Source organism: Vombatus ursinus, unplaced genomic scaffold (assembly GCF_900497805.2).
Source record: "Vombatus ursinus unplaced genomic scaffold, bare-nosed wombat genome assembly UNPS02014778.1, whole genome shotgun sequence".
NCBI classification, from domain to species: Eukaryota; Metazoa; Chordata; class Mammalia; order Diprotodontia; family Vombatidae; genus Vombatus; species Vombatus ursinus.
Window position 1 is genome coordinate 20,973,166 of NW_020954556.1, and position 72,089 is coordinate 21,045,254.

The 72,089-nt window shown below is 38.5% G+C and overlaps 2 pseudogenes; both read right to left on the bottom strand.

Moving 5' to 3' along the window:
- Positions 1-24,866: 24,866 nt before the first annotated feature.
- On the bottom strand, positions 24,867-26,497 carry LOC114045140 (annotated as a pseudogene).
- A 31,221-nt stretch (positions 26,498-57,718) lies between these two features.
- Positions 57,719-58,199, bottom strand: LOC114045255 (annotated as a pseudogene).
- Positions 58,200-72,089: the final 13,890 nt, after the last annotated feature.

Below are 72,089 nucleotides of genomic sequence, written 5' to 3' on the forward strand. Positions count from 1 at the left end.
TCTTTCATAATCACCTCTCTATGTGTTGCCTGATTATAGACAGCTAAGTGGTAGAGTGGATAGAGGGCCAAACATAAAGTCAGTCAGACCCAAGTTCAAATCCAACCTCAGAAACTTATTAGTTTACTTTGATTAATTTTGATTTCTCATCTGTAAAATGGGGATAAATATAACACCTTCCTTCCAGGGTTGTCTTGAGTATAATGAGATAATATTTTATACCATTCTGTAAACCTTAAAGTGCTATATTATGCTATTATTATTAATTTTCCTAATCAGAGTCATGACCTTTTTTTATCTAATTTTTTAATGGTGTGACTTTTTATATCATTTATTTGTTTGGAATTTGTGAACTTATACTATATCTTTTGATGATGATTTAATATCTCCAAAATACTTTTTCATAGATAATATTTTTTACTTCTCTCAAAAACCTCATGAGGTAGGCAAGGCCAGAATCATAATCAATAATTTACAGTTGAGGAAACTGGGGCTCAGGGAGGTTGTACTTTCCCCAAGAAATATAGTCCATAAGTGTCCCAGAAGCCAGCCTTCCTGACTCTTAGTTCAGGATTTCTTGCTAGCACACTTTGCTTTACCCACCCCCTTTTTAATTTGTGGACCTTAACTTAATTTGTGGACCTTAATTAACCTTGTGGACCTAGTTGCTTTTATTACCACCTTCTGTATTTCCCCTTTTCTCTTTTTTGTTGTTTGTCTACTTTGGCAAGCTACCCAAGTACCATTATTACACTGGAACATTGAAGCAAAGACAATTGCCATCTAGAACTTTCTTTAAATCTCCCATTGTGGGGTTCCAAAGAAAAGAGAAATGCTGTGTTGGTTGAAGAAGGGGGCTGCTGAGCATGAATGAGTGTACCCTTTCAGAAGCTTCTGGCCAGACTGGTTCTTAGAATTGGCTTTTAGCTTTGATCACAAAGGATCTAAAATGATTCTTCCTCAGCCAATAATAGGGAAACATTATCTAAATAGAATGGAATGTACAAGGAAAACCAATCTGAAACAATTTTTTTTAAAAGCAAAGGAGTAAGTAGTTCCTGATGGCTATTCATTTGCTGAACAGATGGGTAACACTCTAGTTATGAGGTCAGATGTACGTATGGAAGTTCCATTATGGCTTTCATAGGACAGTGTACCATTTAGTATTGTTTGAGAATCATCATTAAGTATCAAGTAACATCTTGTTTACTAGTTCCATGGCCTTGTAAGACCCTACTGACTTTTCAAAGTTTCAGACACTTGGCCATCAGGAGAGAGAATTGTTTTTTGCGTGGTAGCAACACATGTGACTGTGTCTTAAGGAGCAAAGGGCTTGTGATCTGTTCTGTCAGAGACAATACCCTCACTGATGAAACCTGACATCATTTGAGGCATTGGAATAGTTCATTTCATCTCTGCAACAACCTGATGATTAGCTAGGACAGGTAGCTATTTGTAGCAACTAGACCAGGGGTTCTAAACATTTTTTTTTGTGGCATGGACACCTTTGGATATGTGGGAGATCGTCTATGTAGTCAATCTTAGAATAATGGTTTTAAGTGCACAAAATACATGGAATCACAAAGGAAATGAATTATACTGAAATAATATTAACAAAATATTTTTAAAAATACAAGTTCATGGATCCAAGGTTATGAACCCCTTAGCTAGACTGTGGTAGGTCCTAAGGGGTACAGTAGGGAGAGAAGAGGCTGCTTAGTAGAGACAAGAATAAGATGAGATTTATTCCCTCTGAGATAAGCACTGTTTTTGGCACAATTTTCTAGCTAGAAATAATGAAAGACCAAAGCAGCATAAGACCTCAGGATTTATACCCAGAATGAACATTAAACATTATCTAGTCCAACCTTCTCATTATACAGATGAAGAAACTGAGGCCCAGAAAAGTGGCATAACTTTCTCAAGGTAGCAGAGGTAGCAAGTTGTGGTGTTAGAATTTAAACTCAGATGCCTATACTCCCAATCTAGTGCTCGTTTCACTACATCATCTTGGCTCTTAACCCCTTACACTTCTTAGTTTGACATTCAAGGAGTTAAGTAACCTAGCTCCAATCAGCTTTTCTGACCTTTTCTCCCACTGCTACCCTTTATACATGGCACATTACAACTAAATCAGAATCCTTGTTATTCCCCAAATGCATTCTAGATTTTCTTGATTCCATTCCAAAGAATCCCAGGGTGTCAGAAATGGAAGGGAACTCAGAGTCTAACAACTGTGTGAATGGGAGTCCCCTCTACAATATGGCAGGGAGTGGTGAGGAGAGAAGTTCATAGAAATCCTTTTCAATTCTATCCAATAAACATTGTGAACAGAACAATGGGGAGATATGGAGCTTAGATAAAACGATCCTTGACCCAGTGAAGGTTACAGTCTGGTAAGAGGATAACACACATGCAAAGAAAACTATGATCATATAAAAGAGGAACAAAGTGCAGTGTGAGATTAGAGGGGAGCATGAACAATAAATATGTTATTAATTAAAGCACTATCTTTAAATTTAATTAATTTAAATTGATTTAATTGACATCTTTTATTTTTATGTCAATTTCTTTTCCAAATATATCCTTTCCTCCTCCCCCTACCCAGTGAGCCTTCTCTTACATTTAACAATAAAAAAACTGTCTAATAAAACTAACAATATATTAATTGAGTCTGACAGTATATACAGTGTTATATTTTCCATTTGTTTGGTACACTTTGCTTAAGGAAGTCATGGAGATTAGACCAGTAAAGGGCCAATAACCTAAATTTGGAGGTGATACCAACCTATTCAGATTAGCAACAAATACTGACTTTGCTGTATACTCACCAATAGCTACAGGAGGGATTAGGCTACTTTGCAAATTCTGGTGGCCTTTTAGTTCCTTGGAAAGTTGAAATAGGTCTTTGCCTTTGCAAAGAAGAAAGATGCATCAATGAAAATATTAATATAAGAAGTATTTCTTTTTAAATTAAATTAAATTAATTTATTATAAATTAATTCTATATAATTCTATAGAAAATATGTAATTATAATGAATTATAAATTAATTAAATTAAATTTCTTCTTTAAAAAAATTAAAGCAAGAAGAACTGTGAAAGCTATCAAGGAAATTTGTTCAGAAAGATGTTTCAAAATTCATTATTTTCTGTTTGAGTACAAATCCTTAAGTTTATTGCTATAATTTGCTATAGGTTATTGTTCTTTTTTCCTAGTCATATAAAAGCCAATTATGTAAGATGAATATCCATATAGCTTTAAACATAATTTTATTATCATTAATTTTTTTTTAAAAGAAAATATTACATGTTGGAATGTCTGTGGGAAGAGAGGAACAATAAAACCCTGTCAGTGGGGCAGCAAAGGAGTCTAACCATTCTGGAAAGTTAATAGAAATTCTGTTTAAAAAGTGACTAAATTTTCCATACATTTTGACCCAGATAGTCCATTACTAGGCTTATACCTTCCTCAAGGTCAAAGACAGAAAAATCCCACATGATGTAAAATATTCATAACATTATTTTTGTTTACTGCTCCAGCAAAGGATTAGAAACAAAGGAGGTGCCTCTGAGTTGGAAAATGGCTAAATCAATTGCGGTAAATGAATGTAATAAAATAGAATATTACTGCACAATTAGAAATAATTACTATGAAGAAGTGAGAGAAGTAAGAAAGACTTATAAGAGCTGATACAAAATGAAATAAACTGAAATGGCCGAAACAATATAAATTGAAAGACAATAGAAACAAAATAAATGATGTGTAATTATAATGACTAAAGGTTGATTTGAGAGAAGAGTTTGGAAAACACACCTCCTTTCCTTTATTACAGAGGTGGGGTGAGGGGAGACTATGGATGTAGAAAATTAAGAGGATTCTAGGTCATGGTTGCTGAATTAGTTGACTTTTCTGAACTGCTTTTCTCTTTCTTTCTTTTTGAACCTTTGTTAAGGGTCATAGCTTGCTGAGTAGGACAAAGAGGAGGGATCTATTTGGAAATTATTATAATGTAAAAACAAAAGACATCAATAAAAAGAAAGTAAAACATTCACATTGATCACATAGTCTGGACTGTAAGCCTTAACTACCAATTCAACAAAATTTTATTAATTTCCTACTCTGTGGAAAGCACAGCACTTGGTAGGTGCTAGAGATTCAAAGACAGACAAGGGAGGTAGAAAGATGAAGACTGGGAATGGGGAAAATAAATGTAAAATGGCTAATGAACACATTTTCCAGGGCTTGCCTCATTTCTGGAAGCAGTAAATGGGATTAGAACAAAAGCCTGGTCTGCCATCAGCCAATTATTTTTAGTGAAGTAGGGGGTTTGAACAAATTCTTCATCCCAGAAGTATTTCAATTTGGTACAAGAACAAAGAATAGCAGAATGGCACCTTTTCTGAGGAAGACATTTGGTTTCATTTGGAGGCTGCAATTAGTCAATGTTACCTGGTGGGATTATAAAAGTCATAGCATTTCTCTATTTTCAGAAATGTCATAAATATTCCAAGTATATTCACAATCCTTATTTCAAGTTTGCTTCAAAGTTGTAAAAATACCATCATTCAATCTAACCTTAGAGCCTAGAGAATTTTTAATTCAGTAACTCATTCTGGAAAGTCCTAAATATGGCACACCCTCCACTGGTGTTGATCACCACTTATCCATGCCTTTTCATCTTCTGTAGTGTTTGTTCATGTTCTTCCATGAGTCCTCTATAAAGGATCTGTCCAAGGTGCTAGATGCCTTCCTTTGGGTCTTTTCCTATTTCATAAATATTGGTGCAATACTTGAGCTATTCATTCCTCCTCACTTTTACAATTCATATATGTCTCTGGTAATGTCTTTATGCCACTTTTTGTGTGTAAGTAATCATTGGTAGCTATTGCTGCCTCCTTTCACTCATCATTCATTTCTCCCTTGCCCTTTGGGCTATTTGCAAATCTGATCATTTGGACATTCTTGTTTTCCATGATTTGTGCTCGTATATTCGTCCGTGGCATATATACTAGGATATGATAATGTCCTTCTTCCACTAATGACTTGCCATTTGACCACTTTACTTCCTTAACAGCAATATCAGTAGAAGTTATAAGAGTGATGGGAACAGTGATAGAAACTTGAATGCTTGGTCATCTTTAGCAGCATTGTAGTTGATATCGATCATATTCTAGCTATTTTGAATGGGGAAGCATAGTAACCCATCCTGTCTCCACTCAGCTTAAACTAGAGCAATTGTGTACCCCCAAAGAGTATTGCTGACTGATTTGAGATTACTTTCTTCTTATTAATGAGGTCTATTTGATTCAATTTTTTATTGTCCCTTAAACAGGTTGGGTAGAGATTGGACTCTTCCATTTACCTTCATTTCTGATAGAGCTAGAGATGAAGAAAGTTTGATGTTTCCTCTAACCCCAAAGAAGGAATATCTGAGCAAAACCTGTGTCTTAGCATGTGGCCTGACTGGAATGTAAGTATGAGACCTGTGCTTTTAAGATATACATCTTCTAAGATTTATACCTGGGCAGGAAGTCAAAGGATTCTTCACTGTGCTGTCTTTTCCTTGTTCATCTTCTCTTGAAGTACAGAGCCATAGGCAGCATCTGAACTGTTGACCTTTGATATAGGCAGTTGTAGAGAGAAGAACATTCTGGAAGGCACAATAAGAAGTAGCAATGTCTCTCTGTCTCTTCCCCTCTCCCCCCTTCACCACCCAGTTTTTATCAATTGGGAAGTTTCTGTGGCTTCAAGTCAAAGTCAACCCAATTGGGCCTTGATGAGCTCATACATTATCATTTTCTTTTCAGAAATAATTATCTCCTATTTTTAGTATTGTTATCAATACATCTGAGCCCATTTTGTCATATATTTTTGTTTGTATTGAGCTAAAAATTTCTGCTGATAGCTCATTAGTGCTTGACAGTCTTCATTAAGTCCCTCCTCTTCTCTTCTCTTCTCTACTCTTCTCTTCTCTTCTCTTCTTTCCCTCTCTTCCTGACCCCTCTCTCTCTTTCTTTCTACCATGTGGAAAGAGTATTGACCTTTAAATATTTTGAGTTGTTTTTCATCTTAATAGTTTCTGGTAAAAGGATGTAGGCATAGAATTTATAGTTGTGGGGGTAGTAGAAAGACTACTCCATCTGGAATTATGACAAGCCTGGGTCTGAGTTCTGCCTTGACACTTTCTAGTTGTGTGATCATGGGAACATCACTTAACCTCCATGCTCTTCAGGTTCTCATTTGTAAAATGTGGACAATAATACCTACTGAATGTCCTTCATAGGTTTGTTGTGAGGGTCAAGTTACTATTTACAAAGTGCTTTTCAACATTTAAAGCACTAGATAAATAGTATTTTTATTAAATATCTCCTCCTATTCCAGGCTTTGTAACTGGCTTTTTTGTGTGTGGAGTAACATAGGCAGTATGTCCCTGAAAGTCTGTATGCTTTAGTGCTCATAGAAGATAATTGGTAGTAAAGAACAAGCAGTCTTGGTAACAACAGAAAGAGAAATAAAAATTCAAATGGTATGCTGGTATGATGAGAGGGAAGGTCAAAACAATTTAAGGTATTCCCTGTGGATTTATTTGCCATACCTTGCCCTCCACCCCCAAATCTGGCTATTTTTCCAAAAATCCTACTTGCAGTATCATTCAGTGATTATAGAATTTTGGCTCCTGAGTTGCTGAAGTTGTATGATATGGTGGAAATGTCAGTGGATTTGTAGTTAGTGACTCTAGGTTCAAATCTTACTACCTCTCACTTATTGCAAGTGTGACCTTGGGCTTAACTTAAGATTTTTGGTCTAGGTGTGTTCATTTGTAAAATGTTGAACCAGATGATTTTCAAGGTTTCTTCCGGTATAACCATCCTAGACCACTGCCTGGTAAGTACTGCCACAGAGATGTTAGACTCTGGAAATTGTCAAACAACTGCTGTCCTAGAATTGATCAGTTTGGTGATATTTTGAACCTGGCATTGAGACATATAGGAAAGAGAAGTCAGAATAAATTAGATTCTTACTTCTGAGTCACAAGGAAGCATAGAGCTAGGTTGGGATTTTAGAGGGGCATTATTGGCATGGGGCAACCTTCTCATTTATTTCATTTTATTGTCACAAGAACTCTGAGAGGTAGGTACAATTATTATCTTCATTTTACATATGAAGAAAGTGGAGTAACTTAAATGACTTGTTTGGGGTTGCACAGCTAGTAAGTGCCTGAAACTAAATTTGAACTTAGGTCTTGCTGGTTCTAGATCCAGCATGTGACTTGGGGGGTAACCCCAAAGGCTTTTTTCCCCTTCTATAACATTTCATTTGGTCATTTCATTGGCTCTAATGGTTTCAGCTATCATCTCTATGAAGATGGTTTTCAGTTTTCTTTTTCTAGCCCTAATCTCTCTCCTGAACTTCAGTCTCACAGTTCTAACTGCCTATTAGACATTTCAAACTTCGTGTTTCAGAGACATCTTCAACTCTTCACCCTCTCTCACCCCTCAGATCCAATCAATTGCCAAGTCCTGTGGTTTCTATTCTACTTTCACAACATCTCTCATTTACACTCCTTTCTCTCCTCTTACAATGCCACCCTATGCCACTTCCTCACCTCACCCTTGGACTATTTCAGGTGACTACTGGCTCGTCTCCCTCCTTCAAGTCTCTCCCCACTCACCATTCTTCTGTCAAATAGATCAAATTGTCAAATCTGATGAAACTGCTCTAAAGCACAAATTTGACAATATCACTCCCTCCCCAATTTGATCAACTCCAGTGGTTCCCTTTTGCCTCCAAGATCAAATATGCCATCTCCCAGTGTTTTCACTATTGTACTCCATACCTGGAGTATATCTTCCTTCCTCATCTCTGCTTCTCTGTTTCCTTGTTATTGTTCAGTCATTTCAGTCGTGTCCAACTTTTCGTGACCCCATTTGGGGTTTTCTTGGCAAAGATACTGGAATGATCTGGTATTTTCTTCTCTAACTCATTTTACAGATGATGAAACTGAAGCAAACAGGGTTAAATGACTTGCCCAGGGTCACACAGCTAGGAAGTGTCAGGCTGGATTTGAACTCAGGTTTTTCTGATTCCAGGCTTGGTGCTTTAACCACTGTGCCACCTATCTGTTTCACTGGCTTCCTTCAAGTTTCAATGAAAATCCCACCTTCTGAAAGAAGCCTTTCCTGATTCCCCTTGAGGCTAATTCCTTCCTTCTACTAATTATCTACAATTATATATAATGTATGTATGTATGTATATATGTCTTGATTATTCATAGTTGTACGTTGTTGCTTGCATGTTGTCTCCATTATACTATATTTTCCTTGAGGGCAAGAAGTGTCTTTTAATGTGTTTTTTTTTTTTAAATCACCAGCACCTAGAACAGTACCTGGTACATAGTAGGTGCTCAATAAATTCTTGTGGACTGACTGACTCATTCCCATCACCATCTGCTCATTTTTCATTGGGACTCTTGTGAATTGCTATTGCAGGATGGAGCAATGGGAACTGAGGGGTGCCAGAGTGAGAGTGTGGGCTAATGAGGAAGGTATTAACCCTCCTTCTGCTCTGTCTTCATTCAGGCTCTTGTTAACTATCTAACTCACCGAAGTTCTGTCTTGTCTCCCCTCTGTAGAGGGGGTAGGAGGTAAAGTTTGGAGAAGTTGATTATGCCTTTGGAGCTAGCAGTATCTTACTATTCCAATGAAATATTCCTTGGCCAGCTTTCCCCTAACACTGTTCATTATTCTTTTACTGGTGATGCTTTATTCCCTTTGATTAAATGGAAACTTTGTGTGTACTAATCCTTGTTTGTATGATTAATATGGAGAGGCTGGGGAAGAGATTTAACCTATTAAAGAGATAGGAGCTATTATCCCCTTTTCAGCATGAATTGGTGGAAATAGTCATGAATCCTGTTTAGATTTTCCCACAGGCAAAAGAGTGCACCGTAATCACAGCCTCCAAACTAATATAAGCTTATCCAGGAGAGAATATGGCCCATGTGGGGTGAATGCTGGGGAATTTCAAAAACTGCATCTGTGAGACCACTTCTAGCTTAGCTTCAGGCACTGCTGTTTTGGCCTGAGGCAGTTTGGTTCCAGTTTACCATGACTGGCTTTAAACTGAGAGTTTTCCTAGCATGTGTATAGTTTTATATCTATATCTATGTCTCTGTCTTTATACATATCGACACATACATATACATATATTTGTGTACATTATATACTCAGGCTCTACTTAGCGTATGTAACCTTATGCCAATTCTATTATATTTACCCACTCTTCCTTAAATATTCTACGAAGGGGATTAGATGCATCTTACATGTGGTAGCTCAGAGTAAAACTACTGCCTTCCCCAGCGCTAGGGATCCAATAAACAAGAAAAGCTACTTACACTAGTTTTAAATCTTTTATTCAATCTATTGATTTTCCTTCTTAGACCTTGGGAATTGTCTTTAAAAGTATATTCAAATGTTGCTTACTATAAGGGGTACAGATGGAATGCTAAATATATTTGTTCTATTAGTACTGGTAAAGAAAACATTTTTTTAAGGTTCATTACATAAATGTAGATTCTTTCATTAGCAGATTTCCTTCTTTTCTTTTTTCTTTTTAATTAGATTAATCTCACCTCTAAGGAACCCTTGGAGTGATGTTCGCTCTGCTCTTTGAGGAGCTCATTAGACTTTTGGAAATGAGATAATGGTTATCTCTTTACTTATTCTAGGTGACGGTCCATTTTTTTTCCTTTCTTCTCTCCCTAATGTCCCAAAAGGTAAATTTTTAAAAGGTCATTTGATTCTAGATCCCAAGTGATATTACTATTCCTTGAAGTAAAAATAGATTTGCAACTTAATGAAGCCCCATTCTGAGATACTTTCCAGGACTGGTATGATAGGTGGGCTTCTCACTGCTCTCAGAAGTTTTGCATTCTGTATTGAAATTCTAGTTCATGGACACAACCACAAGGTAGCATGGGGGCTCTAAACTCAGGAAAAAATCAAAGTTGGGTGGAAGCTGTGAATCTGTTGAAAGTTTTAAAGGACTTTTGGTCAGTGTATTAGAGCTGGCAAGCCTAATAATGTAGGTGTGTGTGTGTATGTGTGTGTGTGTGTGTGTGTGTGTGTGTGTGCATTACATAAAGGTCCACAACTAATTATAAATCTCCTCTATTTCCCTTCCTTTTTCTTTGCTAAGCTTGTGTCTGTGAAGCTCTGATCTTACTGAAGCCACTGAAAAATATAGCCCTGACTCCACCAGAACTAGTTGTGTTCTGAGAACGGTTGGCTTAATATATATTATCTTAATATATGGTTAATATATGAATTAATATCAATTATTGTAATTATCATATATTAATTATATAATAATCATGAATAATTAGTGTAAGGTTATTGTATAATATAAATTGTTACTATTATATATACCATGCTTATATATTATATAATGTGTTTATATATTGCATGCAATAATTTTATTATGTTTATATATTATTATATATAATATACTTAAATTATAATGTGTGTAATATATAATATATATGCATTACAAATACTATAAATGTATATATATTTTGAATCAATTATTCTCAAATATATATCTGTCTACATATATATACATTCTATCTGCCTATCAATTAACATGTATACATATATATCCAATGTATGTATATATGTGTACCTATATCTGTATCATATTTATGTCTATTTTTATACCTATTTAACAATTTGAGAATTCATATCATTAACTACAAATTTTTCAGGTTCCAATGTTCGGAATATGCCAAAAATCATTAAAAATCAAACACTACATCTGCCTTCCTTGTTTTCTGGTAGAGAACTTGGTCTAGGATGAACAACCAGATTATCTTTTATAATTACATAGCAAGTTCTCTTTATGGTTAGAGAAATGCTATCATGCTTTACACACTGGGAATTATAAATAGCACTGGCCATCATCCCAGATTGCCTGACCTCATTATCCTTATTATCATTATACAGCATTTATTTTGACTTTCTATTTTCCAAGTGGTTGGTTCTCACTAATTAGTTAACAGGAGGTTTTCTGCCTTCTAAGTGGTTATTTTGGGGGTATGCCTCAGGAAGCAGTGGAGATGAGTGGCCAAAGCTCAAAATGATGATTTCAGCTGCTGGTTCTGTCATTAGCTCTTTCCCATCCTAAGCACATCTTTTCATGTTTCCGGATCTCTGAGGACTCTTCTGTCTTCTTGCTCAAGAGCACTTGACCAAGAATTGTCTGCCTGGTTCTACTCTTAGCCCTGAAATTGATTAGCTCTGTGACCTCAAACAAATCATTCAATTTCTCTTGGCCTCAGTTTTTTTCCTATATAAAGTCAAGTTAACAGATTAGATGATTTCTAAGTCCCTTCCTAGTGCTATTTTTAAAATTATTATTTCCTTAGTGCTATTTAGGGCAGGGTAGGTGTTATACCCTACAGAGATATCAGGATAAAGATCATGTATATTAGTGTTATCCTCCTAAGTAGAAAATAATACTTATACTTCTCTAGTAGCACCTAGAACAAAGGTTCTTATCCTTGAGTCCATAAACTTAAAAAAAGTTCATAATCATACTTCAATATAATTAACCCCCCCATTTTATACATTTTAAAAGATTATTCTGAGACAGGGTCCAAGGGCTTCACCAGACCACCAAAGTGGTCTCTGACATACACACATAAGAAGGTTAAGAATTCCTGTAAAAGATATAGTATAATAGCAAAGAACAAGAAAAAGTTATTTTATTTTATTATTATTTTTTTTTGGCTAGGCAATGGGGTTAAGTGACTTGCCCAGAGTCACACAGAAAGTTATTTTTTTAAAGTTATATTAGAGAAAATGTGAAGATCAAAGGAAGGATAAAACTGATGATCAGGGTTGATATGAGGATGATAACAGATGATAGAAAGCAGAACTCTTCTGTTTGTTTTCTCTGCCCTTTATGATGTATACATGATACACACATATATGCATATATATACATATATAGATACATGCATATATAAAATGACCTTTATAATAGAACAAAATAGGCAATGGCTAACCAAGAGACATAAGGAGGCGAGAGCAGAGCACGTAGCCGTCCTTGAAGAGCGAAGTCACCAGGCCAAGATAATATAGAGGAATGAAAAGACTGGTTCTGCTTCCGACTTGCTGGAGTTTGACACTATGTCTTAGTTGCCTCTCACCCTAGAACCTGTGCCTGGGTTCAGTGCCTGGGACCTCCTTACCCTGGAGTATCCTTCTGCTATGCTGGTCTTCATCTCCTGTTGGTGAGTTCCTCCCAGGACCTCCATTTTGGGGAGGGGCCCAGGCTGGACACCCTTCATTTCCCTCTGCTCCTCTCTACTCCTGCCTTTTTGGATTTTGACACCATATTCACATGTGGGTACTGCCTCTATGCCCTCATCCTTTTCAGTAACCTTTTATGTATTATCTTCCCCCATTATAATGTGGATTTCTTGAGAGGGAACGAATATATTTCTTTGTGCTTCTGTTTGTATACCCAGAGCTTAGCACAGTGCCTGGCACATAGTAAGTGCATAACAAAAGCTTGTAGCTTGCCTTCTTGCCTGCAGATATGGTTCCTCGGTCCTTCTCAATAATATTTGAAAGATCATAGGGAACTGGGGAGGTACTGTAGGATTAGAGGAAAAATGTCACAATTTTCCAAAAATGAAAGAGATAGAAAGACTAGTGAACTTGATTTCACTTGCTGGCAAAATACTAGAATGCATTTTTAAAGGAATATTAACTGAAAAGGAAGCAAGGATAACTAGGAACTCTTGTGGTGCTGTCAAGTAGATGTAAAGCCAGATTAACACCTTTTTTTTTTTTAAAAAAAACACAGGTTTACTGGTCTTATAGATGGAGGAAATATAAATGTAATTCACCTAGCTTTTAACAAAGCATTTGACAAAAATCTTGTGCTTTTGTTGGTGAAAAGATGTAGAGGTTTAGGCTAGATGACAGAGGCAGCTAGGTGACTTGGAATCAGGAAGACCTAAGTTCAAATTCGGCTTCAGACCCTTACTAGCTGTGTGACCCAGGGCAAATAACTTATCTTCTCTCTGCCTCAGCTTCCTTATCAATAAAATGGGGTTCTTTCCCAGGTGTCCTGTAGTACCTCCCCAGGGTTGTTGTAAGGAGAAAATGAAATTATAGTTGTAAAGTGCTTTGTAGTCCTTAAAGTGTCATAAATTCTAGCCACATCACTACTATTATTGCTGCTACTGCTACTGTTGCTGCTGCCACTACCACCACCACTACCACCACCACCACCACTACCACTACCACCACCACCATCACTACTACTATTACTACTACTACTACTGCTGTTGCTGCTGTTACTACTACTACTGCTACTACTACTACTACTACTACTACTACTACTATTACTACTACTACCACTACCATTTACTAATTTACTACTATTACAGCAACAATTACATGCCTTTGGAATTGGTTAGGTAGCTATTTTCTGGGGGTAGTCATTAATAGTTCAATGTCTCTTTGGAAGTGGGAGTGCCCCCAGAACTATGTTTGGCCCTTTGTTGTTTGTGACACTTACTATATCAACAACTTGGAAAAGAACCAAATTTGCCCAAAGGCTTAATAAATTTGTAGATGACATAAACATGTTGGATGATTGTCAGGCTCCAAAATTATCTTGATAGGCTAGAACATTGGACTGATGAAATTTAAATGATGAAATTTAAAATGCCAAAATTTAAAGAATGAAGTTTAGTAGGGAGGAATGTAAAGTCTCATAGGCAGGTTAAAATATCAACTTTACAAATATAAAATAAAGGATATATGATCTAGACAGCTGTTGTTTAGTTGTTTCAGTTGTGTCTGACTCTTCATGACCACATTTGGAGTTTTCTTGGCAAAGATACTGAAATTCTTTGCCATTTCCTTCTCCAGCTCATTTTACAGTTGAGGAAACTGAGGCAAACAGGGTTAAGTGACTTGCCAAGAGTCACATAACTAGTAAGTGTCTGAGGGAAGATTTCAACTTAGGTCTTACTGACTCCAGGCCTGGAGTTTTATCCACTGTTTATCCACCTAGCAGCCCATCTGAAAAGCAGTTTATCTGAATAAGACCTAAAGATATTAGTGGAATGCAAATTCAGTATAAATCAATAAGATGATTTGCCAGACCAAAAACCTTATGCAATTTGGGGGCTCCATTAAAAGAGCTTACAGAAGAAAGGAGGAGATAGCCTCACCTGTTCTCTCCTGGTTAGATCACTTCTGATGGTCTGTGTTTAGTTCTGGGGAACCCATTTAGGAAGAACATTGTGATAAGCTAGAGTATGCAGAAGAGGTCAGCCAGAATGATAAACAGGCCTGGGGTGATGGGGATTACTTATAGAACTGCTGATATTTAGCCTAAACGTGGTAAGTCTTAGGGGAAGATGTGGTGGTTATCTTCAAATATTAAGGGCTTACAACATGGGGGAGGGATCAGACTTGTTCTGGTTGATTCCCAAGGGCAGAATTAGGAGCAAGGGGTGGGTATGGCAAAGCTATCATTTCAGTTGGATTTTAGGAAAAACTTCCTCATGGTTGAGGCTTCCTCCAGAGATAATGGGTCCCTCCTCATACCCATTTTCAAGAAACGATTAGATGAGTACTTGTCAAGTATATTGTGAAGGAGGCTTTTGAATAGGTATAAATTGGAGTAGATGGATTCTGAGGTACCTTCCAATTCTGGAATTCCATGATTCTGACATTCTTCTGCTGATGGATAAGTTCTGTAAAGTCAGGGACCGTAGCTTCTCCTTTTGGATGATGCTTTCTCTCCTGTTTCCCTGGATCCAATACAAGTTTTAGCCCAGGGTAGGCCTCAACCATGGTGGTACCACCAAGAGGTATATAATAGATGGAACTGATTAGTACTGTCATCTCTGTATAGAACTGGCATATTTGAGTCCAAATTTGAGTCCAAAGCACTATGGGACTTTCAGGTCATGAATGCACAAAAAACCATTGGAAAAAGAAATGAAAAATAGTCCCTTCCCTCAAGGAGCTTATAGTCTACAGTGAGGGTGTGATATTTGCAGATAAATACACACAATATAAGGGGCAGCTAAGAGGCACAGTGGATAGAGTGCCAGGCCTGGAGTTAGGAAGACCTGGGTTCAGATCTGGTCTCAGACACTAGCTCTGTGACCCTGGGCAAGTTACTTAACCCTGTTTGCCTCAGTTTCCTCATCGGTAAAATGAGCTGGAGAAGGAAATGGCAAAGAATTTCGGTATCTTTGCCAAGAAAACTCCGAATGGGGTCATGAGGTATCAGACATGACTGAAAACAACTGAGCAACAGCAACAACATATGCAGTGAAAAATGAGGAGGGAAAAAATACTGACAACTAGGCTGATCAGGAAAGGTTTCCCATGGGAAATGATATCTGAGATGAGCCGTCCTTTTTCACTCATTTTTCAGTCATATCTGCTTCTTCATGACTCCATTTGGGATTTTCTTGGCAGAGATACAGGAGTGGTTTGCCATTTACAGATGAAGAAACTGAGGCAAACAGTGAAACGTCTTGCCCAGACTCACACAGGTAGTAAGTGTCTGAGGCCAGCTTTGAACTCAGGAAGACGAATCTCTTTGACTCCAGGCCCTGTGTTCTATCAACTGTGCAACCTGTCTGCCCTTATAGCTACTATATATGTACGTGTGTGTGTGTGTGCGTGCGCGTGTACACATATATACATACGTACATACAATCTATATTTAACCCCACTGAGCATCACTATATGGAACCCTACTAGATGTCACTGTGGAGACCTAGGAGAGCTGCCTGGTAACTAAATTCTCTTTCCCTCCCAGAAAAAGCAGACAGTTCCTATAACATTTTTATCTCTACCCAGGGTCTTTGCTTAGCCACTGTCCCCTCTCTCTCCTCTTTTTCTATTTGGAGCCTAGGTGTAAGTAGGGTGATGGAGGAAATGCCAGGATCTCTCAGCCAGCCACAACAATGATTATAACTGCAGAAATGAAGGGCAGGATGATGTAGTCTGAAGGAGGGAAAAGCTCCATATTCTCTTTTAATTCTGCCCTTAAGTTTATAGTTATGAAAACATATGGGATAAATGTCTCTATAAAATGTTCCCCCAAGTTGTTCCCTTGACCATCAATATGTCCTGCGAACTATAAAACCTCCTCAGAATTGCCCCTGCTCCCCTCTAATATATTCAGATGGTATTTGCGGTCATATTTCATATTTAGCAAATAAATGTCTTGATTGGTTAAAATTTTATAGTGATGTGGAACATGCTCTAGACTTACTCTTCCAACCTCAACTCCTACTCTTATTGGCAAGCCAATGCCCAAGAGGGTGGGCATTAGAAAGATTTCTAGTGCCATCACTGATGAGCCCCCACTAGTATGCTCCCTATTTATTATCCAAATGACAGTAACAAGTCAAGCAAAGTTAATTAGCTTCTAGTTAGTCATATTTTCTGAGATGATATAGTAAGAACAGTAGGTAAAAACACTACCTCCAAATTTGGGGGTACTCTCTCCCTTCTGTACATACGAAGTCCAAGAGAAAGTGGACTCAAGCTTAGACAATGACACATGTGTCAAAGAGGTAATTTGTAGCTCCTGGTTGAGTAAAAGTCCTTCCTGAAGTTGTCATGAAGTTCACCTGAGGTGTGTGGAGCTCTCTGCTAATCCATGAGGATTGGAACCCTGATAAAATCCTGAAGCTGCTCTTCCTCAGTGTGTCGAGTTTATCCTCTGGTCACTGCTATTCCTAGAATGCTGTTATTATCATCAATGGGAAGGCCAAATCTTTCTGCTCTCTGGTGGTCGCAGAGTTTTCCTCTGGTCAAGTGTGTGTGCAGTGGTATGTAAAAAGGATACTGAGATTCTCTCCTCTTCCCTACTAAGAGATTCCCTTTCAAAGGTTTACCTGATACTGCACCATCACTCAGATGGTCACTACTGTGATGCTAGTTTCCAAACTAGCTTGTTATTATATCCAAGCTCTATAAGGTATGACATTCTTGTCAACCAATCACAATATACTTCCTATGTAGAAGCATCATATTTTCATCTAGTGGCTTAAAGCATTTCACTCTTTCACAGATTGCTTAAATGAGTTGTTTGAACCTGGTTTATTCCTTATTTTGATTGATTCAGTAGTACCACCTAGGGATTGTTCACACTTACTTTGTACCTTTGATTTTATAGCTAAATCAAAGAGATGTTCTCACCTAATAGAGGCATCAGGGTATAGGATACCTTGTTAGTTACATTAATTGGTATTGGAGTGTGGGACACACATGCCCTTCCAGTAGGAAAAGTCAAAAGCCAGGATAAAGGAATAGCTTAGCCCACACCCAGAGTACAAGTCACAAATAAAGTTTATTGATGCAAAGCTGAGAAGGGAAATTAGATAGTGATGGTTCATTTCCTTCCTTGTCCTGTTACCTATGTTTGTGGTCAGCTACACTTTTCTTTTCTTTTCTTTTTTTTTGGTTAGGCAATGGGGTTAAGTGACTTGCCCAGGGTCACACAGCTAGTAAGTGTTATGTGTCTGAGGCTGGATTTGAACTGAGGTCCTGTGGAATCCAGGGCCAGTGCTCTATCCACTGCACCACCTAGCTGCCCCCAGCTACACTTTTCTGAAAACTGTCTCTATGATTTTTTGAAAACTGTCATTTCTTCCCATCTGCTTTCTTGGTACAGGGAATGGTAGGCTGCTTCTTCTGGCTTCTCTCGCTGCTGCTGCAGGTAATGGGAGAGTGAGCCCAGTCATCTCACTCACTACTAACCTAGTATTCTTACAGCTCCAGTGGAGCCAAACTCCATCCCTCAACCCAAAAGAAAATATAAAAACTTTTGGTATTTTGATAACTCTCCCAAATCTTTCCCCTTTATAGTAAACTACATCTCAGAGGAGGCTATGTAATTAGTACATAGGAGCTCACCCCACTTGTAAGGGGCTATGTATATTATGCATGTTGTCTCCCCTGCCTAGATGAGGGTAGAGACTGTTTAACTCTTGTCCTTGTATCCCCAGTGCCTAGCACAGTAGGCTGATTCATAGTAGTTGCATAATAAATGCCTGTTGCTTGCTTAATTGGAGAAGGGGCCATTTTAGAGGAGAAGATAGCATGAATTTTAGCTATGCAGAATGTGAGATACCTATAAGAGATCCAGTGGAGACATGGAGCTGGGTGCTATTGATGCAAGACTGGAGCTCAGGAGAGAGGCCAGGGCTGATAAATCTATTTGTGAACTGTCTGCATAGAGAGGACAATTGAACCCATAGGAACTTATGGGATTGCTAAAAGCTCACAAGAGAGAAGAGGGCTAAGGGGTAGTCTTGGTGAGCATGCACATTTCAGTAGCAAAGAGGATGATTTGACAAAGCAAATTGAGAAGTAGTCAGGCAAGCAGAAGGAGAATTAGAAAAGAATACAAACCCCAGGAATAGGAAGCATAGAAGAGTGTCTCCACCAGAGAGCTGGTTTCAGAGCCAAGGTGACTATTTTGAAATATATACAACTTTTACTAAAAAAAAAAAAGAAAGAAATATATACAACTTTTAGCAAAGTAAATGATGGTGATTCCATAGGTAGCCTAATCTTAACTGCAGCAGCTCTATCCTATTGGCCTGTATCCACTAAAGGTTGTCCACCGTTAATTAATGTGAATGTTCACAAGGGAATGAGCTGTAATGATTAGGCAGTAGGTATAGGCTTTTTCAAGGGTGTGCCTCTATAATAAAGAATGTTCTGTCTGAAGGTGATAGGCCTAGAATTAACATACATGCTTTGTTGTTATTCTTCAGTCATTTCAGTCGTGTCTAACTCTTCATGATCCCATTTGAAGTTTTCTTGGTAAAGATACTAGAGTGGTTTGCCATTTATTTCTCCAGCTCATTTTGCAGATGAGGAAACTGAGGCAAAGAGAGTTAAGTGATTTGCCCAGGGTCACACAGCTGGTAAGTGTCTGAGGCTGGATTTGAACTCAGGAAGATGAGCCTTCCTGGCTCTGGGCCTTGAATGCTATCCACAGTGCCAACTAACTGCCCTAATACTTACAGAACTATATATTATTTTCAAGCTCTTCTCCTGAGAGAAGTGTGGTGCTTTGGAAAATGCTGGATTTGAAGTCAGAGGATCATACTGCCTCACATCTATCAGATTGGCTAATACGAGAAAAAAGGAAAATGATAAATGTTGGAGAGGATGTGAGAAAACTGGGACACTAATGTGCCATTGATGGAGTTATGAACTGATCCAACCATTCTGGAGAGCAATTTGGAACTATGTCCAAAGGACTGTAAAACTGTGCATACCCTTTGACCCGGCAATACTCCTACTAGATCTATATCCCAAAGACATAAAAAAAAACCAAAAAGGGAAAAGGACCCATTTGTACAAAAATATTTATAGCAACTCTCTTTGTGGTGACTAAGAATTTTCCAATGCCTTCCTTGGTGGCCTCAGCAAGGATGGGATAATTTGCTTCTGATTCTTGTGGCTGACAGCTGCCACATTCCACAGGACCACAGGGCATGTCCTGAGGCCAAGGCAATCAAGAGGTCATCAGGAGGATGACCATCAGTTGGGGAATAGCTAAACAAATTGTGGAATATCATTGTGATGGAATACTATTTTGCTATAAGAAATGATGAGCAGGTAGATTTCAGAAAAACCTCCAAAGACTTAGAGGCATAGTGAAGTGAACAGAACAAGAACATTGTACACAATAACAGTAATATTGCATGATTAAAGAACAGAGTAACTAAGCTATTCTCAGCAATCCAGATGATCAAAGATAATCCCAAAGGACAAAAGAAGCATGCTATCTGCTTCCAGAGAAAGAACTATATTGTCTGAATACAGATTGTAGCATGCTATTTTTCGCTTTCTTTTTTTTAATTCTTTTTTTAAAATTTGAGTCTTCTTGTACAAAATGTCTAATATGGAAATGTTTTACATGATTGCACATGGATAAACTATATTGGATTGCTTATTGTCTGGGGTGGAGAGAGGGGAGGTAGTTAGGTGTAGAATTTAGAACTTAAAACTTTAAAAAATATTTTAAAACTTATTTTAACATGTAATTGGGGAAAAATATTAGCCACACATATATATGTATATATGTAATCAGAGGACCAGGCTTCAAGTCTCAGCTTTGCTACCTGTGTGATATTGGGAAAATAATTTAATCTCTCAAGGCCTCGGTTTCCTACCTGTACATCGAGGAGGCTGGATTGGATGACCTCTAAGGCTTCTTTCCATTTTAAATCTATGATTCTGGTTGCATGTATAAGTTTCATAAACAGCGTTGAGTAAGTAGAAAAAGCAGCCTGGCCAAACTTGGCCCCTTCCTCCAGATGTCAGAGGACACACAGCTAAAGCCGTGCTTCTCAATCTTGCTCTTTTATTTCCTGGAGCCATTTGGCAGTCTGGTGAAAGCTATGAACCTCTTCTCAGAATAATGTTTTTAATTGCATGAAATTAATCATAGGATTACAAAGGAGATCAATACTATCCCTGGGTTAAGGACCTCCTGATTGTAGATAGAAACAGTCAGTGACAAAGCTAAAGGCATACCAATCTCTGTATGTGTGAGGTAGCCAGGTGGAGCAGTGGATAGAGTGCCGGGCTTGGCGTCAGGGAGACCTGAGTTCAAATCTGGCCTCAGACACTTACTAGCTGTGTGACCCTGGGCAAGGCACTTAACCCCATTGCCTAGCAACAAACAAACAAACAAACAAAAAAACCCAAAAAAGAAATCCTGACTGTGACTTGGTTAAACATAAATATTTGGACAAAGCTAGGATGTTCAGAACAAACTTAGTCTCTTTAATTTCTAAATCAATATAGCAGAATCTTGTTTATTATGCTGACAATTATAGGCCTCTGCCTTCATGAAAAGTTTTCTGTATCATTGTGGAAAAAGACACATTAGACCTCACCCTAAGCATAAGGATTCTGGTTTGACTTCAGGAGTGAACTCCAAATACACAAAATCAGACCATTTTTAAAGCTGTCTGGCTTCACTGGAGGGCATTTAAAACAACCGCTGGGCTTAGCTCAATCTCCCATATGAAGCAGTCGAGAATCAGAACTGGACTCAGCATTTTGGAACCAGAAGGAACTTTAGAGATGATCTAGCTCAGACTCCTTATTTTATAGGCAACTGAACTTCAGTTATGTGACTTATCCAAGGTCACACAGTCTGTAGGAGAGCCAGAATGAAAATGTTTATCTCCTGTCTCCCAATCCACTGCTCTTTTCATAATTCCACACAACCTGCCACTCTCTTATCAGCTCATTCATTCTACAAACATATGTCTTGGATACTCAAATTACGAAGTAGGTCTGTGTAGCTAGGTGGTGTAGTGGATAGGGCACTAGGCCTGGAGTCAGGAAGAACTGAGTTCAAATCCATCCTCAGACACTTATTAGCTGTGTGACCCTGGGCAAATCACTCAACCCTGCTTGCCTCAGTTTCCTCATCTGTTAAATGAGCTGGAGAAGGAAATAACAAACAACTCTGGCATCTTGGCCAAGAAAACCCCAAATGAAGAGTTGGACATGACTGGAAAATGATTGAAATAAATGGTATCAGCAACAGGAAAGAATTTGAGGATGCCTGACTCTAAGCCATTCCATGACTTCATTCATTACATCATACTTCCTCTACATGAATAATGCAGCAAACACTAAAATCTTGGTTTTTTTTTCTGAGATATTAAATGTTCTGGTTTTTTAAAAAGGAAACTCAATTTTAATTCAAACTTGGAAAACCTTTTGAATGTGGGTTTGTCCATTTTCCTGATATGGTACATTGACCGTAATTGAATCATTCTTGGATGACTGATGATCTTTCAGAACCTTGGAATCATCATTATGAATCATAATTCTCCATGTTGAGGACCATAGATTAAAATGGAGTTAATTAGACAAGGCATCCCTGAAGTTGCTTTTTAAAAAGGCTCTAATATGAAGGCATTTTGGTATCACATAAAGATTTAGGTCTGTGTCATATGCCTACCTTTTCTCCAGCTAGCTGGATGTCCTCGGGCAAGTTGGTCAATTCTTCTTAGTTTTTTCATCTGCAAAATGAGGGTATGTGAACAAGATGATTCTCTTTATGTCTTCTACAGTAAATGGTTGTTCAGACTATATTTGGAGACCTTCCCTGATAGGGAATGCATTCTATCTGGACACAATCCATTCCATTTTGGGGGATAATTTTAATTGTTAGGAGTTTTTCCTTATGTTGAGCTGAAGTTTCTCTCTCCATAACTTTTATTGTCTGCAGTTGTGCCTTCTGTGACCAGACAAAATGATTGTGCTCACTTCCATATAATAACCCTTCAAAAAAATCTATTTTCACTGGTTGTTCCCCATGGTTATAATGCTTCTTTGCCTCAGTGCTACTTCCTGGCTCCCCTGGCTTCTTTTAAATCTCAGCTAAAATCCTAATTTTGGTTTCTCTCAATGCCAGCATGCTTGAGATTACCTCCAATTTACCCTCCATAAATTTTGTGTGTACACAAGGGTTATCTCCCCATCAGACTCTGAGCTCTTTGAAAATAGGAATTGTGTGCCTTTCTTTATTTCCTTATCATGTAGCACAGTGCCTGGCACATAGTAGGTACGTAATAAATGCTTGTTGATTGACTGACTGACTTTAAGACAGCTACCATGTCCAATCTATGTTAGCTCTTTTCCAAACCAAATAGCTTCATTTCCTCCCTCTCATTCTTACATAGAATAATTTTTTAAATTATCCATCTACCATGTTGGTTGCTCTCAGGAGCTCTAGCTTTTAGGTTTTCATTAGGTTCTTGTACAAGATTGGTTGGTTGATTGTTGTTCTTTTTTCTTGAAGTGGACCAAAATGACATCCCTATGTTGGAGTCAAGGTACAATGTATCCCTACACTTTAGTCTTGGCTTCTTTATTTTACATAAAAATGTAGTGAAGACCAGGGCAAGGATTCTTGAACTTTTTTTTCAGTGTCATGGACATTTAATAGTCTGGTGAAACCTATAGACTCATTCTCATAAGAGGAATTATGATTATGATTATTATTTTTTTGAGATAAAGATGTCATTTATTAACATGGGATTGGGGGGATGGGGTAGAGATAAGGCTCCTTTTCTCTGCTGTCATGGTTTCTAACCCCAGCTTCATCATTATCACCTCCTTCAAATAGGGTTTTTTGGCATATAGGACAAAAGGAAGAACTTAGAGCCTGGAATGAACACAGAGGTAAGAAAAGCATAGGATCAGGATGCAGAGGCTGAAGTCCCCCATCCCTCTTCTCTCCTAGGATCTCAAGGCACTTACCAGTATTCAAAGGCGATTATGTGTGTGTGTGTGTGTGTGTGTGTGTGTGTGTGTGTGTCTGGATGATCTTACTGCTCCTTTTCAAAGGGGCATGTTTATCCTTATTTGGCATCAAGACTTCTGCATACCAGCTACTCCCATCTACCCCCAGACTGGCAAAACCCCATTTCTCTTTGGGGGAGATGGTTCTGAAACCAGAACATAGGACTCTCCCTCCTACAACATTTTTGAGGAGCCAGGAAGAGATCTCAGCCCCTTCTGGGCTAATTCCCAGGGAAGGGTCAAAGGTGCTGGTCACATCAGACCTGGATATGATCCTGGTGGTCTTTAGCACATGGAAAATGTATTTTTGTCTGGGGGGTGGTGTGTGGTAAAGGGGAAGTGAAGGGGAAAGACATCTACATTTTGTGCTTGGGGCTTACATAGTCAACAAGGACCATTCGGTATTGAGAATTACTATTTCTCCTTTTTAATTGCAATCCTTAATAAGGATTTGTAAATCTCTTCTCTTAGATTCTCTCTTCACCCCAATCTAGCAAAACTACAATTTGCACCTACAGCTACTGGCTTTTTCTAGCTTCTGCCTCTACATTCTGACCAATCCCCACAATTGGGACACCCATTCTCTCTTCCAGGAAGCCTTATTGCCCCCAACAATAGACCCCGACTCCATATCTGCAGTACTAGATATCTAGACCCCTATCTGGTAGGATCACCCCATCTTGTTCATATCCTGAAAGAGTGATCCATCTCCCTCTCCAAATGGTGAAACGATGTCTCCTTTCCTTTCCCATGAAAGGGCTGTGCACACAAAGGGTGTTCAGAATAGGAGTATATGCTGGCAGAACAGAAAAATGGGAGAAGGGTGTCTTAAACAGACTAACTTCTGGCTTCACCTGCCCTCTCCTGTTTGGGCACAGAAACTCACCAATCTTTGTTAGGGAGGGGAGGATAAAGTTGGAGATGGGGCTGGTGGTGAGTGTTGTGAGAGGATGCTGATAAGGGAGCTGGGGTATGACCAGAATTAGACATAAAAAGATTACATAATCAATTAAGGGGGCAGGTCAGTCTCCCTAATAAATTAAGCCAATTAATCAGGTCATCCTGTAACTGTTTCCTTAATGATAAGTTATGGAGAATATGAGGGGTAGTCAGGGATGGAGTTGGGAAGCCCAAATAAAAGTTAAAAGTGCTTAAATATCTCTGCCGAAGATCAGGCAGGGGCAGAATGGAGGAGAGATGTACAATTAGAACCAAGAATTTCAAGACAGAGCTATGGGGTTAGGTTGCCATACCCCACCTGCCCCCACCCCTGCTGTTTGAAGATGCTTGAAGACTAGACAGACAGGAATGGAATCATAGGAGATGAGGTTATAGATCTGGAGAGGTGGGGGAGCTGTCATAGGAACCAAATGATGTAGAGGAGGTCAGTGTGCAGATGTGCATGTGTGGATGGACAGGGGTGGGGTGGGGGTGGGCTGGGAGCAAGGAATGGACTCAGGGATTAGGAAGGCTGAGAACCCAGCAGTTTCTCAGTGGCTGCATTAATATCCCCACCTGTAGCAATCAGGGACTGCAGGTTGGCCTCTCAATTTATGAAGCCTATGGCTGAGCTTTCCCTGCTGTAGTTGAAATCAAATCCGGTATCTGCACCTGGGAATTTCCTTCTCCAGCCAAAAGCTGAATAGTCTGTTGTATTAGCTGCTGTTGGGGTTGGTCGCTCCCTGCTGGAGAGGCACTAGCTGGGATGGATGGGAAAGTGATGGTATCTGTGGGGTTGCTGCTACCTCCTGCAGTGGGAGATGGGTTTTGGCGCATCCCCAAGTTGCCAAGGCTGGGCAGCCCCTTTGGATCTGTAGCAGTGTCTACGTGGGTTTGGTGAGAATGGACAGGGAGCCTAGGTTCTGCATCTGCTGTAGATAGGGAGCTGAAGCTGGAGCTGCTCCTGCAGCTGGGGGCTTCCTGCAAACAAGAGGGCATTCACCATCATCTGAGCACAAGGCAAGTGTCTGCTTCATACTTAGGCAGAGATCATGTTTTGCATTAGCTGCGGATTCTCTGAAATTTGCTGGAGAGGGATATTAACCATTCCTGACCCGACACTAGCTGCATTGATCCCAAAGGGCTTGGAGACTGTTGGGTGCACCCAGCTGATCCCTGAGCCTCTGGTGCACTCCCCGTGGCCCTGGGACCTGGGAGGTGGGGATTGAGGGGCTCCAAGAATTAGGGAGGGACTTCCGGTTTAGTCCCGAGAGGTTGGGAGGAGGAGAGGTCAGAATTCCTCGCCAATGAGGGGAACGAATTGTTCTAAAACTGTTTCCAAACAGTACTGAATGTGGGTTTCTGCATGTCTTTGCACATGCTGCATGGCGTCATATCCCCCAGGGATGCTCTCTAGATTGCTCAGGGATCAGTCCTGGTTATGCACCATCTCTTGCATCATCGCAGGGTTTTGAGCCAATTCCATGGTCTGCTTCATTAGCTCTGGGTTATTGAGAATTCCTCTCCATCAGCTGCTGCACCTGTAGGTTGGCTATAATCATGTGACACATGAGGTCAGGGTTGAATATCATGTCTCAGCCAAGAGGGCTCTCCATGATGGGACAGCACCTCAGGGTTGGAAATCAGTTGCCTCTGCATCTGCTACTGTAGCGCCATGGAACTGGCTGAGTCAAAGCCCAGACTGCTTAGCCTTAGGACGTACTCAAAGCCAGAGAGTATGGATGCAGGACCACTAGGAGGACCATCCCCAGCCCCTGCTCCTCTGGTTTCCATTAGCAATCTCAGGGACAGTGCTTCTGGAGGAGGATGGCTGAGTTGAAGGGGCTGGAGCAGAAGCAGCATCTGAGGCAGAGGGAGCAGCAGCGGCAGAATCTTGGGCTTTCCGCAGGGCCTTGATCACCGAATGGACAGTGAGTCCATCCTTGACCCCAGGCTGATTTAATACATCTTCATCTTTGAGAGTCTTGCCAGTGAAGATCAGAACAAGTTGGTCTTGTTTGGCTTTCAACCCCTGGAGATCTCCTCTTTGGACTCCTTCCCTGAGGTGGGATCGCTGATCGTGATCTCCAACTTGTCCTTGGGGGACTTGATGCTGACCCTGATTGGGATGCAGGTCCTACACAGCTCTGCCATGCTGCTGCTGCCTGCCCACCCCCATAATTATATTTTAGTTGCATAATGTAACATGCAGAAGATTCCAAGGGGAAATCCATTTTATTGAAATATGGTTTTCCCATATATATGTTTTTTAAAGAACTCTCTCTAATAGGTATGGGTGTCTAGGCTCACAGTCCTCTGGTACAGGCCACTAATGAGCTCTCATGCACCCATGGGATGCTTCTGATTGTGTGTCAGGCTGATACACATTAAGCCTTGGGGAGCTCTTTCCTTGGAATCTCAGAACCTGTGACGCCGCAGGGCACTGAAGAAGTAACCAGGGATGGTCTGATTGATGCAGAGGGTCTTTGAGTACTGATCTGCAGAGCAGGTTCCAGGAGGCTTAAAATGAACCAGGGTCATGACATTCTTAGCAGCATTTTGGAAAAAGATCAGAAGCAATGGATTTCAGGGCAGGCAGGGAGCACAGGGAAGACAGGGTTGCACCTGGTGAAAGACCTGAGTTCAAATTCTCTTCTAACGGTTTCAGTCACTTAATAGCTGTGTGACCTTGGGTAAGTCATCTAACCTTTGGGTGCTTTGGTTTCTTCATCTGTAGAATGAGGATAATCATAGCACCTACCTCGCAGAGTTGTTATGAGGATCAAATGAAATAACATATGTATAGCACTTTGTAAGCCTTAAAGCATGACATAAATTATTGAATTGCTTCAGTCATTTCCAACTCTCTGTTATCCATTTGGGGTCTTTCTGGCAAAGATACTGGAGTGGTTTGCTATTTCCTTTTCCAGTTCATTTTACAGATGAGGAAACTGAGGCAAACAGGGTTAAGTGACTTGCCCAGCATCACACAGCTAGTGTGTGAGGCCACACTTGAACTTAGGATAATGAGTCTTCCTGAACTCTATCCATTGCACCACCTACCTGCCATGACATGAATGTTGTTATTATTGTTATTACTGTTATTATTATCATTATCATTATTATTAATCCATATACTCAGATCATGAAATTTGTCAGTAGGAATATAATATGAGAATACCTAGAGGCCTGGGTGAAATATAGCAGCTAGCTACCTGGTACACATCACTGTAAACTATACTGAATTTGCAACTCACAGAAAATAAATAGCCAAGCACTGAAACCTAAGGCAATCCAGAAGACTGAGCTGTAATTAGCTAGGATAATCTCCATCTGTCACCTTCTTACTAAGCAGATCATGCTAGACCAATCCCAGAAGCTGAAGGTGGGGAAAAAATCAGTTAAGGAAGGTTCTGAATTTGTTCTCAGTCAGTCAACATTAAGCACTCATTAAGTACCTATAGAGACAACTTGGTGGTCCATTGAGCCTGGCGTCAGGAAGACCTTTGCTCAAATCCAGCCTCAGACACTTACTAGACTTACCCAGAGGGGTAAGTCACTTAACTTTTATTTACCTCAGTTTCCTTAACTGCAAAATGGGGATAATAGCACCTACCTTGCAGGGTTGTTGTGTGGAACAAATAGCATTTGTACAAAAGCACAATATCTGGCACATACTACGCAGACTCGAGCAAAAATGTTCCAGCTTTGCAGAGTTAAAATTTGAGTTGAACACAGATGAGAAGCTGGTTGATGAAGGCTGTTCTATAGCTACTTTGGCAAGCCATTCACTTTTCCTTTTGGTAAAAATTTTGGTGCAGAATGTTCTAGAAACTTTAGGGGTCAATTAAGCTCAATGTCCTTGCACTGTCTAAATTGACCTGACTGAATGAAAAAAAAAAACAAATGGATTCTGAGAACCCTTGAGGGAAGACCAAACAGCAGTGGTGGTGGAGTATGTGTGGATGGTAGTGGTGGAGTATGTGTGGATGCGAGAGTGTGCTTTTTGGAGGAAATGAAGGAGTTCAGCAATTCTCTCACCCATTCTCTGAGATTATAGAAAAGAAGACTGAAGAAGAAAATGAGAGTGCATTTGTGTTCTTGAAAACAAGGCCAATCTGCTGAGGGTAGCTTTATGCAATTTTGTCTATTAATATTTCTCAAAGGCACCTAGTCTATGCAAGACACTGTGGTTGGTTCTGGGGATAAAAAAAAAACAAGAGGAAAAATAGTTTCTGTCTTAAGGAGCTTCTGTTCTCTTGAGAGAGGGGTGCTTATGGAAGGAGGGGATTACAATGTGCATACAAGCACAGATACATGGGATAGTATGAAAAGAAAAAAAGTGTCAACTAGGGGGATTGGGATAGGCTTCTTGCAGGAGGTGACATATGTACAGAGCCTTGAAGGATGCTAGAAATGAGGAGACAGTGGGATACACCAGGGTGGGATACATATCCCATGCAAAAACATGGCAGACTGAATTGGAATGCCAAGATTGGGGAATAGCAAGTAAGCAAATCTGGCTGGAACACACAGTGCATGAAGGGGGATAATAAGAATTAAACCTGGAAAGACTACCTGAAGCCAAGTTGTGAAGGGCTTTCAAAGCCAAATTGACCCTCTCCTGGTTATTATTGATTCAGTTCCAGAAATCCTAGTTTTAAGATAAAAGAACAAAATTAAAGGTATAAATGTCAACAAAAAGGAGGCAAAATTATTCCTATTTACAGATGATGGATTGGTATACTTAGAAAACCTCAGAGAATCAGTAGTGTGGTTTAGTGGATAGGACAGTCAGTCTTGAGTCAGACAGACCTGGATCCATATCCTGATTTGATCAATTATTAGCTGTGTGACCTTGGACAAGTTATTTAGCCTTTATGTGCTGCAGTTTTCTCATGTATAAAATGAAGGAAGTTGGACTTCAGGGCTTCTAAAGTCCTTTCTAATTGTAGATCTATGATCCTAATTGAGATAATTAGTAGTTTCAGTAATGTAGTGGGGCACAAAATAAATTCACAAATATCAACATTTGTATACAGTACTAACAATTACCAGAAGAAATGATAATGAGAAATTCCAGTCAAAATACCTATAAAGCCCACAAAATACTCTGGAATTAGCCTACCAATACAAGTATATAAATATGAATATAAAACACTAAGAAAATGAATGGAAGCAAATAATTGTAGAAATATCTAACTGCTCATTGTTAAGCCTTACCAATGTTTAAAAAAGCTGATACTATATGAATTTATAGATTTAATACTATGCTAATCAAATTGCTGTTGTTCAGTCATTTTTCAGTCATGTCTGACTCTATGTCTCCATTTGGGATTTTTTTGGCAAAGATGCTAGAGTGGGTTGCCATTTTTTTCTCCAGCTCATTTTGCAGATGAGGAAACTGAGGCAAACATGGTGAAGCTACTTGCCCAGGGTCACAGAGCTGGTGTCTGAGGCCAGATTTGAACTCAGGAAGATGAGTTTTCATGACTCGGGGCCTGACACTCCATCCACTGTGCCACCTAACTGCCTGCTAATCAAATTTAATAACAATAACAACAACAACTAACATTTTCATAACAACTACTATGATCTGAGTACTGTGTCAATAGCTTTACAAATATTATGTCATTTGATTCTCACAACAATCCTGGGAGGTAGGTACTATTATTATCCCCATTTCATAGTTGAGGAAACTGAGGTTCAGGGACTTCCCCATGATCATACAGGTAGTAAGTGTCTGAGGTAAAATTTGAACTCAGGTATACCTGACTCCTGGCCCAATACTCTATCCATTGAGTCACCTAGCTGTCTCCAATTACATAATTACATAAGAGATAATTTGTAGAATTAGACAAAACACTAACAAAATTCATTTGAAAGGACAAAATATCTATAAAACTAGATCAATGGAATTCATTAGATGAGAAAGAAAAAGCAGCAATTGAAAATCACAACCTAATATTTGATAAACCCCAAAAGATAAAGTAGTGGAGGAAGGACTTCCTTTTTGACAAGGGAGTTTGGCAGAAATTTGTTTTAGATCAACATTTTTACACTATCTACCCTAGTGAGCTCAACATGGATATGTGACTTGAGTTAAAAAGACCATATCATAAAACATTTAATGGAGAATGAGGGGAGGTGCTTTTCACAATGATGACTAGAGGGAGAATTCTTAACTAAAACTGTGATAGAGGAAATCATTAAAAACAAATTTAAAAATTGATTACATAAAGTTAAAAAGCTCTTGGATGAGTAAAATCAATGAAGATGGAACAAGAAGAAAAACTGCCAAGTGGAGAAAGTATTTGCACTAAATATTATTGATATGTTGAAAACCAAGATCTATTGAAGTATTGACACACATATAAAACCAAAAGCTTTTCCTAAATAGTCAAAGGATGTGAAGAATTACAAACAATAAATGGCCATTTAAAAAAAGTTACGTACTACTAACACTGAGAGAAAAGAAAATTAAGTCAGATCTGAGACCTTGTCTCATACCCTGAAAGTTAGTAAAAATTACAAAACATTAGAAGTCACTGTGAAAGGGGATATGAGAAGAAAGGTAAATTAATCCACCTTATTGTAGCTGTGAATTGGTCCAAATAACTCTGAATATAAATTTAGAATGATGAAAGAAAAAGGTCTAAAGTGTCCGGAATCTTTGATCCAGTGACTCCACTGTTGGGCACATACTCTAAGGAAGTCAAGGATGGAAATAATGGCCTGAAAGGAATCACAGTATTATAGAAATCCTCTTTGTGGTGCAAAGGACTACGATTGTTCAATCAAACAAAAGACATTTATGAGTGCTTGCTATGTGCCAGGCACTCTGTTAAGTGCTGGGGATATAAAGAAAGGGAAAACAACAATAGTATCCCTTCTCTCAGGAAGCTCCATTTTGGTGGGGCAGACAACATGTAAAATTATGTGTGTGAAAAATTAAAACATTATATGGAAGGTAATCTTCGAGGGAAGGTGATAGTCAATTCAATTCAATCAACATTTATTAAGCACTTACTACATACAAGGCACTGTGCTAAACACTAGCACATATGTATACATATCAATGACAGCTAGGTGGCACAGTGGATAGAATGCTGGGCCTGAAATTGGAAAGAACTGAGTTCAAATCCGACCTCAGATACATTCCAGCTGTGTGATCCTGGGAAAGTCACTTCACTCTATTTGCCTCAGTTTCCTCAACTGTTAAATGAGCTAGAGAAGAAAATGGCAAACCACTCCTGTATTTTCATCAAAAACACCCCAAATGGGGTCATGAAGAGTTGAACATGACTGAAAAATGACTCAACAACAACAACGTGTGTACATATGTGGTTGGTGAGTAGGAGATTAAGAAAGGCCTCCTGCAGAAGGTGACTGAGTTTTGAAGGAAGCAAAGAAGCTAAGAAATGGAGGTGAGGAGGAAGTTCATTCCAGATATGGGGACAGCCAGTAAAAAGGCACAGAATCATGAGCTGAAGCAGGAACAGCAAGTGACCAGTTTAGCTGATTGTAGAACATGCAGAGGGCAGTAACATGTAAGAAGACTGGAAAAGTAGGAAGGGACAAGGTGGTAAGGGGTTTTAAATGCAAAACTGAGGGCTTTATATGATCCTTGAGGCAGTAGGGAGCCACTAAAATTTAATGAGTGTGTGTGTGTGTGTGTGTGTGTGTGTGTGTTGGGGGGAAGGGGTTGCTATAGTCACATCATTTGTTTTAATTTACTTTATTAAAGAACCCTTTATATTTATATAAATCTCCTGCATGTATTGGTAGCCTAATTCCAGAGTATTTTATGGATTTTGTAGCTATTTTGAATGCAATCTCTCATCATTTCTTCTGGGCAATTGTTAGTACAGAACTGCTGATATTAGTGAATTTATTTGATAGTTTTCTTTAGGAAAACCATTTTGGCAGCTTTGTGGGGGATGAATTGTAGAGGGGGAGAGACTTGAGGCAGAGAAAACAAATAGAAGACTATGTCAGTAGTCCATGTGTAAGGTGATGAAGGTTTGTACTAGGGTGGTAGCTATATGAATGGAGAGAAGGGTAATATACTAGAGATCTTGTGAATATAGAAACAGTTAAGACTTGGCAACAGATTATATATATGACTCCAAGCATGACACTAAGGTTGAAAATTTGGGTGACTAGGAAAACGGTGATAACCTCTACAGTAATTGAAAAGTTAATGGAGGGGTGAGGGTGCTTTAGAAAAAAAAATAATGAATTCCCTTTTGGATGTGTTGACTTGAGATGCCCATGGTACATACAATCTGAGACGTCCAGAATGCAGGTGCTGATGCAGGATCATAACTCAGGAGAGAGGCTATGGTTAGATATACAGCTTTAGGAATCATTTGCATAGAGATTATAATTGAACTTGTGGGAGCTGATAACCATTCTTGATAGTATAGAGGGAAAAGAGAAGAGGGACCAGGACAGAATCTTGAGGAGCAACCAGGGTTAGTAGGAATGAAGACATGGCTGAAGATACAGCAAAAGAGACTGAGAAAGAGCAGTTAGTAGAAGGAGAATCAAGAAAGAACAGAGTCACAGAAAGAGAGGAAAGAGATTCTAGTAAGAGATGGTGATCAGCAGTGTCAAAGGCTGCAGAGAAGTCAAGAGGGATGGGGATTGTGAAAAGGCCATTAGATTTGGCAATTAAAAGGTTCATCAATAACTTTGGAGAGAGAGGTTTCAGTTGAATGTTGAGTCCAAAAGTCATATTGTAAATGTGTTGGAAGTGCATAAGAGGAAAGGAAGTGGAGACCCCTGCTGTAGTTGGCTTCCTAGATCATGAATGATTGTTTTTAAAAATGGTCAGAAGAAATGAGGGATTTTCAAAGATGGGGAAGACCTAGACATGCTATTAGGCAGAAGGTAAGAACAGAGATAGATTAAAGATTAAAAACAGAGGAGGGATAATAGTGAGGGCAATCTCCTGGAGAAGACATAAAAGGATAGCTTCCAAGGTCCATGTAGAAAAGTTTGCCATTGTAAATAGAAGAGCCACGTCTTTATCAGATGTAGTAATGAAGGGCAAGATAGTGGGGGAAGTTGTCTAAGCAAGGAAGAAGAGGGAGCCCTCATCAAATAGAGTTTATATATATATATATATATATATACACACACATATATATATACACATATATACATATATATATATTTAGTGAAGTATGACTCTGAGTTGGGATAAAAAAGGTTTAGATTATCTATTGCGGTAAGTGGGATAGTGAGTTAATTATAGAAGTGTACAAACATTGCTTTGCTGCAATGAAGGCCCTGTTGAGATTATATTACATAAATCTGTAGTGTGCTCAATCAGTATAGTTTTTTATTTTCCTCAGTTCTGTTCAGCAAAACATGTATAAAAAGATTATTTTGGATACTATATAAAGAAGGGCCTGGAAGAGAGAGAAGCCAGAAACCAATAGCCTAAGTCTGTATTAGCTTTCTTGGGTATTGCATATTGAACACATAGTCCACTGGAACCCAAGTGTAGAACTTTATGTTTGCCTCCAGTAAATTTCATCTTATTGGATTCATCCCAGCTTCTAAACTGTCAAGACCTTTTGATTCTTGGCTGTGTTATCCAGTGTGGTAGCTATCCTTTTCAGCTGTGTGTCAACTGCAAATTTGACAAGTATGTCATTTATAGAAGTCATTGATAAAAATGTTAAAGAGCAGAGGGCCAAGCACAAATTCCTGGGGAAGAGTGGGAAACAAAAATACTGATAGAATTCAGCAACAATGAGACCCCAAAGGGATGGTTATTATGGAAGAAGAAAAACACAAGAGAGATAATGTGGAGATATTCTTTTTTATCTTGCCAATCATTCTGAAGATCAAAGACATTTTCATTGCTCCTTCCAGACTGGTATTAACAAAAAAATTGATGTGATATGATAATGCCAAAAAAGGGAAGAAGAAAGGGTTTATGTGGGATTGATATGAACTAGAAGAACCTCTTTTTCCACCCTACCCCCTCCCTTACTCCTGGCACCTAAAAGTATGGTGTGGGGCTGAGCCTAGGAAAAAGGAGAATGAATTAAAACTTATCTTCAAAGCATTTCCTGAATTTTCTTTCTATCCTACTTTCCCTCCATGGCTTTTGTGGCCCCCCCTGCTGTCAAGCTGATTCCACTGATCCTTGTCAAAACCTACTCCAAGAAATGATCTGATAGCCACTTGCACCTTAATGTGTCAGTTTGAAACTTAAAATGGAATGTAAGAGTAGGAAAGGAAATAAGAAACTATGTAGTCCAACATCCTCATTTTTACAGAAGAAGAAACTGAGGCCCACAGAGTACATGACTTGGGTGAAGTCATATAGCTAATAAGAAGCAGAGAAGGAATTAAGCTCTCACTCAAGTATTGCTTGAAGATGCCAGAGATTTGGTTTTGTGCCCCAGCTTGGCCATTCACCAACTATGTAAGTTTGGGCATATCTGAGCTTTAGTTTACTTGTCTGAAAATTAGGGATGTGGAGAAGATGACCTCTAAGAGCCCTTCCATGACTAACAATCTAGGACTCTAGAAGTCTCATGATTTCTAGTCCTATGCTCTTTGGAGTAAACCACTTTGCACTTCAATTTTATCTTTGTGACGTTAAAGATTTGTCTCCTTTTTAAAATAATATCAATGAGAGATGAGAGAAGTATTTGGGTGAGGAGGCTTTCCGTGGTGACTCTGAAATCATGTTGAGGGAGTGGCCACTTGTTTGCAAAGACATGACTGGGGTGTGGTAATTGCTGGGGCTGTGCCTTAGATTGTCCCCACGGTGAGGGGTGGAGAGATGTCCTGTTCCCTCATCTTGAGCCTGGAAGTTCTTTGGCAACCTCTGCCTATAATACAACCTTGTTCTCTTGGCTGATCCCTAGGCCACCATCCCTAGTGTCCTGTGTCTCTGTACCACCCTTCTTCTGTTGTCCAATACACAACCCCACCCATCTCCTTTGGTAAAAGAGGCAGTGTGGCATAGAGGACAGAGTGCTACGTTGGAAGTCAGGAAGATCTGGGTTCAAATCCTGACACTTACCAACTGTGTGACAATGCGCATTTAACCTTTGAAGCCTCAGTTTTCTCATTTGTAAAATGGAGTTAGAGTCAATGGGGTATAGGTTTCCTTCTAGCTCTAGGAACTTCTAAGTGTGGATGGCAAGGATAACATTTTGGCAGCTTGGCAGTATAGGAGATAGAGCACTGGATTTGGAGTCAGGAAGACATGAGTTTGAAACCTGCCTCAGATACTAACTGCATGGCTCCAGTCAAATCACCTCAGTTGCTTCATCTGGGAGGCTGGACTTGATGGTCTCTAAGGTACCTTCTAGCGCTAAATAATAATTGCTAGCATTTAGAGAGTGCTGTAAGATTTGCAAAGTGCTATAACATACTATCTCATTTAGTCATCATAAGAACCCTGTGAGAAAGGTGTTATTGTTACCTCCCTTGTACAGAGGAGGAAACTGAAGATTAGAGAGGTGAAGTTACATGCCCAGGGTCTCACACATACATAGTTAAGTATATAAGGCTGGATTTGAACTCAGGTCTTCCTGATTCCAATTCCACAGTTTTTACTCATTGTGACTCCTAGCTGATACATAGGAAAGTCATATGGGAGTGGTGGCACCTCTGAGGACACTCCAATCGTGGGCACAGTCATGCTAGTAGAAGGGTGTTTCACCTTACTTAACCAGACTGCATGGATGGCTCACTCCTATTTGTTCATCCTGACCTGTCTATTGATACTGCTGCCAGTATCCCATGTCCTTCAATCCCTCAGCACACATACATACAACTTCCCCACCCTAAGTCAAACTCTTCAGGGCCATCTTCTCACTGCCCCACTTTATTGTCCAAGATAGGAGAATTCTTAATTCTGTCTCTGACTCTTTAGCCTATGCGTATGACCAGCCCAGACTCTAAATATTAGAGTAAAATAATTGCTATAAGATTCATACACTTCAGGAAAGAGAATGCAGTACTAAATGAGACATTTAAGAATTATCATTATACTTTAATAGTGTCTTTTCCCTAAAGAGGGAATGCTATTACATAGCTGTTATCTCATTTATCCTCAAACCTCCTGGGAAACATGGAGTAATATAAATTTATAATAGGTCCAATTCACAGGTGGGGAAAAAAGCATACCTTTGTCCAAGGGCTGAGTCATGGAAACAAAGGTAGAGACAAAACTGAATGATTCAGTTCAGTGCTAATTGACCCTGTTAATAGACAGGAGATAAATTACTTATTGTTTGGGTCCAAAAAAAATTCTTAAGAGTACTAGTCATAGGCAATTAGGTGGTGCATTGGATAGAGCACCAAACCTGGAGTCAGGAAGACTTAACCTCATGAATTCAAATCCGACTTCAGACAATTGCTTATGATATGATCCTGGGCAAGTCACTTCAAGCTATTTGCCTCAGTTTCCTCATCTGTAAAAAGAGCTGGAGAAGGAAATGGCAAACCACTCCAGTATCTTTGCCAAGAAAACCCAAAACGGGATCACAAAGAGTCGAGCACAATTGAAAAACAACTTAACAATGTTTGTTTTATGATGAGAGAAATGATTATTTGTATTTTGTATTAATAACTAATTTTAAACCTGGGGAAACCCAAGCTGGTCTTTTTCCTTGCCCTATTTCCTTTTCTAAAGCCCAGAATAGGACTGATGGTAGATAGGATTAACCTCATTCTGGGTATGGCTCCTCCTCCCAACTAGATCCTACCTGTAATCTAAATGAATTCCTGCCCATTGTGTTCCAGTCAAGCTGAATCGGTAGAGGTAGATCCTCTGTGTAGGTTGCCCGAGGCTGTATGTGGTCTGGGTATAGAGGTAGTCCCTTTGTCCAAGAATGACATGATGTCACTCTCCTAACCCCTCTTTAGAACAAGTCCACCTATCATTAATTGTTAACCAATCAGAGTTGATTGCTACCCTCTGGAACACCTACTTTTCCAAGGGCATATATGCCATTAGCCTGCCACCATGATTGTTTTTGGTCCAAGAGAGAGACAGCCAAATGATCATTCCCTTTATTAATAAAGTGCTGACATTATTAATAAAATGACTGATTACCCAGAAACTATGTCTCTTGAACTTTCTAAATGTCACAATGAATTTACAAAACATGAGTCAGAGAAGGGGTGTAGACTTCACCAGGCTGCCGAAGTGTCAATGACACTAAAAACATCAAAAACTCCTGCATTAGATAAATGGAACTGGAGCCTCTTACCAAAGTGCTAATCTTGAGTAGATCAAATAAAGCTAAACCAAGGGGTGGGTAGAATTCCTCTGAAATCTATGACTACACTGGTGAATGCTCATCAGTCACTTTAGTTTACCTTTTTTTTTTTTTTTTTTGGTGAGGCAATCTGGGTTAAGTGAATTGCCCAGGGTCATGCAGCTAGTTAAGTGTCAAGTGTCTGAGGCTGGATTTGAACTCAGGTCCTCCTGACTCCAAGACTGGAACTCTATCCACCGGGCCTCCTAGTTTACCTTATCTTCAAGTCCCTGCTGCTTTTTCCTTCTTTGGTCAAAGGGGCTTGTTTACCTGGTTTGTACCTTCAGTGGAAGAACTATACATGGGAACTTTTGCTCTTTTGAAAGAGTTCAAGCTGTTTCCAATAGCCATTTACTTATGGGCTACTGACTCCTCATCCAGGAAGGCCCAAGCTTGACGCAATTCAGGAAAAACTTGATGAGACGGGGGACATCAAATTTAAATACAATAGTAACAAGACCAAAAACCCATAGAGAGGCAGATAGTCAGTCAACTAACATTTTTAAGTGCCTTCTATGTGCCAGGCACTCTGCTAAATGATGAGGATACAAAGAAAAGCAAAAAAATGCACAGTCCCTACTTTCAAGGAGCTCATGTTCTAAAAAGGGAGACAATATGAAATGAACTCTGTACAAACAAGATATACACAAGATAAATTGGAGGCAGTCTGAGAGACAAGGCACTAAGATTAAGGAGGAGTAGGAGCACAGCACAGTGGAAAGTCCTAGGTTTAGATTCAAAGGCTCTGGATTTGAAACCTAGATCTGCTACTTATTGCCTTGGTATGACCTTGGTTAAGTTACTTAACTTTTCTGGGCCTCAATTTCCTCACTTGGGAAAGAAGTTTAGATTAGATGACCTCCAACTTTATCTCTATGATTTTTTGATCCTAAAAGCCACATATGCTCTGGGAAGAAAACCTTCAAGAAATAATGACAAATAGACCTGTAATAACTTAAATAACGTTAAAAAAATTACTAGATTGTACACTCTATAATATTCACGTAGTGTACCACAATTTGTTTAGCCATTCCCAACTTAATAGATATATCTACTTTGTTTCTAGGTCTTTGCTAAATATAGGACCTTTCTTTCTATCTTTGATTCCTTTGGGAAATATGCCCAGCAGTGTGATCTTTAGGTCACAGGGTATGGTTGTTTAAGCCACTTTCTAGCATAATTCTGAGGTAGTTTGATGGTATGAAGAATAGACTGCTAGACCTAGAATCAGGGAGATTTGAGTTCTAATCTGGCTTCAGAAACTTACTTGCTCCTAAAAAACAACACAAACTGTCCCCGTTATTACCTAGATTTCAGTCCTTGGTGATTCAAGCAGTTGAATTTCAGGGAGAGAGAAAGAGAAGTTAAGGCTAATTTCCAATGGACCGTCTACATTTTAGACACTCAAGGAATTTGTGATTTATCATTCATTCTACCAGGGGAACCTTCAGCTTCTGCATGGTTGAATATCATCTGGGCATTATGCCCCTGTCTTTCTAGATAAATTAATTCATATTGATTTCCCCGTTTGATTTGCAATCGTTGGCAATTACCTCTTTAGAGAAATCACTGCAGCATCTCCACTCCACGAGCAACAACATCAACAAAAAAGGAGACAATAGCTTTCCCCGTAATTTGATTCCTGTTCTGTCAGGCAAAAGCACAACCTAAGTGTATGGTTCTGGAGGCTTCTGATGGGTTAATTGCTACCTACACTCCATGGGTACTCTTTATTTACAGTTCCAATGTATTAGGCCCTGACACTCGGATAGTCTGCTATAGCCTTGCAGCTGACACCTGGTAAAGAGTCAGGTCTAGAAATCCAATGGCTATGACCCAATATTTGAAAATGGAGTCGGAATTTTGTTTCACTATAAGAAATGAAGAATATAAAAATATAGAGAGGCAAGGAAAGAATTATATAAACTGATATAAAGTCAAGTAAGCAGGATCAGGAAAACAAATATATATATGTGTGTGTGTGTGTGTATGTACACACACACACACACACTTAAAACAATGTAAATGGGAAGAAAAAAATAAAAAAGAAATTGAATACTATGCAATTAAAATGATCAAATTATCATTATGATTATTATTACAAGGATAGGTCATTGAGGAAAAGAGGAATATATTCAGAATTGAAAGTGATGTAAAAACAAATAATAATGAATACTATTTTTAAAAAAAGAATTACCCCTCTTCTTTATTTTAGCCTGACATGTCACCTCTAAGTGAATATTGCTTTCCTCTACCACACGCTGCAAATTAATCTCTCCTCATTAGCAATCCCTTGTCCCCATCTGACCCCACTCCCCATCCGGAAAGGAAAGTACTGATGATCGCCATTGAATGTGTTGCTCAGGTTCATATCTACCTTTGTTGCTCCTGGGTGTCATTGCTTATTCTACTATGAAGAATCATAAGGGAAAACAACTGAAATGTTTGGCTTTTCACATCTGGGTTATTAACATTAGGGCCTCATTTTAGCCAGGAGACTGCTGACAGCTGCTAATTAATCATCCAATGCTCCATCTAACTCAAATAATATTTTTTTCATTTATTTTTCACAAGCATATTCTTCCAATGCCAGAATTTTATTGGAACTATACCATTTATTTTTAAATTCTCTCTACATTTCTGATGACAGGAAAACTGCCAGGATGGATAATTTTTATTAACATAATCAGTGCAAAGATGAATCAACACTAGCTATTTGTTAGGCATGAGAAAGCAAAGAGCTAAAAGCCAAAGAATTAAAAGCACTCCAGAGATACTTTGGCAAAATGATAAAAAGTTTGGGAAAATGGTATTCCTTTGACAAGGGGCAGGGGGGAGGGAGGGAAGATGCTGAGTATTAAAATATTTAAAGGCCCATTCTCTTTTGAGTCATAAGAATTAAAAATTGAGTTTAACATCATTAGGTACAAACCTACCTAAATGTAATTTTGTTTAAAAGAGAAAAGTACTAATGATCCTTATAAAGAGGTATGAGTTATTCCTGTAGAAGTCTTTTCTGCCCTCATCCATTTCTGACTCAGTAGCTGATTAAAAAGGCATTCAGTAGGGGGACCAGAAACAGTCAAAGAATAAGTTGCAGAACAGTTGTTAATTTGAGTTTCTTCATTCAAAAATTCCCTACACCAATGAAATGAAAGGTCTGGACAAATACATACATGCATGCGTGTGTGTGTGTGTGTATTTTTTCTTTCCCTGGAGTAGAATATAAACTCCTTGAGGGTAGGGACTGTTTCATTTGTTTTTCATCCTAAGCATCCAGCACAGTGCCTTGTACATGGCGAGAATCTGATGAATTCTTGTTGAATGAATGAAGAACTATCCTTTGACCAGTTTCACGTGAGTCGTAAGACAAGGAGATGATGGCTTAACCACGTGCTTGGCATTGTCATGGAGGATGTCCAGAGCAGATTCTCACTAGAAAAGGACTCCCTATAGATGGTGAGGTTCTCTAGATGTTCCTGTTTTCAGATGACATTATGCTAATTGCATCAAACTCTGAAGTACTACAAAGACTCCCAAACAATATTCATAACTACTCAAAAAAGTTCAGTTTAACAATCCATAGAGGGAAAACTGAGCAGATGAAGAATACCTATCATCTGTAATATTATTTGAAGTTGATAGATAGCTTATCAAGTTGGTTCAACACTACATATATCTTGAAGAAGCACTGTAGAAGGACAAGACAATGAGGTAGGCCAAGCATCATACAGAAATACAGAGTAAGATAGATTACTTCTGGCAAAGTGTGCAGTATTTTCTAAGACCCTACACTTTTCCCCCAAATAATCGAATAACATCCCCCCACATCACTTTTTTTTGAGGCAGTTGGGGTTAAGTGACTTGCCTAGAGTTACACAGTTAGTGAGTATTATGTGTCTGAGGCTGAATTTGAACTCAGGTCCTCCTGACTCCAGGGCCAGTGTTCTATCCACTGCACCACCTAGCTGCCCTCACATCACTTTTTAATGACAATATTTTTCTAGAAATGTTATATGCTTAGAAATGGTTATAATCTCCAAAAAACCTGAGTATTTAGTAATCCAGAGATCAATGGAGCGGCACACATTGTCATTTCAGTTCAACAAACCAGTCATGGTACTAGGTTGTCAGTAAACATTTAGTAAGAGTCCACTATATGCCACACACTATGGTAAGCACTGGCGATAGAAGGAATGGCAAAAGACAGTCTCTGACTTCAAGGAGTTCTAATGGAGAAGATAACAAGAAAACAAATCTGTACAATCTATATACAGGTTAAATAGGAAATAATTAAAAGATCAAAAACACTAGAATTAAGAGGGATTGGGAAGCACTTCCTAAAGAAGGTGAAATTTCAATTGGGACTTGAAGGAAGGTAGGGAAGCCAGAAGGTGGAGATGACAAGGGAGAGCTTCCAGGGATGCAGGATAGCCAGAGAAAATGCCGAAAGCCAAAAGATTGTGTCTTGATTGTGAAGCGGAGGGGCCAGGGTCACTGGATTGAAGAGTACATGGCAGAGAATAAGGTATAAGAAGCCTGGAGAGGTGCAGGTAGGGGAAGTAGGTTATGTAAAGCTTTCATTACCAAATAGAAGATTTTGTATTTGATCTTAGAGGTGATATGGGGCCGCTGGAGTTTGCTAAGTAGGAGGATGACATGGTCATGCCTTTGTGGGGACACAAAATCAAAACCAAAATAGTCTTTGCCTTTAATGAGTTATATTTTACATGTGGTGGACCAAAGTAAGCTGTAGTACATTAACAACAATGGTTTTCTTTTGCTCAAGAAATGGAATAAAAAACTCATTCAAGAGATATATCCAAGAGATATGATCAGAAAAGGTGGACTAGGTATTTAGTAAAAGGGAGTTATAACAACAGATGGACATTACAAGTGTTATACTGGTACTTTCACATTCTTGGGGTTAACTTCTTGGACTTGGCACATTGTACGGCCTTCCTATGGAAGATTTATGGAAGGAGGATGTGGACAAGAGTCACACAAAGTGAAAAGGTATAGATGAGCTGCAATTTGCACCATTGAAGAGATTATGCACTTTGGTGAGATCATGTTTCCATTGACATATTGAAACACTGAAATGATACTTGTGATATTATGTCGGTCAAGTTGACATTACATCAAGTGTGCCCATGGTACTTTTCCAAAATGTAGAATCACATCAGCATGTTTGAAAGGGAAAGGATCATTTGTGTGATGGTGGTGGTGGAGTGGAGAAAAATAGTTTGGAATACAAATGCCATAACTTTGACTTTTATATTTCTTGAAGGTCTCAATAAAGTTTTTTTTCTTAGCTGAAGGTTTTTAAGCATATGGTTGAGTCTGACCAATATTTCTGATGAGCCTTAATCTCTAGGACATTCACTTCTAAGGGAAGATCATCTATAAACATTGCTGTAATAAAATAGCAATGACCAAATGAAGACATTTGGTCAAGCTGTTTACAACAGCGTTCTCTTTCAATGAAAATCTGCTCTATGGTGATCATGATCCAAGAGATAATTATCCATTAAAATAGCATTTAATTCCAATCTACTTATAAAGAGGAGATAACAAATGGATTAGGATTCTACTATAATCTTCTGAATGTTATAGATGGCAGAGATTAGAGACAAAACCTTAGGACCAGCAAACTCAGCAAATGGGAACAAGCAGAATATACTTTTATAGTTATTCTATTTAATATATAATTTAGATGTTAAGGTTATTGAATAGATGCAGTCAGATAAGTATTAATCAGAAGATAAATTTGAGTTATCTCAATCTGATTGTCACTCTATATTTAAAATCAACTCTCCCAAAGTGAAGGAAAATTTAATCTGATTGTATCATGCTATAGGATTTTGGGAGATATTTTTAACTGACAGAATTAAAGGCAATGAAGTGGTGCAGTGGAGACAGGAATACATGAGTTCAAATCCAGCCTCAAACAACTACAATCTGTGGGACCTGGTAAACCACTTAACCTCTGCCTCAATATCCTTGTCTGTAACATAAGGATAATAAGAGAACCTATATCCCAGAGATGTCATGAGGAAAAAACAAGACAATATCTGTAAAGCCCTTCTCAAACATTAAAGCTCCATACAAATGCTACTTATTATTATTATTTTTAATTTTATTTTATGGAGTAAAATAAGCATTTCCATAACATAGTACAATGTAATACATGATTGTACATGAAACTGCAAATCTACTATGCCCTACTTGCTATTCCTTTCAAATGTACAACAGAATTATCATGTAAAATTCTTTTTTTCTTTTTTTCTTCCCTCCCCCAACCCCACCCTAGACATAGCTACCATTAGACACAAATAGGTATACACACACACATACATACATACATATGTATATATGTAAAATTATTCTATACATACTTCTATTTATCAGTTCTTTCTCTGGATGTAGATAATGTCTTTCTTCATATGTCTTTTATAGTTAATTTGGGTATTTATGATAGATAAAATAACATATTTGCTTACTCGTTTTTAAAACAATATCACTGTTACTGTATACAGTATTCTCTTGGCCTATTTATTGTTATTAAGATCATAGATTTAGAACTGGAAGCATCCTTTAGAGGTCATTGAAATGAACACCTTCATTTTAAAGATGAAACTGAAGCATTCATTCATTCAGTTAGTCCACAAAATATTTGTTAAGCAGAGCAATATGCCAGCATCTAGGGATACAAAGAGACATCTGAAACACACACAAATGTTGTTGAAAGGTGTATGACAGTTTTTAAAAGAGACAGAAAAATTTCCAAGAGGTAGAGAAGAGATATTAAGAACTGATATCACCTTCACTCCTGTCTCACATGAAAAGGTGACCCTACTCTTTGCCAAGGCAAACCCTCTACATGCACAAGTGATCCCATTGAATTCTATCCCATTTAGTAGAAAGCTCCCTCTGTCATCCCAATTCTTTCATTCATCTTCAATCTCTTCCTGTCTATTGGCATATTCCTTACTGCCTAAAAACACACTCATGTGTCCGCCATTCTCAAAAACCCCTCTCTTGATCTCCATTAAATATAATCTCACAACTTCAGCCCTCTGTGGTTAAACTCCTTGAAAAGGCTATTTAAAAGATGCCTTCATTTTTCCCCCAAGTCTCTTCTTAGCTCTTTACACTATGGTTTCTGATCTCACCATTCAACTGAAGCCATTCCTTACAAAGGTACCAACGATCTCTTAATTGTTAAATCCACTGGCCTTTTCTCAACTCCCATCCTTCTTGACCTCTCTATAGTCGTTGACACTGTTGATCACCATCTCCTCCTTGATGTTCTCTTCTTAGCTCTAGGTTTTTGGATTATTCTCCTGGCTCTCCTCCCTATTTGACCAATCCTTTTTAGTCTCCTTTGCTGAATCTTCATGGGGTCAAGCCCACTAACTGTGGGTGTCCCACAGGGCCCTGTTCTGGGCCATCTTCTCTTCTTCCTCTAGATTACTTCACTTGGTGTTCTTATCAGCTCCCATGGATTTAACAATAGCAACAATAATAGAGACCTTATATAGGACCTACTAAATACCAGGCACTATACTAAGTGCTTTACAAATATTCTCACAACTTGAAAGGTAGGTGCTATTGTTATATTGCAGTTGAGAAAACTGAGGCAAACAAAGGTTAAGTGATTTGCCCAAGGATACATAACTAAGACGTATCTGAGGAAGGATCTGAACTCAGGTCTTCCTGACTCTAAGCCCAGGGTTTTATCCATTGTGCCACCTAGTGCCTTCAAGCTGTTATTCTTAAATCTACCTAATCCAGCTCTAACCACTCTGTTGACTTCTGGTCTAGCTACAAATGCCTATCAGACATCTCGAACTAGATGTCTAATAGATAGCTGAAACTCAATATGTCCAAAACCGAACTCATCTTTCCACCAAACCTTCCCCCCTTCTAAACTTCCCTATTAGTATCAAGGGTACTGCCATCCTCCCAGTCACAACCTAGGTATCATACTCAACTCCTCACTGTCTCTCACCACTCTTCCTTCCCATATGAATTATGTTGCTAAGGTCCATCAGTTTTATCTTTGTAATATCTCCAATATACCCCTTTCTCTGATACTGCCACCACCCTGGTACATTCCCTAATCTCTTCATGCCTAGAGGGTTGCAATAGCCTGTTGGTTGGTCTGCTTACCACAAGTCTCTTCCCACTCCAGTCCATCATCCATTCAATTACAAAAATGGCTTTCTTAAATGAAGATCCAGCCATGTCACTATCCTACTCAATAAACTTCAGTGACTCCCTATCACCTCCAAAATCCCCCCAAAAATCTTCTGTTGGCATTCAGAGCTCTTTATAACCTAGACTACCCCACCCCTTTATAGTCTTCCTATACCTTATTACCCTAGCCCCATACTCTTCAATCCAGTGCCACTGGCTTCCTTGGTGTTTGAATAAGACAGTCCATCACTTGGTCCTATACATTTTCTCTGACTGTCGCTTATGCCTGGAATGCTGTCACTCCTCATCTCTGCCTCTTGGCTTTCCCGACTTTTTTCAAGCTCTAGCTTAAAGCTTACCTTCTATAGGAGGCCTTTTGCAATTGCTTTTCCCCTGTTAATTATTTCTCATTCATCCTGCATATGTCTTGTTTGTCTGTATCTGTTTGCATGTTTGTTTCCCCCATTAGATTGTGAATTCTTTGAGGCCGGGGACTGTCTTTTGCCAGTTGTTGTATCCCCAGTGCTTTGCTCAGTATCTGGTACACAGCAGATGCTTAATAAATCCTTACTGACTGGCTGATAGCATATCAAAACTATCCTAGTAACTGACCTGGTTTTGTCTGATAGTCATGGCCCAGAGAAATTAGATGACTTTCAAAAAGTCACCTAATTAGCAAAAGAGATGGGACTTAAGCCCAGGGCTGTCTCTTTCCACAATTCAATAGAGTCTCAATCAATACCTGTTTAACAGAGCAGACTTTGAGGAGAACCTGGGACTGACCTGGCCATCCAGACCAAGGATGCTCAGAGATGAGGCCTTAATTCCTGAAAGTCTGAGGCCAGATTTTATCATTCTGATCCCTTTGCTTAACTGTCTGGTAATCTATTCTCTCTTGAGACCAGCCATCCATCCTCCCTTCACCTTGTGGTTTTATTGAAAGGTAAATCTGCTGCAAAATAACTGCCCATAGGAGTCCAAGAAAATCAACAAAAAGGCCAGAAACACCTGGAAAAGATTAATATTAAATTTCGGTGAAGAGGAAAAAACATACACTAGGTGCAAAACATACAAATGACAGATTTATTCCAAAGCCCAAGTGCCAATCATGAGACTTTTAAAATATTCAGTTTCTACTTCTATCAGAAATTTCACAGAGAAAAAGAAAAACCCTGTAATTTCCATATTTCTGCTACTGACCTTATATGAAAGTCAGTAGTAATTTGTGGTTAATAGTGGTTGGAAATGAGCTTACTGACTGGTTCTTCCAACAAGGCCTTGAAGACAGCATCTCTATAACCTAAATACTGCAATCCCCCACCCACATCTCCCAAATCACTTCACAATTGTCTGCAGAGTCACAACCTAAGTGTGTTTTGATGAATTTTGAACAGGAAATCATTATGTTCCTCTGATAGCTCATTGAATATTAGCAGTTTTGGAAGATCTCTACACCAGACACAAAGGATGAGTTATAAAATATTTATGGGCCCGATTGTGGACCTAACAAGTGAGGCGGTTGGCAGATTGCCACAGCACTAATGCATCTGTGGTTTTCCATCCTTCTGCAAAACTTGATTCTGCCTTCTGTTACACTTTGATATCTAAATGTGCTCTCTAGAGACTTGCAAAATGGCTCATGACTTTATTACAACTGTGTATAAAACATAATTGGGCTTTGGTGAAGAGTCCTGTTAAATACCCCTGCATACTAATCCTGGTTTTACTTCTTTGGTTTCCCCAAAGTACTAAGAAAAAGCACCACACAATTCAATTCTAAAGTGTTGGGATTGCATTTATGCCCCCTGCTTCCCTTTCATATTCCATCCAAGGTTGTATTTTCCTACAGGTATCATGTTAGAATGGAAAGAGCACAGAATTTGAAGTCAAGAAGACGTGGGTTGAAATTTTGGCTTTGTCACTTGGTAACTGTGTGACCTTGGGCAAGTAACAGCCTTTCTGAGCAGTCATTTCTTTATCTGTAAAATGAGCAAGTAGTCGAGGTGCGGATTTCTGACCTCTCTTTCAGCTTTAAATCTCTGATCCTACGTGCCCTTGGAGTGTCACCCAGTCTAATGGGAATGGGCCAGAATGATGCCCCTCTGTTAAAGGTGGTACCTTACTCTGCATTACATTGACTTTTGCATAATCCCAGTTAGGTTTCAGTAGATAATAAGTAGAAGGGACTGGACAAAAAAGCAGACCTGGGGGTGCATACAAGGGTGTACATACAAGGGTGTATACACAAGGGTGTATGCACAAGGGTGTACATACAAGAACTAGGGCCATGGCAACAGCAAATCAGAAGGTTAGGGAGACAATCAGGAATGAGGGCCACATATGTACTAGAAGGAAGAGCAAAGTGAGCAGAAGGTTCTCACATTTTCTATTGCCCATCATTGGATTATACAATTAAAATGTCATCTAAGATACATTAAATAGGAGTTGGTGGGAACATTAGATTTCCCATTTGGGTAAGGTAATATAAAATAATTCTAGGTTAAGATTTTGTAGGTGTGACAATAGAAAGGGAAAAAAAAGACATTTATGTCCCTGAACCTCTCCTGGATCACCTTGGAGGACCTTGGCTAATTCAATGAAACTATGAGCTATGCTGTGCAGGGTTACCTAAGACAGATACATGAGGAAAGCTGAGCACCATAGAATGTATACTTTTGAATTGTGGTGCTGGAGAAGACTTTTGAGAGTCCTTTGGACATCAAGGAGGTCAAATTAGTCAATACTTAAAAAAATTAATTCCAGCTATTCACTGGAAGGTCAAATACTGAACTGAAGCTTAATTACTTTAGCCACACAATGAGAAGATGAGATTCACTGGAAAAGGCCCTGATGTTGGGAATGATTGAAGGTAAAAGGAAAAGGGGATGGCAGAGGATGACATGGATAGATAGTGTCATGGAAATAATGAACATGAGCTTGGGCAGACTTTAAGAGTTAGTAGAAGACAGAAGGGCCTGGCATGGTATGACTCATGAAGAGTCAGACATGACTGAACAATAACAACAAAGGTCTCACACTATCCACATTTACTTAAACATGATAATTGAACATGGTAATTGAAACTTAAACAGATAATTGAAAACTTCATTAAACACCAAATTTACCCTTCAGGCAAAAATATCAGAAAGGTCCCCCTTCTTTTTAAAGAATCCCATCTATCCAGCTCTTGTTTTTTGTTTTTTGTTTTTTTTTTTTGCACAGTGGAAATTCACTCCCACTATTATACTCTCAAATTTTAACTGCTATTAACATTTAAAACATATAACTCCATTTCACTTTTAGTAATATCTGCTTCTTCTTATAGAATAAATATAAAGAACCCAGTCCATGCTGTATAGAAGAATTAACAGAAAGTAGGAAAGGATTATTTGGAATTACATATAAAAATCAGTTATTGATGGAGTTCAGATACTGCTGGTATTATAAAACAGGATAGATGCTTATTATTTAGGAATGATTTGGCTTTATGTCCACTTTTGTTGGAGGTGGGTGGGGCCTATTGTTCCTGCATGGCTTTTCCTATTATTTCCTATTATTATCCTGTATGGTGTGTGTCCCTAGGTAGGTGGCATGACCAACATCTCAGATGCCTCTCTTTAACATCTACTCAGGGGTCTTGTGATGCTCAAATGGATGTAAAGTATATTGCAACCCTCAAAGTTCTATATACATATTGGTTATTTTTATTATTAAGCCTATAATCTAGTCTGATGATGACTCCATTCCCAGGGGTATGCTGGTAAATGTTTAACAACTGGCAGGGGGACTACATATACTTTAAAAATTTAATCTGCATTATTAACGCTCTCTTAAGTCTAGACAATCAACAAGACAATAAATCAAGGTCTGATTTATAGTGCTTGCATGCACTGGTTAGAGCTCACTCCAGCACACTTCTGCATCCACCTATGTATAACTCTCCTTGAAAAGATGGCCTCTAGCAGTGATGTCCTCTTGATCTAATGGAGATAGATGAGAATATTTCTTCATGAAATACTAGATCTTTTTCTTTTTTTCTTTCTTCTTCTTCTTTTTTTTTTTTTGCTGGGGCAATCAGGGTTAAGTGACTTGCCCAGGGTCACACAGCTAGTAAGTGTCAAGTGTCTGAGGCCAGATTTGAACTCAGGTCCTCCTGACTCCAAGGCCAGAGCTCTATCCACTGCACCACCTAGATGCCCCAATACCAGATCTTTTTCAATCTTGATAACCAGGCAAGAGACAGATTACAAACCAATGATACTGACTGCCTCTCAGAATCATTTTTTAAATTCAAGAAATCTATTTCCGTTATTATACCCCCAAATTCCAACTTCAATGAGCATTAAAATATGCCTACAATTTACTTTAAGCAATAACTGCTTCTTCTTACAGAATATATATTAATAACTGAAGACAATAGGGGGAAAGATGGTACAAACTGTCCCAAATTCATGTAGTGATGGTGTGTCATTATGCTTTAATTAGAGTGAAAACTTCCTAGTTAGTTAGAATTATAAATTGGATTAAACCATACACCATTTAGTATCTCACCACTCATTAAAGTTGTCAGCATCCCATAACTTCTGACTATCATAGACATACAATTTTGGACACCAACAAACCCAAGAGAAGAGGGACTGGGTCAAAAGGTGTTGTGAGGGATGTGGCTGTCACTGACTTTGGGAAATATATTGATCATTGCTCTATCTTTCCAGTGTCTAAGACCTTAGGTAGTACATGGAAAAGTCTGGAACACAAAACTCCAGGGGCCCACACAAGACAGGGAAACGAAAATATATACATGATGTCCCAAAATTGCACAAAGACTTCTGGGACACCATATGTAGAAGAAAGATACATAGAAGCAGATAATCCAGGGGGATATGGAAATAAAGAATGACTACCTCCTCCAGGAGAAAAGAGGGAAAGAGTGGTCCCTAGGGAGAGAAGAGTATTGCCACAGTAAGGAAAATAGGAAAGCTGAGCTGTTGGGGCAGCAAGCAGCAATCCCGAGGATTGCATTAGCCACCTTCCCCAAGATTTGGGTCCCCCAGGAGCAGATAAAAGCAGAGAAGAGCGCATTTTAAGAGCTGGCCCTTATTAGGTTGGGGGATTCTAATCCTGTTGCACAGCATTTGTTCTTGGAAGAAGGATGTAGTGGTGAACCATGAGACTTCTTTGTAGGAAAGCAGAGGTGTCAAACACATGGCAGGTGCATGTAGTCCACAGCACTCACAATGAGGCTGAACCACATGAAAATGTAATTGGGAAATATTTGCCAAAAATATAAAAGAACATAAATAATGTTAATATGTGATTTTATAAATTAATAGGTAGCCTGCAAAGCTCCTTATGTAGGGTGGTCCCTTTTCTATTTGAGCTTGACACTGCTGTAGTAGAGCAATGTAGATTTAAGATCTAACTATAAGAGAAAACTTTCCAACATCACAAAAAAGACTGATAATATTTAACAAATAGAAAATGATTTGTTACTTATGTCAATTTAAGTCCACAAGCATTTGATAAGCATCTAATATGTGCCTAGCACTGTGCTAAGTAACCACTGGTGATACAAAGAAAAGCAAAAGAAAGTCCCTGCTTTCATAATTCCTGAATTATCTGTTTTAGCACAGTTAGATTACTGACTTGTTAGAAGAAATAACAAAATTAGACTTAAGATTTTGGGATAAGAATTTATTATTTGATAAAAATTGTTGGAAAAGCTGGAAAGCAGTCTGGCAGAAACTGGGCATAGACCAATATCTTATAACATTTACCAAAATAAGGTCAAAATGGATACATGACCTAGACATAAAGATAGATATTACAAGAAAATTTGAAGAACATGGAACATATTATTTATCAGACTTATGGATAAGCAAATAATTTATGAATAAACAAAAGATAGAGACCAGAGTGAGGTATAAAATGTATAATTTTGATTACATTAAATTAAAAAATGTTTGTACAAATAAAACCAACATCAGCCTAGATCAGAAAGAAAGCAGAAAATTGGGAAAAAATGTATAGACAATTTCTCAGATAAAGTTCTCATATCTTAAAGAACTTTGTCAAATCTATAAGAATATGAATCATTCCCCAATTGAAAAATGGTGAAATGATATGAACAGGCAGGTTTTAGATAAAGAAATCAAAACAATTTATACTCATGTGAAACAATGCTCTAAACCATTATTGATTAGAGAAATGCAAATTAAAACAACCTTGAGATGTCATTTTACACCTTTCAGATTGGCTAAAATGATTGAAGAGGAAAGTGACAAATGTTGGAGAGGATGTGGAAAATTAGGATGCTAATTCATTGTTGGTAGAATTGTGAACTGATCTAACCATTTTGGAAAGCAGTCTGGAATTATGTCCAAAGAGTTATTAAATGTCTATACCCTTTGATGCAGCAATACCATTATTAGGTCTGTTTCCAAAAATGATTAAGGAAAAAGGAAAGAAATGTATATATTCTCAAATATTTATAGCAATTCTCTTTGTGATGGCAAAGAACTGGAAATTGTGGGGATGACCATCAATTGAGGAATGGCTGAACACATTGTGGTATATGATTATGATGGAATACCACTGTATCATAAGAAATGATGAGCTCGATCTTAGAAAGACATGGATAGACTTGCACAAAATAATGAAGAATGAAATGAACAGAACCAAGAGAATATTGTATACAGTAACAGCCATATTGTTTTAAGAACTCCTTTGAGCTTATAAGTAATTTTGACTATTAGAAATGCCAAAACTAACTATAAAGAATATATGAACAAAAATGCTATCTGCATCCATAGAAAAAACTGATTAAGAGAAATATATGTAGAATGATTTTATGTATATATCATATTTGTGTCTAATGGTAACCATGTCTAGGCCAGGGTTGGGGGGAGAGAGAAGAAAAAAAAAAGAAAACAAAGAAAGGTACATGATAACTTTATTAGATATTTAAAAGGAATAGCAACTTGTACATAATAGATGCAGTTTCATGTACAATCATCTTTTTTATTATACTGTTATGGAAATGCTTTCTTTCTTCCATAAATTAAAAATAAAATGAATGAAAAAACAAAGATGATCAAAAGAACCTAACAAGTAATCGAGCAAACCCTCAGCTTATTGGCTAAGTAGAGAGCTAGGGTAGGCAAGGCCAACAACACAAGTTGAGAATATAAACCTGTTTATAAAATCTTACAGAGAAGGATAATAGATGATTCTGAGCAGCACTGCTTCATAAAACAGAGAGTAGCAGTGGAGAGTAAACTCAGGTTAGAGAAAGCTTGGTAGGGGACCCAAATAAGCAAAGTCATTCTAAGGGCATTTAAATATGAAATTAAAAGCAAAAGATGGGGCAAACATTTTTTATAATCAAGGACATTTGAGTGCCACTGAACTTGGATAACATCTTATGTAGCCTCACGCTGACATCATAACCTCAGAGGTGCCTCTAAAGAAGGCAGAAACTGTGCTTGAGAGAAAAAATATGGGAAAGGTCTCTGGATTAGAGTAAATGTTTTGCATAGGAGATCAATGCTGAAGATGGCACAATTTTGAGAGTACAGAGAGATCATTTAGGGAGGTATCTGCTAGAAGGAAAATGTCTGCTGTGGAGGGCATGGAAAAATAACAGAATTAGAGATCTTGAAAGTTGGAAGAGATCTTAGCAGCAATCTGTCCTAACCCATAAACCAAAGGAATTCCCACTATAACATGTTGTTATTGTTATTAATTTTTGTTATTAATTTTATTTATTATCATTACATTATTTATTTATTATTTAATAATAAAAGTAATGGCTAGCCCTTATATAGCCTTATAGGGCTTGCAAAGTGCTTAACACATGCTATCTCATCTAATAACATACCCCCAAAGTGATCGTTCAGCTTCTCTTGAAGACTTCCCAGGACGGGAAACCTGCCACTTCTCAAGGCACCCCCTTCTTCTTTTGGATAACTTTAATTGTTAAATAAACCTTTCTGATCTCAATCCTAAATCTGCCTTTTTGTCACTTCTACCCATTGCACCAATTCTTTGCATAGAAAACAGAAACAAAGCAGTTCTGCTCTCTCTCCCTTGTCAGTTAGCATTATTCCATCCACTCCTGGCAGAGGTCCTATTCCTTATTTGACTTTCCTATTGGGAGAAAACTCTTGGAATTTATTGATACTAAAAAGAAGAGATCAGAAAGATCAATAATTACCAACCCACATGCTTACTTTACCATCTAGTATTAGAATTTATGCTCCTTAAGGGCAGGGACTATCTTTGGCCTTTGTGTGTTCAGCACTGGCACGTAGTCATCACTTAATAAATTCTTGTTGATAGATTTATTATTAAATTTACTATGTGTCCGTCAAAGGCATCTTCAATAAAAGTATTAGTAAGGAACAGGTAGGGTTTCACAAATGCTATTCCAAAACCTGACATCCTCACCATCCTATTACTCACTGATGTAGAAAAATAAAAAAAAATTATACTTTACATATTGTTAATTATGGTATGGAGGATGGAGATTGGACCTGTGATTTCATCAATATAGGGAACCCCCCCCCCAAGTAAAGAAAACTTCCTCTACCAGGATGGCACCTTCTCATTAATTTATAGTGTTAGAGAGTTAGACCTCTGAGAGTTAGTGACTTGTCCAGGGTAATTTAGTTAATATGTTTTTTATTTTTTAATTATATAAACATTTACACATATATGATATTACATATATTTTATAGTTATATGATTTTGCTCTAATTTATATACTTATATAGAATTAATATAAATATATTAAAATGTATATGTATATATATATATAAATTAGGTAAAGCAAAATCCCATCTTAAAGGTTCTCTTCTGACACATTGTCTCCCATTCATGCATTGAAATGATTCATGACTGTGAAAGATATAACAGCAGAGATAACCTTGTTGAATTCCCCTCTGATCATTAATCTGATCAGATGGAACCTAAAACAAAGCAGCTTACATCCATCGTAGGATTTTACCACCGTCATTGAAGAGATCCAGTATAGAGTCTAACTTGAAAAGAGATTCCCAATGGATGGCCACGTCCTCCAGAAACTCTTCTATACAGATAATATTGTAGTGATTGCATTTAATCTAATCTAATTTAATTTAATATTGCAGTCTCCTGAAAGAGACGCGTAGGCACAAAACTTTTGGCTTAACAATCCACATGGGCAAAACCAAGTAAGTAAAGATTATCTGTTACCCAGATTATTATAGAGTTCAATACACATATATGTCTATATCCGGTATAGACAATGTGAATGAACAATGAGTTGATTCCAGAATTTAACAGAACAGGCTAAATTACCTTTAAGAAATTTCAATGTTCCATTAACGAACCCAAATTTCTCCCAAGAAACAAAGGCTTACTTATCTTTTTAATACCAATATTCTACTAGTGTTGTATGGCTATGAATCACGCAACATAATAGTTTCTGAAGAATTAAAAATGAATGTCACTTAGAGGACATTGGAGGGCATATCATGAATGTGGGTATGTTGCAACCTATAACAAATAAGAAATTGTAAATAAGAACCGAAATAAAGGATAAATAAATGTATAAACCCCACTCCCTCAAAAAAAAAAGATGCTGAAACAGTGATAATAGCACTATGTTTGGAATTGGAAGACCTAGGTTCAAACTCTGCCTCCAACATTACTTATGTGACCTTGGGCAAATTATTTAACCTCCTTGAGACTCAGTGTCCTCCTTTTTAAAATGAAGGATTTGGACTGGATGACTTCAGATGTCCTTTCCAACTCTCAATTTGGGCTCCTATGTTCTGCACTGGTATCCACAATGCCAGAAAAAAGTATAGAAGGCCTGTAGCCCATTGGATGGGCTCCTGTGATGAACTTATGGGAGAATGAGGACAAGCATCACACATATGTTGGCATCAAGGGATTGCAATTTATATTACTATAGGAAATGGCCTCATCACTGAGATCACAGTTTATCTAACTAGTGAGTTTTAGGTGGGAAGTTGTTTAGGGCAAATCCTGAGAGCTATGACCATATTGGTCATACTGCACATGACTTAGCCTGACAGGGTTTGATGAAATAAGTTACTTATTATATACCGTTGTTGGCATCAGAAGTCAAACTTTTGTTTTATGTTCCTATATTGTTTATCTAAAGATTCTGGCAATGGCTTATTAATTTTTGAGAGGTCACTTTAGCATGGTTTCCTGGAATTATCAGAAATGATCAATGTGGAAAGGACAATGATTAAACCACAGTTGACTCCAGCATCATTACACTATTTTTTCAAGGCAGTTGTGTGTTTGTATATGTGTATAGGAATAGAATCCCCAGATATATGTTAAACACAGTAAGTATAGAGAAAGTCAGTAAGCATACACTTATATGAAAATTAATTAAGTAACAAAGCTTCTCAATTTTTTTCAGCTGAACATTTTAACCTCCTAAGAGGAAGAATATATGGAATACGATGGAAAATGATGGGATTTTTTAGCAGTGTTTAAAAATATGTCATTTATTATTTTGAAAGAAATTTTTTATGAACAATTTTTATTGAAGATTTCAATCATCTTTGAACATAAAAGACGACACTGATGTACAGTGACTCTCAGTGGGGTCTTCCCTTGACTTATCACAAAGGCACAGTCTCTTCTCTGATCTACATTTTCCTTTTCTTATTTGTACATAATTTAAAAATCAGCCTAGCCTTCTAATTTATACAGCACATTCTTCTACTTGAGAGATTTCAATTTTGTTGTCAAATAGTGATTACTTTTGCTGATTATAGTATGAGTTTGCAGTGAGGCTTTGAGGCCAGAATTATGTCATAGGTTTTAGGATTTGTTCATATGCTGTAATCATATAATGGACAGAGTGAAATATACTACATCAGTTCCTGAAAATTTGGGATATTTCCCTCTTCTCCAAAATTTCCCTTAGATATTATGATATCTTTTGCTCACAGTTAAGGGATGAAGGGGCTAGAGTATGTATGATGAATTCTGCTAGTGTGGTAAAGGAGAAAATAGCCTACTTTAATGTTAATGAGAGGTATATCTTTGAGTCAAGAGAGCCAAAAGAAGATATCAGTAGAACAACTAAAACACAAAATGTCATTTGTTGTTTTTGTTTAGTGCTTTTTTTTTTAGCTGTGCCTGATTCTTTGTGACCCTATTTGAGGTTTTCATATCAAAGATATTGGAATAGTTTGCCATCTCCTTCTTCAGCTCATTTTGCTGATGAGGAAATTAAAGGCAAACAGGGTTAAACAACTTGCCCAGGGTCACACAGCTATAAGTATTTAAGGGCAGATTTGAACTCAGGAAGAGGAATCTTTCTGATACTAGGCCCAGCACTCTATTCACTGTGCCACACACCCTAAACAACAAAACAAAATAAAGCCCACAGAGCTTTACAAGTCTGACAATAGTATCTGGTTTTCATAGCAATTTTTAAAACTTCTAAGAGAAGCTGATAACAGGTACTGCCATGTCTATGTAGATATATTATTTCCACAAAATTTTAATTTTTAAAATTTGAATCCAATTCCTGTAATGTTCAGACTTTCATCTAAGATGTTACTTATTAGGGTCATGATTAGGAATGATCTTTGGGGGTTAACATCTTCCTATCTAGTAACAAGACACTGATGCTGATAGATTCAAGGACATATAAACTACTGTTATGAGATTAGGGACCCAAATCTTTGAGTGCTTAAGAGAAGTTATTGCAAAGACTCCATATTCTTTCTCCTTCCTCTCTCTGATTGGGCTTAAGTCAAGGAGAAAGGATTCATTATCTAGTTTGTGCTCAGGCCCTGCTTGGCTCACAGTTGATACAGAGAACTTATTTCTTGGATTAAGAAACTTCAACATGAAACTTGAGATATAATGGTCTGAAAAGTTTCCTTAGCTTCTCCTGGATTTGAAGTCCATGACTTTGTAGGGGAGTGAGGGCTAGTGGAGGGAGGTGAATTGGCCTTGGATATGGGATCTGATAATGCATTTCTATTTCAATTCTTTCTGTGCATTTAGCTATCCATTGTTTAATCATTCTGAATCTGTAAGATTTTTGTTTTTCTGGAATGACATTCTGGTGCTTTAGAATTTATTTAGAGTCATTTTTACAGGTATTTGGAAGGGTTTTGGGGAGAACTCAAGCAAGTCACTGCTTTTACTCCACCATCTTGGCTCTGCCCCTCTCTGGAACGAGATTCTCCCTTCATTTATAATATACTGCCTTTCTCTGATGGTGTCCTCCTTTCTGCATGCTACCTCCTTGCAAGCCTTAAAATCCTTCAGTGTAGGCTGAGAACTTCGTGTTGTGTTGCTGTGGTCATCTCTTAAACTCACCCTGTATTCATCATATCTATCTCCCGTCCCCCTTTCAGTGCCAGGGATGAGAGAAGGGAGCATCAGGAGGTCTGCGGAACTGACCTGATTGGAATTTTAAACAAATAAGTGACAGGCTTTCTTCTTCTCCTGTTCCTTGTCTTTGTCCCCATCTTCTTTCTCCTCTTCCACCTATCCCTCTACCTTATTTTTTTTCTCCTTCCCTCCCAAAGGACCATGAAGATGTTCAGAGTGGACATGAACAGACTACAACACATTATTGATGAAGAATTGAGAAAAAGAAATTCTGTAAAGGGTGTCTGAGAGAGATGAATCACTGGAATAAAAAGACTGATCACCTGGCAAACAGCCAGGAATAGCTAATGGACAACTCCATATCTCCTCACCCAATCTCACCCCTGCTACATCAAAGGTTACACTAGTTTGCACACAATGTCAAGATACAGCATGGTGTAGTGGATAGAGCACTATGAAATCAGGAAGTCATGGATTCACATCTTACCTCAGATACTTTTTACCTATGTAACCTTAAGCAAGTCACAACCTCTCTTGGCTTCAGTTTCCTCAGATGTAAAATTAGGGATTGGACTTGATCTCTCAAGTCCCTTCTAGTACTAAATTTACGATCTTATGATCTAGAGGAAGGCTTTTTTTCCAGAGTGCTGGGGAGAATACTTGTAGAAGATTAATGGGAGGCTATGGAAACAAGTGGTACAGGTGGGGAAATTATGGAAGAGTTGCGATCTGCATTATTGTTAGGACATATGCAACAATTCATCAAGCATTTATTAAACACCCATTCTACGCAAGGAACTGTATTAGGTGCTGAGGACACAAAAATGAAATAAAACCAGTTACTGTCCTCAAGGAGCTTACATTCTACATTGATAAGGTTACAGATCTATTGGTGCATCAAAGCAATTAGAAAGATTATAATTCCAGGATGTTACAATAATTTGTTTCATATTTAATATTTCAGGGTCACTTATATTGCTATTGGGAATCATTAATGTAGTTGCACAAAACCAGTTTGGAAAACAGTAGTTGTCAGACTATTCCCTTTGTCTAGATTGTTCTTCCTTCCATCTCTGGTCAATTTCTGCACATCATTCAAGGCCAAACACAGATGCCACTTTCCTTAATTCAGTTCAATTCAACAAAGGATAAAATAGTTGAGTTATTTAAGCTAGTACCACAGGCTCTATGTGTCTCAGGCATTCTGACTTTGGGAGGCTCTATCTTTGGTTCTGAATGACTCTACTTTGTGTCTGCTTTGTTCTTTTGAATCCCAGAGGATCATGAGATGCTTACTACCTAATATAAAAGGAGGTATTGAGTTTCATTTTCAGTTTGAGTCTGTCCTATTGTTGATGCAGACTGCTGGCCAAAGTAGGACCATCTAGTGAATATCATTTTCATTCTTTCCTATCCTTTGTTTTTTAAAGCAACAACCCTCATTGTGAGGAGTTCCTTTCTTACGTTGAGCCTGAATCTCTCAAGATGCCATTCTCAGTGGACCTCTCTGTTCTGTGTAGACCATCTCCTCCTTCTATACCTCTTGATTCCTGTGAAAATGACTACTGTTTCTCCATTCACTTCCAAAAGACCACATCTTGTGTCCTAACCACCTGTGGCTTATGAAAACTCTATGAGTATCTGTTGTATCTACATATTAAGTCTTTCTGGTTATACCCTCCTCCAGTGATCTTGGCAGAGCCCAAATTCATGCTCTCTTGGTTCATTTGGGAAATTCAAAAATAGGTCAGGCAGAAGTAAATTTTTTTTTTGTTAAAAGAAATTATAACTTTTATACTCTGGAGGCAGAAATTTAACTCAGCCCCACCCTATGTACTGTTTCAGCCCTGAGAATGCTGACCAAAGCCCAATAACTCTATGCATATAGTATACCCTCTCTTCCCTCATTTCTCTGGGATGGCCACCTAACCTCCAACAACCTCCATGGTATCTTCAACCTGAGTGTAAGCTTAATAAGAGTAGCAATCATTTCATTCTTTGTATTTGTATCCCCAGTGCCTAACACATAGTAAGTACTCAACTTGTTGATTAATACAATCTATGATAGGGGTGTTATGTCATTCTGGTTATAAAAAGGGGTGAAGTGAGCCTCCCTGCTTCAACCTCCCTCCTAAGTGCCCTGAAAGAGACCAAATTTGTTACTGAGAGAAATTTAAATGTTTGGAAACTATGGCCAAAGTGATATTTTCTATTAAAAGAAAATCCTTTTGAGATTTTGAACCCAAACATATCACCATATGATCATAATTGTTGACCAGATTCCCAATATTTGGTCAAAAGTTTTTCTTTTCTGGATGTTTGCCTCATTAATATTCCTGTGCATTTCTACAAATATATTAGCCCATCTTTCACCTTTTCTCAAAACTTTTTTTGCCTTTGAGTTGTCTACATGCCTCTCTTTCCTTAATGCTAGAGTGGGCCCAACTGAAGGGCTTCTCTGACCACACTATGCTCTTACTCCCCTATACTTTCATTGAATTGAAGGCATCAAATATTAAGTCAGTGTTGAAGGAACTGGGGATTGGTGGCCTGGAGGAGGGCAGATTTAGAGGAGATATAATTCTTTATAAATCTTTAAGTATTTGAAGTACTCTCATGTGGAAGAAGGATTTAATATATTTTGGTTTGTCCCAGAGGGCAGAAGTTGGAGCATGGGTAAAGATTGCAATGAGATAGATTTTATCTCAAAGTAAAGAAAACATGTAAACTAGAGCTATTGGAGTGGATTACTTGGAGCAGGACAGTGAATTCTCTGTCACTAGAGGTTCTCAGGTAGAGAATAGATGACCACAAACTAAGTCTGTGGTAGAGGATATTCCTGCTAGTTGGTGCAGTGGATAGAGCACCTGGCCTGGAGTCAGAAAAACCTAAGTTCAAATCTAGCCTCAGAGACTTACTAGTTGTGTGACCCTGGGCAATTCACTTGATCCTGTTTGCCTCAGTTTCCTCATCTGTAAAATGAGCTGGAGAAGGAGATGGCAAACCACTCCAAAATCTTTGCCAAGAAAACCCTAAATGGGGTCACCAAGAGTCAGATACAACTGAAATGAGTGAGTAACAACATTCCTTCTGAAGTGTGGGTTAGGCTTAATGACCTCTGACATCTCTTTCAACTCTGAGATTCTGTGATTCTTAGGTCTCTCTTCTCTCTGCATTATAGTGAGACTCAAGATTCATTAAAAAAAAAACCCCTCATTTTAAAATAATTCATTTTGATACCAAAGTGAATAACTTGCCTTTGATAAAGATTACAACTTACCCAGCAAGTGCTGTAAGGTTCAATATGCTACACTTGGTCTGATTTCCAGTAGTGGAGACTGCAGGAGGGCTGTTGATTACTATACATGCTGAATGCGCCCACAGAGTTCAGCTTACCACCTATGTTTGTAAAAATAGAATATTCAGGCTTAGTCCAAATGAGCCCCCATATGGTCAAATCCCACACAGAACTGAGAATTTCCATATCCCCACTAATACTCCCCACAGAGAGCTCCCAGAATTAACATCCCCCATGGTGCTAAAATCACACTTGGACAGCCTGCCCACACATCTTAGTATGAAATTGGCCAGCCTTCTTCTTCTCTTGTTACTTTCTGTAAATGTCTTCCTGAATCCATTTTGTCACCTTCACTTACCTTTCTGTGGCTCCTAATATTTTAGTCAATCAGCATAAGGCATAGGCAAATGACAATAGGGAGGTTGGGAAATGGGGCTTATACTAGGTGGTGGTAAGTAAAAAAAAAAAAAAAGAGAAAGTCTAACACTTGGTATTTTCCCTTCAGGACATAACAACATAATGGATCATTTGATATCACTCCTATTTATGTGTGTATATAAACACATATGCATAAAAATACATATGTATGTATTTCATACACATGTGTATATGAAAAGGTAGATGTAACAAAATAAGGCAGTAAAAATTATAGCAATAGTAATGAATTTCACAAATGAGAAAATTGAGATTAAGACAAGTGAAGTGATTTATCTGAGGTCACACAGTTTATGAGGGGGTAGACATGGAATCTAGTGTGATACAAATGGTTTCAAATCCATTTATCTTTCTACCTTGCTGTGCTAGGTATAAGTCTAAAGCTCAGCAAACAGTTCACACTTAGAATAAATGCTATGAGAATTCAGAGGAGGAAGAGCACTAGATGGCAGATTAAAGGCAGTAACCCGGCTGAACTCTCAATATTCTCCTCCAAACAACTTTAAAATAATGCCACAAATCACATTTTAGAGCAGCAGAGCTCCAGAACAAAAGGTCAGATTGAGACATTTTTCCATTCTAAGAAAATTTAGGAGGTTGGCAGGAGACATCTTTGACACTTGGGTGGAGGCCTGTCTGGAGCCCTCACATATGGGCAGCAACAGCAGCAGCAGCAGCAGCAGCAGCATGTTTTTGAGCTCTGAGCCTAGGGATATTAAGGGGGTCAGAAATTGGTCAGAAGGAGATTGCAGGGGACCCTTTGCTGGCAATGGGAACAATTGGTGCTGATAGATGACTCTATTGCCTATACATAGTTCTAAGTCACAGTTCCAGGGCTGAGAGGTGTGTTGGTGGTCAGTCAAAAGGATTAGGGACCCTCATCTCAGTTCCAAAGAGGTACGAAATCTCAATGAAGAAAATACTTCCTTAAAAATTAGAATTGGGTGAGTGAAAGCTAATGACTCCATGAGACATCTAGAAAAAATAAAGCCAGAACAAACTCAAAAATAAAGATGTGAATTATGTCAATGGAAAAACAGATGACCTGGAAAATAGATCAAGGAGAAATAACTTAAGAATAATTGAACTACCTGAAAGTCATGCTCAAAGAAGGCACTGAGACATCTTATTTCAAGACATTTTCTTTTTTTTCCTTCCCCCTGAGGCAATTGGCATTAAGTGACTTGCCCAGGGTCACACAGCTAGTAAGTATCACCTGTCTTAGGTTGGATTTGAACTCAGGGCCTCATGACTCCAGGGCCAGAGCTTTATCCACTGTGCCACCTAGCTGCCCCATTTCAAGAAATTTTCAAGGAAAACTGTCCTGATATCTTAGATCCAGAGAGGAAAATAGAAATGGAAAGAATTCACTGATCACCTCCTGAAAGAGATCTCAAAATGAAAACTCCCAGCTATATTATAGCCAAATTCCAGAGCTCTCAGGTAAAAGAAAAAATATTTCAAGTAGCTAGAAAGAAACCATTCAAATATCATAGAGCCTCAGTTAGGATCACACTAGACTTAGTGGCTTCCATGTTAAAGGAGCAGAGGATTTGGAATATGATATTCCACAAGGCAAAGGAGCTAGGATTACAACCGAGAGTAGCCTACCCAGCAAAATTGATTATAATCCTTCAGAGGGAAAAATAGATATCTAATGAATAGAGGACTTTCAAGCATTCCTGATGAAAAGACCAGAGTGGAATAGAAAATTTGACATTCAAACAGAAGACTCAAGAAAAACATAAAAAGATAAACATGAAAGAATAATCATATGGGACACAATAAAATTAATCCATTTACAATCTTATGTGAGGAGATGACACATGTAACTTCTAATAACTTTATCATTATTAGGGCAGTTAAAAGGAGTTTACATAGACAGAGGGCATGCATATGAGTCGATTATGTTGCATTGGTCTCCAAAAAAATTAAGTGATGAGAAAGAAGGATGCACTGGGAAAAGGGGGAAGGGAGAGGTAGAATGGGGAAATTTTTCTCGAATAAAAAAGGTATGCAATGAATAGATTTTACAGTGGAGAGGAAAATGGGTGGTGGTGGGCAATGCTTTTACCTCACTCTCTTTGGAATTAATTCAAAGAGAAAGAACACACTCAGTTGGGTATAGAAATGTAACTCACCCAATAGGGAAATAGGAGGGGAAGGGACTAACAGAAGGGGAGGGTTAAAGGAGGCGGTGATTAGAAGCAAAATAGACTTTTGAGGAGGGACAGGATAAAAAGGGAGAGACAAGAAGAAACAGAAGAAAATGGGATGGAGGAAAATACACAGTAATCGTAATTGTGAATGTGAATGGGATGAACTCAGCCATAAAATGGAAGCAGATAGAAGAATGGGTTAGAAATCAGAATCCAATAATATACTATTTACAAGAGATACTCTTGAAATAGAAAGACATGCACAGAATTAAAATAAAGGGCTGGGGCAGAATATAACATACTTTAGCTGAAGTAAAAAAGGACAGGGATAGCAATCATGATCTCAGATGAAGCAGAAGCAAAAATAGACCCAATTAAAAGGGATAGTAAGGGAAACTACTTTTTGCTAAAAGGTACCATAGACAATGAAGTAATATAAAAAAAATTTACAGCAAGTTTCTCTGGTAAAGACCTCATTTCTCAAATATATACTGAGTATAGAACTGAGTCAAGTATATAAAAAGAAAAGGCATTCCTCAATTGATAAATGGTCAAAGGCTATAAAACAGGCAGTTTTTAGAAGAAATCAATCTACAGTCATATGAAAAAATGCCCTAAATCACTATTGATTAGAGAAAGGCAAATTAAAGCAACTCTGAGGCACCACCTTACACCTATCAGAAATAATAAATGCTGAAGGGAATGAGAGACCAATGGGTATAATAATGCACTGTTGGTGGAAGAGTGAACTGGTCCAAACATAGTGGAGAACAGTTTGAAACTAGGTGCAAAGGGCTATAAAACTATGTATACCCTTTGACCCAGAAATACCACTACTAGGACTGGATCCCAAAGCAAAAGGAAAAGGATGCATATGTACAAAAATAGTTATAGCAGCTCTTTTTGCAGTGGAAAAGAATTAGAAATCGAGAAGATGTTCGTCCACTGGGGAATGGCTGAACAATGCGGCATATGATTGTGGTGCAGTTCTATTGTGCTGTGGGAGGTGGTTTCAGAAGAACATGGCAATACATATATGAATGGATGCAAAGTGAAATGAGAAGAAATGGAAGATTTTTGTGGACAGTAACAGCGATGTTATAATGATGATCAACTGTGAAAGACTTGGTTACTCTGATCAATACAATGATCCAAGACAACACCAAAGGACTCATGAGGAAAAAAAGCTATCCACCTCTGGAGAGAGAACTGATGAATTCTGAGTGCAAACTGAAGCATACTTTTCTCATTTTCTTTACTTCTCTTGCTTTCTCTGAAATATTGCTAATATGGATATATGTTTGCATGATTTCACATGTATAATTACTATATTTCTTGCCTTCTCAGTGGTTGGGGGAGGGAGTTGGAGGGAGGAAGAGAATTTGGAATTCAAAATTTAAAAAGAAAATAATGTTAAAAATAAATAAATATTAAAATATTTAAAAAATAAAGTTGGGCTCTGCTCACCTTGGGGTGGGGAGGCATTGTCCCAAGCTAAAGGTTTTTTTTTCCACATTGATGTTTTCAGAGCTAGTTCTGGAAGTCTGTAAGTTTTTGATGTTTTCAAGGGGGTGTGATCTGGGGAGAGGTGTGGTCGCTGCTCTCTGGGCCTATGTTTTGGCCTTTACCCAGGCAGGGCCCCTGCTCCCCTGCAACCCCAAGAGGGAGTGCAGCTCTCAGCCCTGGAGCTGTGACCAGGTCCCCTGCTCCCCTGTGACTAATCACAAGCCCTCCTCTCCATCCTGGAAATGTGACCCAGAACTGCTTATTGGCAATGAAATTGCAAAACAGTGCCAGATCCTGTACCCAGTGTCAGCTCATGGTCCCTAATCTCTTTCTGACCAGTTGTCTGACTCCCTTACAGTCTTTGGGCTGAGAACTCCCAAAACTCCTGCTGCTGTTGTCACAGAGAACTTAAACCCAGCCCTGGCAGGTTTTGCTGCTGCATGCACTCCAGGCTGGCTCCCACCACAGTGAAACAGACCTCTCCTGCTGACCAAATTGCTTGGGCTGGAAAAATGTCTCAATCTGACCTTTTGTTGGCTGTACCACTCCAGAATTCAATTTGATGTGTTATTTTTGAAGTGGTTTTGAGGGGAATGTTGGGAGACTTCAGCTGGGTGGCCGCCTCTATTTTGCCATCTGGGCTCTGCTTCTCAGAAGAAATGGTTCTTAAGACACAGAGAAAGGGGACGAGCATCCCAGGCCGTGGGATCTGATATAATGGGGTAGCAGGAGACAGACTGCAGCTTTATTGCCATAGAGAGTTTCAGATGATACCAGAAATTCTCACAAAGCCTAGGCTTCTCCTGAGGCCCAGTCACACTAGGAAATTTGTTTTGGGAAAAAATGACAGAGAAAAATGGAGGATTTTCTGCATGGAACGAAGAGAAAGTGATACTAGGAAATTCGAGTCAGAGGGTCCAATAGAGAGATAACATTACATAGGAACAAGGTATGGAGTAGTTAGAGCTATAACTAAGGTGGAACAACCAGGATTCCCCCACTCAGGGAGCCAAAATTAAGAAGAAACTGAGTCAGAGAGTCCTGAGGGCAATTTTACTCCCTCAGCAGGTAGAAACAATTGAGTTTAGTACCTAGTTAATAAATATAATAATAAAAAAGTGGATATCTTCACACTGACCCTGCCTACCAATAGTCATACCTGAGATGAACTCCTCTGGTTCTACATTCCTAGCTTCCCTGACATCAGTCTATCAGCTACTTGGGGTCTCTACAGGGGCCAATATCTAAAGATTTCTGTCTCCCTAAACAAGGTGATATCCTTACAGGTCTCTTCTGGAGCCTTGGAACCTAATGTCCAAAGTCTGTCCCTGAGGTCTATTCCCAATATTTTCCTCTCATAACTTGCTAGATTGAATTTTTTCTTTCTTTCTTTTTTTCTTTCTTTTTTTTTGGCTAGGCAATAGGGTTAAGTGACTTGCCCAGGGTCACACAGCTAGTAAGTTTTATGTGTCTGAGGCCATATTTGAACTCAGGTCCTTCTGAATCCAGGACCAGTGCTTTATCCACCAAGACACCTAGCTGCCCCCTAGATTGAATTTTCTGAAAAGAAATGATTTGAGGTTTGGGGTAAAGGCTTCCTGCATGGGGAGAATTTGATCTGCCATGGAAGCTAAGAGGTGGAGGGGATGGAGAGCACTACGTGAATCGGGATAGCCATTGATAAAGGCAGAGTCTGGAAGTGGAATTTCACCTGTAAGAAAGAGCAAGAAACAGGTCAGTGTGGCTAAGTTGTAGAGTAGAAGGAAGTAAATTGTGAGAAAATTGGACCAGCTTGGAAGAAACCAGGTTGTTAGAGGCTTTAAATACCAAACAGAGGACTTTGTATTTAATCCTGAAGGTAATACACAGTCAGTGGAAATTGGTGAGTAGGGTGTGAGGGTTGAGGCATAGGCAGATCTACAATTTAAGACAATCACTGTGATTGCTGAGTGGAAGACTGAATGGAGTAGGAAGAAACTTGAGGCAGGGAGACAAACTAGAAAGCTACTGTGATAGTTCAGACAGGAGGTGATGTGAACCGCATCTAATGAGGGAGGTGTTTAGGGTAGTGGCTCATACAAGTGGAGGCAAGGGGATACAGACAAAAGATGTTGTAAAGGTTTGAATGAAAAGATTTCACAACAGATTGGATATGTGGGGTGAGGACAAGGGTGCATTTTAGAATGCATGGCTATATGGAAATTTGATTTGATAAACATTTATTAGGGGCAGCTACATGGTGTAGTGGATAGAGTGCCAAGCCTGGAGTGAGTTAAACTTATCTTCCTGAGTTCAAATCTGGCCTCAGACACTTACTAGCTGTGTGACCTTGGGCAAGTCTTTACCCTCTTTGCCTCAGTTTCCTAGGTGCTGGGGCTACAAAGACAAAAATGAAGATGTTCCTGCCCAATTTGGCAATGTTACTACCTTACTTCCCTGTACCCTTAAAAATTGAAATATAGAAAATTTCAAAATGTCTTCACATGTGTCTTAGTTCTCACAATGCTCCTTTAGAAAGGCATGGAATTATAATCTTCCTTTTCAGATAACTAAAATGGGGCACAGAGAGTTGTGTTGACTTACCTAGGATTACACAACTAGTGAGTAACAGGACTCAGGGGTCCTGACTTCCAGTTCAGTGCTTTTTCTGTTACCTTCTGTAGCTCCTTTAATCTTCTGGATGAAATCTAGTTTTCTTTTCCTTTTCCATTTCTAACCTTTTCAGGCCAAGCTTTCCTCTTGATCAGATTTTCATTTTCTTCAGTAGTTTTTGTAATGCTATTATTTAGAACCACAGCTTCATAGGAGTGGAAACCATTTTTAGAAATCATCTAGCCCATCCCCCCACCCCCATTATTGGCAAGATTGTTTTCCAGCTGTCTATGAATTTCTTTCTTAAAATGACCTGAGATAAATTTTTTTAAATCACAAAAATCCAGAGTTGATGATGCTCTATCCCCCCTCTCTGACTTTCAACTTGTTCTTCGTTCTCTCAATACTGAAAATAGATTAAGTGCATCAGTGCGAAGGGATTCTATTTGGCCACAATTCTTTCAGATGCTTTTGTTTTCGTGCTATTTGCCACCTGCCAGTATACGTGACCAAGCCTATTTTCATACTGTAATGTGAACTTTTCCAGGAAGATTTTCATCACTTGCAGTATTGATCTGTTCAAATTGAGCTACATTCTTCCCTTGAGTTTCCTTAGGGTACTGGCTACAGAAGCTGAATTAGAAATGAGTTGGGTGAAACCACAACCCTTGCTTGTTACTGAAGATGTCATTGGGGTACATGGGGTTGGCATGAATGAATTCGTGTACTTCAATCCTACTGCAGCTTAACCCCCCACTATCTTATGATGAAGAGCAATAAATCATCATGATAGAGATGTGAGCAATTACCTTACTTGACCAGTTATAGAATCAAAGGATTTAGAAGGAATCTGTACAGAGTTCTATATCCAACAATTTATGGCTGGCCCATTTTTATAATCTTAGATATCCTTTAACAAGTAGAAAAAATTTGATATCCAGATTTTTAATACAGAGGATTTCCAAAATAAAATATTTATAGAGAATAGGGCAGTGCTGTTACTGTATAAAATGAATTTTTCATGGAATATACATATATACACATACATATACATATATGTGTATGCATAAGTAGATACAGATGAAGAGATAGAATACTTACTAATCCAGAGAATGGACATTGAGACTTAGAGGTATCTCCAGGTGGGTGAAATCATTAAGCTACTTGAATAGTAGCATAATGGAAAAAAAAACATGGACTTGGAGTCAAAAGACCTGCGTTCACATCTGTCCTCTACCACCAACCAACTATGTGATCTTGGTCAGATCACATCACTTTTCTGAGCTTCATTTTCCTTATCTATTAAATGGGGATGGGATGGGAAGAGAATAGTTATACTCAGAGGGAATAGCTATACATCACATGAGATGATCAGATGAAATAAAATATGTAAAGCATTTTGTAATTGTGAAGGGTTATATGAATGTGATTTATGGTTATATGCCATATAAGACACTATGAAATTTCACAAATTGAATTTAGGTTGGGCCTAAAAATCACATTAGCCTCAGAGTGCCTATGTCTTTGTGGAGCATTGCTCAAGTCATCTTTATTCCTTTGAAAGTGGCAAGATCTCTACTTTCAATTTTGAAAGACAATCTATGATGGAAAATTGTTTGACTTCCTTCTGCAGTCCAGCAATTCTCAGACGGGGTGGATATGGTCTATGGTAGGGATAAGTTAGGGTTGGAGTTTGAAAAAGGGATGAATATTGATAGGACGAGGGAGCAAGAAGTCAGTGTCAAATTGAAGTGGTTAACTATGGAGTCAAGATTAAGAAGAGAGAAAAATGAGGCCAGAACAGGGGAGAGAGATAAGGAAAACAGAGAGGAATGAAATAACAAAAGGTCAGGATGAGGATGAAAAATGGGTTTAGGAGGAAAAAGCCAGAAGGTGAGATAGAAGAATAAGATCAATGGTCTGAGATGGGTATTTCAGAATTCTGATCATGGAAATCAAACAGGTTTGAGTGATAGTAAGATCAATGACAATGGTAAAACAATGACAATCTCTGTGGGTGGAGTGAAGATTCAGAGCATGGGATATGAGAAGGCTGGTGAACTGAGGGGCCAGTGTGTTTGAGAGAATATCAACATTAACATCTATTTTGATGTTCCAAGGATGAAAGTAGAGGCAGGCTAGAGAGGAAACCTATGAGTCAGGTATTCAGAGCCTTGAGAATTGAAGGAGAAATATTCATAGCAGTACTTTTTGCGGTAACAAAGAATTGGAAACTAAGTGGGTACTTATTGATCGAGAAATGATTAAAAATTATAGTTCATTAATGTAATGTACTACATTATTATGTAGTAAGAAATTTTACATAAAATTTCAGAAAAACAAGGGAAGATATGGTACATTAGAAAGATCACTAGCCCTTAAATAAAAAAGATGGGTTAAAATCCTGCCTTTGATTCTTACAACCTGTATGACCTTTGGCAAGTCACATAACCTCTCTATTCCTTGACATGTTTATGTGTAAAATGAGGGAATTGGATGTATTTCCTTGCCAAGCAGAGAAATATGAAAGCAAGGACAACAGTTTTGAATATGTACTTATTTTCAAAAAGTTGCTGAAGAAGATCATAGAATATAATGAATAGTATTGCCTCATAAGACAACAGTATTAATAATAATAATAGCATTTATATAGTGCTTTAAGGTTTGCAAATCACTTAATCACAAAAGACTCAGAGAGCTGGATTGAATCAACCATAAAAGATGTAAACCAGTTATAAATGAGTCCTTAATCAATTAATCAATTTGGGTGGCATGAAGTACTTTGATTTCTATAGCAAGACAGTTGATACTACAGGAGAAAAGCCTTGTTATTGGCCAAGATAATCAGGCACCTGGACCTCTGTAAAACATGACAATCCACTTTGGAATTGAGCATTCCAGTAGTAGTGAGTTGAGTATGGTTGAATCCAATGGTGAAGGACTCCTAAGAGGAATAGAGTTTCTCTCCCATTCCCCACAGACTGGGTGATGGCCATGAACATTGAAAGATCAGAAGATCTAGAATTCCCATTGGCCTTGGTAGCAGTGCGATTAGAGTAGCAAAGTTTCTACAAGTTCACCATCCATCATAATCCAGCGAAGATGCACCTACAGGGAACTTCTTGGGAGCTCCCCAAAGGAAAGAAAGGAGTTCCTGTGACCAACGGCTGTGAGTTTATCCTTTGGTCATGAGTAAGCTTGGGCCTACCCTTTTGGGCCCTCATCCCCATTGAAAGAGTTTTAAGGGTGCTGGCATCATTTAAATAGCTCTCAGGTAGGAACACTGGCATTATTTGAAAAATTTGCCAGGAGCTCTGGGGCTGCCCCTCTCCTAATAACCCCCCATGAGAAAATAGACTATCCAGGCTCCAACAGCACTGGGCCAGTCATCATCTGGAGATGGAGATCCCCAATAGGGATGTTACAAGGGAAGATGATTCCTTGTGAAACCTGTGGGTGAGCATTCCCCTCTTCTCCCCATATGTACCACCTCTTTTTTTGCTTCTTCTACAGTCACTGGTGTGTGTGTGTGTGTGTGTGTGTATGTGTGTGTGTGTGTGTGTGTACCCCACTGTACCACTGGATTGGACTGCCCAGTCATTTCTGTCCCTGTAACTCCCCTTGCAAAGCTAATAAACTGTTGTAGTGATCAGTGTTCCCAGGTATCTCTCCTTTGTAGAATCCTTTGTAGCCCACTGGCTAGCTCAGCCAATTCGAAGTTCTTTCATTTCAGGTTGGGGGGGGGGGTTGTCTTTGCTATACTTGTTTTGTAAATACTATTTTAAAAAGCTAATTAACTATCACTGATAGTTAATGAAGAACACACTGGTGTGGGCTTGTATATCAGTATTAGAAAGCCAAATACTTTAGGA